The sequence below is a fragment of the Spinacia oleracea genome, chromosome 6 (assembly GCF_020520425.1).
Source record: "Spinacia oleracea cultivar Varoflay chromosome 6, BTI_SOV_V1, whole genome shotgun sequence".
NCBI classification, from domain to species: domain Eukaryota; kingdom Viridiplantae; phylum Streptophyta; class Magnoliopsida; order Caryophyllales; family Amaranthaceae; genus Spinacia; species Spinacia oleracea.
Window position 1 is genome coordinate 68,501,442 of NC_079492.1, and position 71,453 is coordinate 68,572,894.

The 71,453-nt window shown below is 36.6% G+C and overlaps 6 protein-coding genes and 2 long non-coding RNA genes across 11 annotated transcripts; 4 read left to right on the forward strand and 4 right to left on the reverse strand.

Annotated features, from left to right (window-relative positions):
- The first annotated feature begins 5,213 nt into the window (after nt 1-5,213).
- Nucleotides 5,214-10,016, forward strand: LOC130464097 (uncharacterized). 2 transcript variants are annotated; one of them, XM_056833505.1, is made up of 14 exons: nt 5,214-5,476; nt 6,087-6,186; nt 6,288-6,413; nt 7,300-7,437; nt 7,542-7,619; nt 7,747-8,106; nt 8,224-8,253; nt 8,349-8,464; nt 8,584-8,776; nt 8,876-8,965; nt 9,073-9,225; nt 9,302-9,405; nt 9,491-9,569; nt 9,665-10,016. In XM_056833505.1, the coding sequence occupies exons 2-14, from the start codon at nt 6,091-6,093 to the stop codon at nt 9,776-9,778; spliced, it is 1,677 nt and encodes a 558-aa protein (XP_056689483.1). In that variant the 5' UTR covers nt 5,214-5,476; nt 6,087-6,090; the 3' UTR covers nt 9,779-10,016. The 2 variants fall into 2 exon arrangements, with proteins under 2 accessions (XP_056689483.1, XP_056689482.1); XM_056833504.1 differs by having other exon boundaries at nt 7,747-8,253.
- A 4,702-nt stretch (nt 10,017-14,718) lies between these two features.
- On the reverse strand, nt 14,719-17,572 carry LOC130463241 (protein FAR1-RELATED SEQUENCE 5-like). Its single transcript, XM_056832314.1, has 3 exons — nt 16,306-17,572; nt 15,002-16,146; nt 14,719-14,916 (listed from the first exon to the last, which is right to left on the reverse strand). Exons 1-3 carry the CDS (start codon nt 17,570-17,572, stop codon nt 14,719-14,721), a joined length of 2,610 nt encoding a protein of 869 aa, XP_056688292.1.
- Nucleotides 17,573-28,078: 10,506 nt separating this feature from the next.
- Nucleotides 28,079-29,856, forward strand: LOC130463242 (uncharacterized). The gene is made up of 4 exons (XM_056832315.1): nt 28,079-28,612; nt 28,698-28,835; nt 28,948-29,055; nt 29,149-29,856. The coding sequence occupies exons 1-4, from the start codon at nt 28,079-28,081 to the stop codon at nt 29,854-29,856; spliced, it is 1,488 nt and encodes a 495-aa protein (XP_056688293.1).
- A 171-nt stretch (nt 29,857-30,027) lies between these two features.
- On the forward strand, nt 30,028-31,152 carry LOC130462423 (uncharacterized). Its single transcript, XM_056830612.1, has 6 exons — nt 30,028-30,107; nt 30,285-30,377; nt 30,467-30,598; nt 30,684-30,790; nt 30,874-30,946; nt 31,031-31,152. Exons 1-6 carry the CDS (start codon nt 30,036-30,038, stop codon nt 31,130-31,132), a joined length of 579 nt encoding a protein of 192 aa, XP_056686590.1. The 5' UTR covers nt 30,028-30,035; the 3' UTR covers nt 31,133-31,152.
- A 770-nt stretch (nt 31,153-31,922) lies between these two features.
- LOC130464125 (uncharacterized) lies at nt 31,923-32,556 on the reverse strand. The gene is made up of 3 exons (XR_008924436.1): nt 32,452-32,556; nt 32,288-32,366; nt 31,923-32,192 (listed from the first exon to the last, which is right to left on the reverse strand). It is a non-coding gene; the product is annotated as an uncharacterized lncRNA (long non-coding RNA).
- A 48-nt stretch (nt 32,557-32,604) lies between these two features.
- LOC130463243 (uncharacterized) lies at nt 32,605-33,219 on the reverse strand. The gene is made up of 3 exons (XM_056832316.1): nt 33,081-33,219; nt 32,892-32,981; nt 32,605-32,784 (listed from the first exon to the last, which is right to left on the reverse strand). The coding sequence occupies exons 1-3, from the start codon at nt 33,216-33,218 to the stop codon at nt 32,605-32,607; spliced, it is 408 nt and encodes a 135-aa protein (XP_056688294.1). The 5' UTR covers nt 33,219.
- Nucleotides 33,220-33,372: 153 nt separating this feature from the next.
- Nucleotides 33,373-36,896, reverse strand: LOC110801076 (uncharacterized). The gene is made up of 7 exons (XM_056832923.1): nt 36,517-36,896; nt 35,801-35,900; nt 35,569-35,694; nt 34,425-34,562; nt 34,243-34,320; nt 33,604-34,110; nt 33,373-33,508 (listed from the first exon to the last, which is right to left on the reverse strand). The coding sequence occupies exons 2-7, from the start codon at nt 35,894-35,896 to the stop codon at nt 33,404-33,406; spliced, it is 1,050 nt and encodes a 349-aa protein (XP_056688901.1). The 5' UTR covers nt 35,897-35,900; nt 36,517-36,896; the 3' UTR covers nt 33,373-33,403.
- A 59-nt stretch (nt 36,897-36,955) lies between these two features.
- LOC110778356 (uncharacterized) lies at nt 36,956-43,470 on the forward strand. Of its 3 annotated transcripts, none has more exons than XR_008923837.1 (6): nt 36,956-37,282; nt 38,522-38,675; nt 38,849-39,104; nt 39,370-39,436; nt 39,529-39,627; nt 43,176-43,470. It is a non-coding gene; the product is annotated as an uncharacterized lncRNA (long non-coding RNA). The 3 variants fall into 3 exon arrangements; XR_008923836.1 differs by having other exon boundaries at nt 36,957-37,282; nt 38,522-38,659; XR_002530777.2 differs by lacking the exon at nt 38,522-38,675 and having other exon boundaries at nt 36,961-37,282.
- The last annotated feature ends 27,983 nt before the right edge of the window (nt 43,471-71,453 follow it).

The window sequence follows — 71,453 nt, forward strand, 5'->3', positions numbered from 1 at the left end:
CTTGGGGTAGGTGGCGGTATCAGATTTTCGTCACCCATCTCTATCTCTGAAACTGAATCTGTATCTGAAGGAAAAAGATCGCCAATATTATGATCAGAATCAGAGTAATTCCCACACTGTGCAATGAAAGTTCTTCGTCTACGAAAGGTTCTTTCGGGCTCAGGATCGAATGGAGTCAGATTACTAGTACCTACGGTCCTGGGCATAGACAAAGACTACAAAACAATGTGAGATCCGGTCTCAAGGAACGCGAGTTCCTTGAGTAGTAACAAACAATAGTCTAGGATAATCAATCAACAACAGAAAATAAAACCGTCTCCCCGGCAACGGCGCCAAAATTTGACAGGCTAAATCGCACTCCTATCAAAGATAAACCTAACGTTCACCAACTAAAAATATAGCAAGGGAAGCAGGGATCGTATCCACAGGGAAACAATGTTCTTTCCACTATTAAATTATTAATCTAGACTACTGGTAACAAGAATATGGATTGATTTGTATAATATAACTAGGACGATAATAAAATAGGAAGAAATCAGATATTAAAAGGTCTAGGGCATAGGTTCACCGATGAACAACATTCCAAGACGACAACAATCGATAACAATCAATATAACAGTTAATTAGACCAGCATGCTCTCTCGAATCGATACTAATCATAGACTTAGAATTAACGGGCTCTCGCTACGTATTAATCCCAATTCTACCTATTGAAACAAGCCTAAACATCAAATTGCATCTCTCGAATCTTAATTTGATATTGCGAAACTAATACAATCAAACCTGCGCAAATCTAATTGCAAAGTAAATAAGGGCAATCAATAGGAATTAACAGCTAAACCAACAATCAACAACAATTAATCATCCTTTCACATTCGTTCATGGATTCCCAAAACCCTAGAAAATCAACTACTCACACATATTAACAATAAGCAAAGCAATTGGCATGATTGAAAACATAATTAAAGCTTAAACAAAGAATTGAAATAAGGAATAATACCTAATTGAAGGACAATGGCAAATGAAAGCTTCGATTTTTCTTTGATTGAAAATAAACTAAGTGTTTGAATTGATGTAGAGAGAAAAATAAAACTTAGAAAAATAAACTAAGGGTTTTGTGCTGGAAAAATAAGATGTTCGTCAAAAATAAAACAAGTTTGCTTATATAGTTTTTGCCAAAATAAGGCTTAAAAACGGAATTAAAAACGCGAAAAACTGCTGGAGGTTGGCGTCGCCCGATCGGGCGACGCTTCGCCCGATCGGGCTAATCACTCGATAGTCGGCCCGATCGGGCCAAAATCCGCCCGATCGGGCGGGTTGCGAAATCTCCACAAGACCTCCAGATTGACCGCCCGATCCGGATCGGGCGAGCTGCGCCCGATCGGGCGCGCGTTGATGAACTTGGCTTGCTTATACTTCCGCCCGATGGTTGCATTTCGCCCTCAGCTTCCAGGGCGATTTGCAATCTTCAATGTATCTCGCCCGTGTCACCAAGTCTAACTCCCGGGGCTCAACCATAAGCATCTCAGGCTCCCGAAAGTCGACGATGGAGGTCCCGAACTTCTCGGACTCATATAGTGGCCTTGATCAACAATGAAACGGGTCTAAAACGACCAATTTCTCATAATCAAACCTGAAACTCAAGGCACACTCAATAACACACATTAGTACTAGAAACGGCTCCTAAGAGCACGTTTGATACATAAAAGTACTAAGGGACGGGGGCAAAAATTCTATATAAAACGCATATATCAGGAACTCCTAAAAGATCGTATCTCTAGAATCATGACTAATTATTTATTATGTTTTATTTTCAAATCTAGTACGTTGGAACTTAACTTTGAGACTAACTTAGTTTGCCAACCGTTGATCGGAAGGCGCTATAATCGGTATATATTAGTATTGTGTATTTCTACTTTTTGTTAATGCCAACAGGGGAAATGAATGCAAACTTAAATTAAATTGATCACTTGAGTCCGTCTCACTACTCTCTTCTCGATGTAAGTTTTTAAAATTTTGTTTTCCGTTTTAATTTAATTTCGTTTATTAAAATTAATTTTAATTTTCCGTTAAATTTATTTCGGAAGTTTAGATTAACTTTTAATAAACTACTTTATTTATTTTATTGCTTAATATTTATGCTAATTGATTATTATTGCATTTAGTGAAAGTTTGCTTTTGTTGTCATCACCAAAAAGGGGGAATATTGTTGACCCTAAAGTTTTGATGATGACAAAGCAAACTCCTGACATTTGGTTAAGTTATGTTGCATAATAGGTTCCAAGATCCTTAGAGGGATAATGCCAAGTTAAGGAGATCCTGAGTTGGATAAACTAAGCAACGCGGAATATAAGCAAGTAATTGATCCATGTCAGACACTACATTGAAGAAATAATCATTAAGCGAGTTTACAAAGGCGAGATCCTTAGGCGAGTTCCTAAGGCGAGATCCTCATATATTATGTGGATCCTCGACGTTCCAGAGAAGGAACAAATTGGGAAGTCTTCGAGTGAAGCTTCTAAAGGTGCAACATGAAGACTACAACATATGAGTTTATGTTTTAGGATTTATGTAAGTATTTAATAAAGTTTAAACGTAATTTGGAATGAAAGGGACATAAGTAATTTGGTACGTTTTAAATGAAATATATTAACTGTAATTATAAAAGAGTTTTAAGTTAGAAATTTTTTTTAATAAATAAAATGAATTTAATTAATAAATGTAAACATAGGATTCTGGTTTTATTCTCCTTGTTTCTCAAGCAAAAGATTTTCCATGTTCCTTGAAACTCTCCCACGTATTTCTGTTTGTGCATTTAGTGTTTTGAATTGGTCTCCCCTGTTTCTCTCCAACTATGCCCATGTTACTGAGCAGTAACTGTTAGTGGGTAGTTGAGGAGAACATGGGTACCCAACCCTAGGTAAAACTCTCCTATAAAAGGAAAAGAGTTTTTGCTTTTCAAAACACACAACTGATCTTTGCAAAATATATCTTAAAGAGCTTAAACGTTTTAAAAGAGAATCAGTTTTCAAAAGAGTGTCCCTTGAGTTCCTTATTACTTTAAGCTTTATTACGTACTAGAGTTTTATATCAAATTGTATTTTGGGTTTAAGGGTTAATTGAGTGATCCTTAATTGACTTAGAGTTAAGTCAAAGAGAAAAAGAGTGACTTAGAGTTAAGTCAAAGAGAAAAAGAGCGACTTAGAGTTAAGTCAGAGAGAGAAAGAGGAGCACAGTAATCAAAGGGGATTGCTGTGGGGAACTCGTGTTCGAGAGGAACTCGAGTTAAAGAGTGTATTTGTAATAGAGTTATTGCATTAATACAAAATAGTAGTGAGGTTCTTCTTGATTAGGATCAAGAAGGTTCCTCCGTTTTATATCTTTCTCCGCTTATTGTTGATCAGTCTCTTTATTGTTTAAATTCCGTAAGAAACTTACCCAAGTTCCCAAGAAACAATTCACCCCCCCTCTTGTCAAGTGTTCTTACTGAACTATCATAGACTAAAATAGCTAGAAATATATCTGAAACATTAAACTAAGTTTTATTGTTTGGAGTTTATGATGCACAAGTTGAGTGTAAGAGAACATTGTTTAGAACGTAAGAATCAATATTTAGAACACAAGGTTATTCTTTTAGAACATATAAACTTCGAAATATATTAACCATTTTTAGTTGTTAGTTTTTGTAAATTTTAATTATCTACTAGTAATACAATGGATAATATAATTAACACCCTAAATAAAAGTGAAGGGTAAGTCAATATTTACTATACCTAATCTCTTTGTTTGTAGGATGGGTGTAGAGCTGTCAAAACAGGTCATCGGGTCGGGTTTGGGTCGGGTCATCTCGGGTTTCGGGTCATGATCAGGCCGGGTCGTGTCGGGTTAATATTTCATTCGGGTTGAGTTCGGGTTCGGTCGGGTCGATTTCAGGTCGGGTCATATTGGGTTTTTTCCTATCCCGGGTTCAGGTCGGGTTCGAGTCGGGTCACATTTCAGTCAGGTTTGATTTCGGGTTAGGGTCTTATCGGGTCGGGTTTAAGTCGATTTGTAGCAGATAATTTCGAGTTCGGGTCTTATCGAGTCGGGTTTAAGTCGGTTTGCAACACAGTTATTTTCGGGTTCGGATCTTAGTTTGGATCGGATAATAACCAGATCAAATAGAATTCAGATCGGGTCACTCTCAGGGACGGGTCAAACTCGGGTCTGATAATTAACCTATACATTTTAAGGATTTTATATTCTAAAAATTTTTGTTTAACTTATTTTAGAGTTAAATTTTTCAATATTTAGCAATAAATAATTAAAATAGATATATCAATGAAGTTAATATTTGGTCGTGTCATTGATAACTCGGGTAAATCGAGTAGCGGGTTCTCACAGGTCGGGTCTATAGCAGGTTTCATCGAGTTACAATCGGTTTCGGGTTGACATCGGGTCGGGTATCAAATCGGGTTCGGGTCATTGTTCGGTCGGGTCAGTTCGGTTATCGGTCATTTTCGGGTCGGATGTCGGGTTCGGGTTCGGGTGTTACAACATCGGGTTAAAATCGGTTATCGGTTTTTTCGGGTCGGGTACAGGTCGGGTTTCGGGTTACCTGTTTTACCGTAATTTCGGGTCATGGTCGGTTACGGGTTCGGTCGGTTCAGGTCGGGTTTTCGGGTCGGGTCAGTTTTTGACAGCTCTAGATGGGTGGAGTAATTGAATTGAATGGGTTCAAAGGCTCAAAATTTTGATTCTTGTACACTAACCTTAAGCTCTAAACAATGCGAGTTTTATTCTAACTTTGATGGTCCTAACTTTGCGAAAACGTGTCCATAATTACTGTATGAAAGTGATATAACCAAGGAAAGGATCCTTAGAAAATTTCTGAGTTTAAGATTGTACAAGAAAATTTCTGAGCAACAAGAAATCAGTTAACTAGTGGAAAATTGGTAGTTCATTTAAGAATATTCATAATTGAAGTCGACTTTTTCCTATTATGATCATCTGACTTTTTCTTGTGATGAGTAGTCGATTGACTGTTTAAATGTCCTTTTAGTAAGTGGCTACAGAGGAAGTCTTGCTCCATAATGGCTTGTGTCCAATCTGGACACAAGTGGGGGCATTATGGTATTTTCACCGTAAAAAGAGAGAGGCCCACTTGGAAATAACGGACTCCGTTATTCATTGCTGGCAAAAATTTCAGATTTCAAAATTTTTGAATTTGAGGTATTTAATACTCACATTGTCTCTCTCCTCCTTGTTATTCTCTCTCCTCCTTCAAAGCAGTCCTTCTTCCTCGTGCTCCTCCTGCAGTGAAGACGAGCAAGAAATTCAGATTTCGGGAATTTTGGGCAAAAAATTCACACCTCCATTTTCAAGACGAGCTAAAAAATTCACACCTCCATTTTCAAGACGAGCTAGGATTGTTCGTTAATTTGGTGAATTCGTGAAAAGCAATTGCGCTGGAGGAAGAATTATTTGTCATCAAGAGGTAAAACCCTAAAACCCAAATCGAAAATTTAAAAAGTTAATGTATTTAGGCTTATTGGAGGGTTTAGGGTTGTAATCCTAATTGTTAAAGTCGTCTAATTTTAAGAATTTCTGGGTTTCAGTTAGTTAGGGTTTCTGGTTTAATTGCTGCATGTTTTAGTTCGTTTATTAATAATCGTTTTTTAATATTTGTTTAGGGTTTTGTAGGCTGTTGGTGGAATTAGGAGTATGAATAATGGTTGTTTTGTAACTGGGTTTTGATATTTGAACAAATTTGGTATATTTGATGTCGCCTAAATTTTGGAAATTTGTTAAAAATAGTGTTGATAATATGGAGAATAGTACTTAAATATAGAATTATTTTTAAAAAGGATCATAATTTTATATTGATCCTAAAATGGTACTGAAAGTGTTTGACAGTTTGGTATCGCAAATGAGATTTGGATTGGTAGATTTGTACCAAACTGGGTCTAATTACTGGTCTAATTATGTGTGGATGTTTATATGTGTGCATTTTAAAAGTAATTGCAGTGTGAAGTTTTGGAATGTTGTGAATTTCTTGTGTTTAGTTTACGTTGTTATTGTAGTCATTAAGTTTTATAATTTTTTAGGAAAATGGGTAAACGTAATGCTCCACTTCCAAAGGAGAAAAAAACAGAGGAAGACGTTGTTAAGGGAAAGGGCGTGTCTACAAGGGCAGGAGCACGAACGGTAATTAAGAATGCTATTGTATTAAATAGAAGAATCCAATTCTAATCCAATTCTATTTTTAATATTCAGACATAAGTAAACTTGTTGTGTTGTGTGTGTAGAGAACAACTGCATGTGGACTAAAGGCAGTGGAAGGTTCTTCCAGTGGAAAGAAGAGAAAAGTCTATGATGCGGAGATTAGTGGAGAGGAGGAGCCACGTACAGAGAGCAACGATGACGAGGACGTCGTTAGTATTCATAACTTAACCACTACTATTAGACCGATGGTTTGTTGAATTGTTAACTACCTATTTCATGGATATCTATTTTGTGATTGAAAATTAATCAGAACAAATGTTTATGATCAATTCTTACATGGTTTTGATTTAGTGGGCATTGTTGTATGCATCTTAGTTGAGTGTAGGTGCTCAGGTGAAGAAATCGGAGACTGTTGTGTCCACCAGGCTGAGGAAAGGCATGCATGAGAATGATAGGATTGAGGTGTTTTCAAAGTTGGTGTCACTGTTGGATGACAGTCGAAGGGATTTAGTTAGAAAAATGGGGTTTGGAGCCCTCCTCACCGTGAAACTGCGCAACCTGTCCCCAGAATTTGCCTACTGGTTAGTGACCAGGGTAGATGGTGCTAATGGGGTGTTTTATGGTGGGGGCGATATGGAATTCAGCCTGGATCCCATCCAATTTAACTGTGTTTTGGGGCTGCCTATGGGTACTCAGCCTGTACCATCTCTTAATGGAAACCTAGACACACGCCATAGGAATATAGCAGACCATATTGTTCAGATGTATGGGGATAGTGGTGGGGTTTCTGTTCAGAAAGCTTGGGAATTTGCAGTTGGGATGAGGGATGGACAGGGTAAGGCGGTGGCTACTATTGTCCCAATTGTAACAAGAGAGGAGGAATTTGAATTTAGAATAGCCTTTATGATTGTTATACTGGAGCTGGTGTTGTGCCCAAGCACAGACGGGTTTACCTTGATCAGCATGGAGTTGTTTCTGGATTGGGGGGCTGCAGCCTATTTTTGACGGTTGGTATAACTGAAAATATTTTTATTTATTGTGTATAATTTTGCAAAGCTCTTATTTGATTCTGAAGCAAGTTGGTTAATGTTGTAGGTGTTCTACCTGGACCACCTGAATGTTGTTCCTAGGCAATGGTGTGTTATGCCGAGGGTGGCTGTGTGGTCCCAATCTGATGTGGATGCCCTGATAGAGGCAGACAAGAAAGCTGGAGGTGACTATGGAAGAACTCAGGTGAGATGGAATACCAAAAATTTATGTTGTGTTAGTAGTGATTCAGCAGTATAATGATTCATTCATATATGGACTGATGTTTTATTTTGATGTTCCACAACCAGTCTGTTGATGTTGCTTACGGCGAGAGACACCATCCTCGATTGCCAAGAGATATGCGGGGTTCCTACATTGCAAAAGAGGTTTAATCTATTGTTTCTAATCCAATTTGGTTTAATTAGATTATTAGTTGATTAGTTTATAAGTTTCTGGCTTCTGTCCCGCGCGCGCACTAGATATTCTGATTGTGTGATTGAAATTTGTATATAGGTTCTGAATGTTTTAACAAGCCGATTTGAGAGAATCGAGGAGCAAATGCACAACCAAGGAGAGGTTTTAAGAAGTATGAAACTTGATTTGTCAAGAATAGTAGGGGTGAGGGAACAAGATAGTGGGTTGAAGGACACTCAAAGTGGAGGTACAAGTGGTGGTAGTGTGGGTGGTGTGGCTGTTTGCCCTGCTCTCGGAGGTACGCAGACAATGAGGCCGACCACAATTCCTACGGCCACTGCACAGCAGTTTGGAGTTCCGTCGCCGGTGGGTTTTGCACCGGCCTTTGGTTCAGCTCGGGGTATTGGCACCCGAGGCTTTGGGTTCCCTCCTCCTTCCACTTCAGTCTCTCCAGTTTTGGTGAGTGATCCTATAACCCCTGGTCCTTCTTCTGCGGTTACCTCAGATGTTCTTGGATTTATGGCTCCCTCTTCCTCTGATTGTTCTGTCCCTACGAAATCTATGACCACGCTACAGACTGAAGTACAATCTCCTGCTCAGAAGCCGGTACATTTTCTTACACTACTGTGAATGAACAATCCAAGATATACTTATCTTAGATAATTTTAATGTTGGGTTATATACATATCCAAATTGCACAGGTAATCACCACTGAAATTTTAAAGGGAGTTTCACCTCTTAGGAGCTCCCGGAAGAGTCGTACTGATATGGAGAAGGAATTGGTTGCTTTCATCAAGGAGTGCCAGGGAAATAGCAAGTAAATGTCAAACTTTTTAGTAAATTATGATTATTAATGTATTTGTATTTTGTTAATGTTTACAAGTTTTAACTTGGAATACGACAGTTGATTATCCTTCAATTGATCAATATATGCAGGGATGAAGGACCAGAGTTGATTGAGTTCGATGGTTTATGTCTAAGCAAATATCAGATGTATCGAATGGTAGCAATGGATGAGTATGCGGGGATAGAATACGTCAAAGTGGCTAGTAAGATGTATACTAGCAGGTGGAAGGCAGAATTGGGTGCCGGTAGAGGACGAAGTGTAATGCTTGAACCTGGTTTCGGGGTTAGTTTTCAGACGTATTTCTCATCTATGTTATCATGATCTGATAATTTTTTTGTAAACGTATCTTGAGGTAATTAGTACACCTTCTAATTGTGGCAGGTTAAGGTACAAACAAACGAACCCCCTCAGTCTCTTGTAGCCCCATTCGGTGCCCCCTTTGAAAACCTCGTCATTCGGGAAATGTTTGTGGTATGTGAGATAACATCACATTCTAAATTAAATACATTTGTGATAATTATTGGTAAATTTTTAATTTACCATTTAACTTATCGTATCTATTTTACAATTCATGCCAGGTTGTAGTACCCGTGTTGCACATGTACTTCACACTTCCACCGCACACACGTTGGTATTGTGTTGCATTATCCATGAAGGATAAGCGGATTTGGGTCCTTGATCCTACATCAGACGAGCCTTTGTCTGAGCACGGTCGTCTGATTAGCCACATGGTAATGATTGTATCTAAAAACATTTAATAATTATCGCATACATTTCATACATATGATTGACTTGTTATTCTTGTAGTTCAAGTACTTGGACACCCTGTTTTACTTTAAAGACGAGTCATGGGTAAAGGATGGACTGAGTGGATGGGGGGTTGACCTTGTTTCTGTCCCACCAAGCGATGAGTAAGTAACCCAACGCAATCGCTTCGCGTAAATATAAGTTGGTTTGTTTATATAAGGATTATATGGTTTGATCACTGTAATGCAGTGTGTCAAGTTGTGTTGTAATGCTAGCATGGATAAAGGACATAGTCCAACGCAACAAAATTTCTCCCACATTCCAACCGGTACGTTCATTTAGTTCCATGTGTTTAGTTGTGTGTGTTCTTGAAAACAATAGTCCTGTAGTAATGCTATCATATTTATTTGCTATCATCATCAGGGTGCAATAGAGGATGCAAGGGTATCACTTGCTGTTGATGACATCTTGTGCGAGTTGAATGTGAGGAGACCTGAGGTGTACGACCTTATTTCTGGGAGGCAAGTCCGTGTGTAGACCGTGTTTACGTGCTTGAACTTAAGTTTTTGGATGTAATTTGGATGTATTTTGGATGTATTTCGGCAACTCTGTTGCATTTGAATTCTGGTACTTAGTTTGGAAGTTAGTTTGGAAGTTTGTGTGGAAGTTAGTTTATGACCAAACATTTGATGTTGTATGTTTATATTTCTACTGTGAACTAAGGGGTCTTTTGTTTTAAAGGAATCCAGGTAGAAATAAGATATTTATGCGCCAATTAAGATCCCTGATTTGTAGTTATGTATGAAATCAATCAGATAAATGAACACAAGTAGTGAAATGCACACATGTAGTGAAATGCAGGTCAACTTTGGTATACGACATTTGTCAACTTTGGTATATGTCATTTGTCAACTTTGGTATGAGTATGACATTTGCCAACTTGGCTTTGGTACAGTTCATGTAGTCCTAAATTCAAGTTTGGTACAATGCATTTAACCAGAACTTTGACTTTGGTACGTTTTCATGTCGTAACACGATTTGGTACATTAAATGTAGCCAGAACATCGAATTTGGTACATTAGATGTACCAAGAACTTCGACTTCAAGTAAACCCATTATATTTGCTACACTTTTGGCACGATTTGGTACATTAAATGTAGCCAGAACATCGAATTTGGTACATTAGACGTACCAAGAACTTCGACTTCAAGTAAACCCATTATATTTGCTACACTTTTGGTGGTGATAATAAGATTTTAAAGTTGCCAAACTTCGTACACTTCTTATTTGGTACCACCACTTAGGCAAATAATAAAACACTTGACTTTCATTTGACCCACTTTTGGTGGTGATAATAAGATTTTAAAGTTGCCAAACTTCGTACACATAATAGGCAAATAATAAAACACTTACAAAGAAAAGAGTTAAGTAAACGATAATAATCCAAAATCAACTAACAAGACCCTTAGATATAAATTATCCGCATAGCAGTAAAGTGAATTATCCAAAAGCAGCAGTAAACATTACCACCAAAAAATCCGACACAAATCTTAAACATTAGATAATCCGGCTAATAAACAGTTTCCAAGAGTTACATAATATTACTACGAGAATCATCAGATGACTTTCAAGTACAGGTGATTGCTGACAATGCTTCATCCTTTGCTTCATTAAATTCCGAGAGAAAGTCTTCCATTAGTAGCGCTTTTCGAGCCACAACAATATTTTCCTACAACGATGAATGAATGGTAATAAGGAGCAATATATATGAGGGCTAAATACAAAGCCACTTACCATTCCATATCTTGATACGATACGAGCGGCCGATGACTTTATCCATCCCAACATTAGTACGCCGCAGCTATGACTGCAAGAAAACTAGTTGTGATTAAATGGGGGAATAAATTTTAAATGACACACAGAATGATTTAAATCCTCTGGTTCACATACTTGTCGGTGTTGTTCATAAGCTCGACTAGTTGTCTTCCCCAACTACCCATTGTGCCTAGTTCCCACTGGGGGTCATGGACATTTAACATCGTGTCGATGGCCGGGATCTGTGATGTAAAGCATTCACATCAACCCCAGAAATTGTAGTTTGTAAATGACAATCGGCGTAAAAACTTTGGAAGCAAAACATACCATATTTTTCAGAATAGACTTATGCTTCTCTTCGGGGTTGGGGTACATAGTATCCATGAACCATACGGTCTTCTCCTTCAACTCAAATGCAGCACACCACCAATGGTCATCGTCCAATACAGGAACAAAAATCTGATTCCATCATATTACCACAGGAATTATTAGTTATTTGTTTATTCAGAGAACATGTGAAAGGAGAATGTTAAAACTAGGAAAAATACCACACAAATCTGGGATGCAGTTATGTCACGAAGAGGTTGGCCGTGCTTCTTTGCCAGATGTTCAAAAGGATCCTTATTCGTAATTACCCTCATCTGTAATATAAAATGATGTTCAATAAATATATTCTGGTGTAAACCCTAAACACCTAAAACTTAAAAATGTGATTTTAATAATTAAAAATGTGATTTACGAATTCAAACTTAAAAGTGTGATTTAAATAATCAAAAATGTGATTTAAGGCGTAATAATTCAATTCAAGGCGTAATTACCGCAAATGTTGGGTCAAGCATAATTCTCCGACTCTTGCCTTCGTAATCCATTGCCCACTTTTTCATATACATCTCCGAAGCCATCCTTACATAGTCAGCACTGACCCTCGCTCTTGTATGCAAGACCCCATAGCAGTCTCTTTGGGTTGCACTCCTGCCATCGCAGGTAATCATGACTTGTCCTGGACTGCAAAACAGAACTGCTTTAGTTAAGGTATTAAATGAAATGGGATGATATTCTTATAAGTTGATTAACTTACTTAGCCTCGTCTCTCAAATCTTTCCATCTCTTAACGAAGGCAGTGATGTCATTAACCGGACCTGTGACCCTTTGGTTTGTACCAGACACGAAATCTCCCGAAAATACTGCTGCAGATGGAATATGAGTTCGGTGTCCTAAACTTCTCCTCCTCCTTGGTCCTCCTCCTCCAGCAGCGGCCTCTTCATTGTCACGCGCATCCTCATTCAACTCCTCATCATTGTCACGCGCATCCTCATTCAACTCCTTACTAGTCAATGGGTCGTCCTGATTCAACTCCTTATTGTTCCCAGGATCATTCTCGTTATTGGCATGATACTCTTCATGACGTTGTGCTAATACGGATTGAAGAGATTCATTTGCAACTTTGCCAATGACATCAGTAACTGATACTTGATGGTGATTGTCAATGTGTAACATATCGTCGACAGCGGCCATCTTCTTGTTGATCTCTTGTTGCTCTGTTTGGGTTCTTTGTGAGGTTGGATTGATTATCCTTGGACTTCCCAGTTGCTCAAGAGACGTGAATGGTTGATTCAAACCAAGATCAAGATCTTGTATATCGTCAGCAAAATGATGAGCCGGAGAATGGATATGGAACTGGTCATGTATGGGAAAGCCAAAGGGTCTTGTGTTGTCCCGTGCCGTTTGCAACTTATCAATCTTCTCCTCCAGCCTCTCTAGGTAAGGTGTGATCAACTTCATAATCTGTACCATATATGGAAGATGACCAAATTTTAGTGTGTATACTCGAACGATTTATACAATGTAAAAATATAAATGCGTAGATGAATTACATACATTATTTACTAGCCTTGTATCCTCGCAATCCTCATCTTCATCTTCCTGCGAGATGGGTGTAATTTTGTCTCTGGCGAGTCGGGGATGTGGTTCCCCATATGCAATGTCCAGTGACTGCCACAATAAACATTAAACATTTCCATAAATAATAACCAATAACCAGAATAAGTTTGCTACACATGATTTTAATGTTGTGTTGTGATTCATTGTAAAAGGATCAACTTACTGATAGCTTTCCGTAGTCGTCAGTTTCCTTCTTGTCCAAATCCCTAGCCAGGAAGACATGCTCAGTTGTCCAAACTCCTATCCTTGGGAACTCGTTCCACGACAGAGGAGGCCTGTTCAAATGATCTAGGTAGAATATCTGTTCACCAAAATGTTTAATCAAAAATTATTTAAATAATACGAAAAGTAACATTCACTATGGGGAAAAAAGGTTTGGAAAAGTACCAAGAGGAACAGGGTACAACCACCACATCCCGCCACGAACCCAGCTTTGTCAAACTTCTCAGCAAACTCAGAAGACTTAGTCATAAGCCACTCATGGGCAAACGTACACCAATCATATTCAATTGACATGTCTGCCACAGTACACGCTTGCATCAAGGGCTTAGACATATATGATCCATCAGTCGAAGGACATATGACCAGACCCAAGAGCGCCATCAAGAAAGCAGTACGGAATTCGCTACGGGCCGATTCGGTTTCTAGCTGGGTGACGTTGCCATCTTCATCCTCTTCGACTAACGCATCGATGACTGAACGTAAAGAAACCATTTCCTTTCCCTCCCCATTCACCATTGTGAATTTCCGAGCCACCTTCGCAGCCTTAACAACCAACGTCGGACTATCAACCACGTCGAAGGGAACCGTCTTACCTCCCATTGGGAGATCAAATATGCATTTCCATTGTGTTGGAGACAACGGTAAGACTCTGCCATCACCTGCAACCAAGGTCTGGGCAACTCCATCCACCCTAGTCATTAACCAATAGCAGAACTGTCGCGAGAGTTGGGTCAACTTCAACATTAGCATCCCACCAAAACCCATTTGTTTAACAACTTCAATTCTAGAAGCATCAAACCTTTTGATCAACTTCGAAAATGCATCAACACGGCAAATGAATTGGGAATTATTAAATATTCTCCCAATCAATCGGAAATGAATTCCCGCATCACCAACCGAATTGCTTACAAAAGAAAATCGATATAGATCCGTTGTCATTTGTACATATCGGTTATAGGTAATTACTTTAGGGTTTGAGGGTTTAGGGTTAGGGTTAGGTATTTCATTTGTACATGTCGGTTCTACACATTAAACGTAATGGAAGGGCATAGATTTAATACAACAAAATTAAGTATGGATTACTGCACACTAATTAGGGACTTTTAAAAATTAAGTATGGATTAGGGACTTTTAAAAATTGGTACCCTAGTTATTCAAATACAGCCCACGCATGTTGAATTTGTTACATTTGTTGTACCAAATTAGGGTATCTTTGTTAAAGATTTTGGAATTTTTGTACCAAATTGGGTTATGTGTGCTGTATTTGGTACAGTATTTGTACCAAATTAGGTTTATTAGTACTTTTTAAAGCTTGAAGAATGACAGTAAGGATCGCAAAGTTGTGGTAATAACAACACATAAATATAGATTCTATCCCATTCAAACACATACACAGAAACACATACATATAGATCATTCAAATATCTGAAATGAACAACAACACATAAACAATTTCATTGTTAAACCTATTTTCCTCTTCATAGTTTTGACTTCGAAAATCACTTATCCCACCCAAGAGAATTTCGGCATAAAAGATCATCAACATTGTCAAGTCCAAGTCCATCATCACCAACATCACCAACATCACCAACATCATCTCCTCCAACTATGCTGGTGAAATACCCAACTGACCCATCTTGAGATAACATCTCAATACCCCCAGCAGAAGTGTGTGTCAACTCAACATCATCAGCGCCCTGAATAAGAATAAGTCAAATCAAAGTTAATGGTTTGGACATATGAACTGCAACGAAACAAGTACTATAAATACATTTGTAATACCTGCGTGGGAGGTTCCTGTGAGCAACCAGCAACATCATTTGTTTTGCTTCTCCTTCTCCTTATGGGTGTTTTCTTTTTTGGCTCAACACAAGAACGGTGCCTACAACTTGGTGTCCTATGTGGTTTATTTCTTGCCACAGGATCATTCACCTTGACGTTATCAGGAGGTGTTGCACATTTGTTTCGTTTGTTCACAGACTTAGGGGTACTTTTGGTGGTCCTCTTGTTTTTGGTTTGACTGCACCCATTGGTAACAGATTTTGGAGTAGTTGCCCTCTTCTTGTTGGTTTGAGACAAACCAGGAGTACCAACATCATCCTGTGTCTCATCAGCATCCATATCTTCCACACCAATCAACTGTTGATCCAACCGCTTCTCCAACACCTTCAATGTATCCATCACAATTTTAATGCACTCGGGATTCGTTGACGCCTTCAAACTGATTGGCTCGTATGCTAGCATTAATTTATCATGCTTCATGACATCTTCGGTCTTACTTGGATCATGGTACACCACCTTCACGCGCGAGTGCTTCCTTGACACATCTTTCCTCCATCTACGAAGAATATAAACATCTGGGACATCTTGAATGTCATGCATGTCATACACTTTTATAATGTGCCTGCAAAGTATACCGTCACTTTCAAACAGCTTGCATTCGCACTCCGCCAATTTAGTCTCCAAATTGAACTGCACAATATAATTCCGCCTGTACTTTGTTGAAAATTCCTTGCGGGTTTCCTTACACAACACCCACACTCTGTCCTCCAGCTTATGATGTGCAACTTCAGCTGACACCATAGTAGTCTCAAGAGAAGTAAGGTACAGTACACGATTGCACTGCTCTTGAACCTCGAGGAATTTTGCATCCGTGTACACCTTTCTAAAGGCTCTCTCAACACTAAATTGGGTGGCCAACGGGCGAACTGCCCTTTGGTCAGCTGCATCAGCCTGTTGCTCATCGTTAGCTCTAGATTCCACTGCTTTAATATAAAATGGAGCAAACTCAAACAATCGTGTGTGCTTATCAACGAACCCATCAAAGAACCTGTTTATGCTTTCGGATCTTTGAGTGCTCTTCATTCCAGCCCAAAACATCCCGTTCATAAATGCAGGCACCCACATTTCCCTTCCATGGTATAATCCTGAAATAGTAGCAAAAGGAAATCAACATAAACAAGTCTTGAACATCTTAAGGTCTGTTTTTTCTGCAGGAAAATGTGTGTCTACATGAAAATGTACCATATGGTTTTTTAATTAATGTACCATATATGAAATAATGAAAAGTATAATTATGGAATTACCTGCAAGCCAAATCTCACCCTCCAGTTTATACTTCTTGATTACATCAGTCCATTGCACTTCAAATTCATTCTTGGTAAGGCTGTTGTAAATCACATTATGAAGCTCAACTTTGAACAGCTCATAGTCATTGTATTTTCCAAGTTTGTGACTGAACTTGGTAAGTATGTGCCACAAGCACCATCGATGTCGGACATCAGGCATTACTTCTCGTAGGGCCTTCCTCATGGCAGCGTCTTGGTCAGTAAGAAAACCAATGGGTTTTTTATTAGACATACATGACAACCACTCGGTAAATAACCATTCAAAGGTCTCTGAATCTTCATGGGATAACAATGCACACCCAAGCAGAATGGTTTGACCATGGTGATTAACCCCAACAAAGTTAGAAAATGGCAAGTCATACTCGTTTGTTAAGTAGGTGGAGTCAAACACTACAACATCTCCAAACTCTTCGTAAGCAGCTCTACTCCTAGCATCTACCCACATCACATCCTTTAATATGTTATCCTCACCCACCCTATGCTTGTGAAAGAAATTTTCATTGTCAGTAGACATCGCTTTAAAGTACTTCCACATTGCATTCCAATCTCCCTCCTTCATCTTTTCTGCCTTATCCCTAGCAATGATGTTTTGAAGATCTTTTTTGGTGAATGTCACGTTCTCAACTCCATTCCTCTCGCTAGCTAGACAGTTAAATATCTGAGGAACGTTAGCACCCGAGTTGTAGTCATTAAACAACTTCCTCTTTACAAGAGAGGTGATGTCTTCCTGTCGATACCTAGGAACATACCTAGATTTCCTCGGTGTTGGACAATGGTTCTTATGCTCATTAACTGCCCTTTTAACCACCCATTCCCCATCCTTGGTCCTGTTGCAATACATTAGAACAGGGCAATCACATTTCTTTGACCTTTTGGTGCCAAGCTCATCCCTAGTTGAGTAAACCCTTTTCCCCTCAACCCGACGCCTATACACTGCACGACCATAACATTCACACTTCCACAAGTATCCCCTCAGTTCCTTAGATTTTGCCCCCCCCTTTTGCACATACGACCCTGCAGCACGGAGTATGCCAAATCCTTGTTGTCTCCCATACCTTTTGTAGTACGTATCCACTTCTTCCCAACTCTGGAATACCATCCCAACAAATGGAGGACTCAGTATATCATCATCGGCTCCATTTTCTTCTTCATCATCCGTAATGTGTACTTCCTCAATTACATCCTCAATTACATCCTCATTATCATTCCCAACAAATTCAACCATATTTCTGCAACATTTTACATTTCAATTAAGTAAAAACCCCTTTCAAAACCCTAACCCTAACCCTAACAAAGATTATTTCAGTACCTAAAAATCATTATCCATTCTCAAGGCTTATACATTCCCACTTATTTAATTATCAATACAGATTATTATAATTCACACTTAATTAATAATCATGCCTCAATTCTTACAAATTACCAATAATTTGTTTTGCTCATAATTTGTTTTGCTCAATTACAAAACTTAATTGCAATTTATCAATAACTGATTACCCTAATTCATTAATTGAATATGCAAAATTCATATATTGATTTACATAATTAAGACAAGCACATACCTTAAACTTGCTCAATGATGTGCGACCAAGTGTTGATTTTTGTAGGAATACCAAATTCAACTCTGCTTTCTTTATCTCTCCTAAAACAATAAACCCCTAAAATTCTTTTTACACTGTACTTTCTATTTTCCCGCCCTTCTATTTCCATAATTTCCCCCCCTTTTTTGGGATATTTTGGCAGGCCAATAACGTGTCGGAATAAGGGGAACCAATCTCCTCTGACAAATAGGACCTTGAAAAGGTAAAAAATATTCTCAAGATTTCGTATTATCTTATTGACTTTCTTCGTAAAATTATTATGGTACATAATACGTACCAAATATAAATTTTTTTGAATATAGTATTATTTTAATACCAAATATAGTTCATTTCACATTTGGTATAAATAAAATACCTGAATTTATGTCGGGTCGTAAATTTGGTACATATATCATACTGTTCCCTAAAATCTGGTACGGAATGGTACAACTGAAGTACCAACCTAAGTTTTTAGTATCATATGTTAACTTCTTGGTTACATATCTAAAGTATGGTACATATATAGTACCAATATCTATATTGGTACACATACAGTATATTCTTTTTTTTACCAGTTAATCAATGGTACTTGTTACATCCAAATGTAGTATATTTTGTCTTTCATAAATAGATACATTTCCATTTATGAATACATTTTCATCTTCAAGTTAATACTCTTTGAATTTCGACTTTAATTTCAATGAAGAACCAAACTTCAAATACATTTTCAATCAGTTGAAAATTGGGAGTATTGGGGTTCTCTATAAGTTGGTACCATCCCTTATCTCCATCTCCCCTTATCTTTCTCTCTGATTTTGTTCTGGTTTCTTTCTCTCTCCTGTTGAAGCAACAGAGGAACGCTTGCCTTCGAAGGAATTTCGTGGAAATATTTCCCTCCAACTTTTCGCGAAAATCTTTCCTCCAATTTGGCGAAATTTTCCCACCATGATTTTCCCCCTCAAATTTCAGCACATCCCGTTCCCCGTTACGGTGCAAAAGTACCATTCCAGCTCATTTTGGACACTTCTCCTTTAAATTTTAAGCAGTTTATATTTTTATAATGGTACTTGTGTCCATTTTGGACGCAAGCCATTATGGGCTGAGAAACCCTCAGTGGCTACATGCTTGGTAGCTTCTAAAATCTGGTTTTGTTGTCAGTGAATCAAGGATGGTATAGAGCTGATTGCAGTATCCCATCAGTTTTCTCATCTTTAAGAGAATATGTCTGCTTATGCACAATTTTTATTTTATTTTTAGTTGGTAAAAAATAATTTTTTCTTTTTAGGTAATAAAACATAATTTATCAATTTTTTTAGGTGGTACTCCCTCTGTATTTATTTAAGAGATACACTTGTCTTTTCCGGCCGTATTTATTTAAGAGATACACTTGCCATTTTTAGTAACTTATCAACACCACCCTCTAATTAAATAATCTATCTACACCCCACCCCCCAGGCCCCCACTCCCTAAAATGACATGGTCCCCACTTGCTTTTCTTATTAAAATATCTACTCAACCCCACTTGTTTTATTACTTTATTTCATTCAATTACTCGGCCAAGTGTATCTCTTAAATTAATACGGAGGGGGTAAAAATAAGTTAACCTTATTTTTATTTTATTTTCTTCCCTTTTGTATAAATTGTTTACGTATGGAAAAAAAATACAGGATTATAGAATATGACTATATACGATTTTGGTAATATTTTAGTCAAATCGCCGCGTATCAATTCTTTACACAATATTTAGGTCAAATTAATGTATTAAGCATATCAAATATTTTGGTCAAATCATCATATTAAACATATAAAATATATAATACAAACTTTTACGAAAGACGGTCTAACGGTTAGACCACTTTTATATAATGGAACAACTAATTAGTTAATCACTAAACCAAGTAGTTAAGTCTGAAATTCAATTAGTTAAGCAACGAAACCAATTAGCACTAGTAGAAAAAACCTCAAGTGCTTTGAGCCAAGTGCTTGGGTTTTAGAGAAACCCCAAGCACTTGATTGAACCTAGAAAAAAATCTAATTAAGTGCTTGGAGTTTTTAATTCACCCAAGCACAAAATTGCAAATTCTACAAATGCTTGGGGTTTACTATTCACCCCAAGCCCTTAAACCTACATTTTCACTACATCACCGAGGGTTTCTCAGCCCATAATGGCTTGCGTCCAAAATGGACACAAGTACCATTATAAAAATATAAACTGGTTAAATTTTAAAGGAGAAGTGTCCAAAATGAGCTGGAATGGTACTTTTGCACCGTAACGGGGAACGGGATGTTCTGAAATTTGAGGGGGGAAAACATGGTGGGAAAATTTCGCCAATTTGCTGGAAAGATTTTCGCGAAAAGTTGGAGGGAAATATTTCCACGAAATTCCTTCGAAGGCAAGCGTTCCTCTGTTGCTTCAACAGGAGAGAGAAAGAAACCAGAACAAAATCAGAGAGAAAGATAAGGGGAGATGGAGATAAGGGATGGTACCAACTTATAGAGAACCCCAATACTCCCAATTTTCAACTGATTGAAAATGTATTTGAAGTTTGGTTCTTCATTGAAATTAAAGTCGAAATTCAAAGAGTATTAACTTGAAGATGAAAATGTATTCATAAATGGAAATGTATCGATTTATGAAAGACAAAATATACTACATTTGGACTTAACAAGTACCATTGATTAACTGGTAAAAAAGAGAATATACTGTATGTGTACCAATATAGATATTGGTACTATATATGTACCATACTTTAGATATGTAACAAAGAAGTTAACATATGATACTAAATTTCAAATTTAGTACACTAGAAATACGTTTAAACTTAGGTTGGTACTTCAGTTGTACCATTCCGTACCCGTTTTGAGGGAACGGTATGATATATGTACCAAATTTACGACCCGACATAAATTCAGGTATTTTATTTATACCAAAAGTGAAATGAACTATATTTGGTATTAAAATAATACTATATTCAAAAAAATTTATATTTGGCACGTATTATGTACCATAATAATTTTACGAAGAAAGTCAATAAGATAATACCAAATCTTGAGAATATTTTTTACCTTTTCAAAGTCCTATTTGTCAGAGGAGATTGGTTCCCCTTATTCCGACACGTTATTGGCCTGCCAAAATATCCCAAAAAAAGGGGGGAAATTATGGAAATAGAAGGGCGGGAAAATAGAAAGTACAGTATAAAACGAATTTTAGGGGTTTATTGTTTTAGGAGAGATAAAGAAAGCAGAGTTGAATTTGGTATTCCTACAAAAATCAACAGTTGGTCGCACATCATTGAGCAAGTTTAAGGTATGTGCTTGTCTTAATTATGTAAATCAATATATGAATTTTGCATATTCAATTAATGAATTAGGGTAATCAGTTATTGATAAATTGCAATTAAGTTTTGTACTTGAGCAAAACAAATTATGAGCAAAACAAATTATTGGTAATTTGTAAGAATTGAGGCATGATTATTAATTAAGTGTGAATTATAATAATCTGTATTGATAATTAAATAAGTGGGAATGTATAAGCCTTGAGAATGGATAATGATTTTTAGGTATTGAAATCTTTGTTAGGGTTAGGGTTTTGAAAGGGGTTTTTACTTAATTGAAATGTAAAATGTTGCAGAAATATGGTTGAATTTGTTGGGAATGATAATGAGGATGTAATTGAGGATGTAATTGAGGAAGTACACATTACGGATGATGAAGAAGAAAATGGAGCCGATGATGATGTAGTGAGTCCTCCATTTGTTGGGATGGTATTCCAGAGTTGGGAAGAAGTGGATACGTACTACAAAAGGTATGGGAGACAACAAGGATTTGGCATACTCCGTGCTGCAGGGTCGTATGTGCAAAAGGGGGGGGGGGGCAAAATCTAAGGAACTGAGGGGATACTTGTGGAAGTGTGAATGTTATGGTCGTGCAGTGTATAGGCGTCGGGTTGAGGGGAAAAGGGTTTACTCAACTAGGGATGAGCTTGGCACCAAAAGGTCAAAGAAATGTGATTGCCCTGTTCTAATGTATTGCAACAGGACCAAGGATGGGAAATGGGTGGTTAAAAGGGCAGTTAATGAGCATAAGAACCATTGTCCAACACCGAGGAAATCTAGGTATGTTCCTAGGTATCGACAGGAAGACATCACCTCTCTTGTAAAGAGGAAGTTGTTTAATGACTACAACTCGGGTGCTAACGTTCCTCAAATATTTAACTGGTCTAGCTAGCGAGAGGAATGGAGTTGAGAACGTGACATTCACCAAAAAAGATCTTCAAAACATCATTGCTAGGGATAAGGCAGAAAAGATGAAGGAGGGAGATTGGAATGCAATGTGGAAGTACTTTAAAGCGATGTCTACTGACAATGAAAATTTCTTTCACAAGCATAGGGTGGGTGAGGATAACATATTAAAGGATGTGATGTGGGTAGATGCTAGGAGTAGAGCTGCTTACGAAGAGTTTGGAGATGTTGTAGTGTTTAACTCCACCTACTTAACAAACGAGTATGACTTGCCATTTTCTAACTTTGTTGGGGTTAATCACCATGGTCAAACCATTCTGCTTGGGTGTGCATTGTTATCCCATGAAGATTCAGAGACCTTTGAATGGTTATTTACCGAGTGGTTGTCATGTATGTCTAACAAAAAACCCATTGGTTTTCTTACTGACCAAGACGCTGCCATGAGGAAGGCCCTACGAGAAGTAATGCCTGATGTCCGACATCGATGGTGCTTGTGGCACATACTTACCAAGTTCAGTCACAAACTTGGAAAATACAATGCCTATGAGCTGTTCAAAGTTGAGCTTCATAATGTGATTTACAACAGCCTTACCAAGAATGAATTTGAAGTGCAATGGACTGATGTAATCAAGAAGTATAAACTGGAGGGTGAGATTTGGCTTGCAGGTAATTCCATAATTATATTTTTCATTATTTCATATATGGTACATTAATTAAAAAACCATATGGTACATTTTCATGTAGACACACATTTTCCTGCAGAAAAAACAGACCTTAAGATGTTCAAGACTTGTTTATGTTGATTTCCTTTTGCTACTATTTCAGGATTATACCATGGAAGGGAAATGTGGGTGCCTGCATTTATGAACGGGATGTTTTGGGCTGGAATGAAGAGCACTCAAAGATCCGAAAGCATAAACAGGTTCTTTGATGGGTTCGTTGATAAGCACACTCGATTGTTTGAGTTTGCTCCATTTTATATTAAAGCAGTGGAATCTAGAGCTAACGATGAGCAACAGGCTGATGCAGCTGACCAAAGGGCAGTTCGCCCGTTGGCCACCCAATTTAGTGTTGAGAGAGCCTTTAGAAAGGTGTACACAGATGCAAAATTCCTCGAGGTTCAAGAGCAGTGCAATCGTGTACTGTACCTTACTTCTCTTGAGACTACTATGGTGTCAGCTGAAGTTGCACATCATAAGCTGGAGGACAGAGTGTGGGTGTTGTGTAAGGAAACCCGCAAGGAATTTTCAACAAAGTACAGGCGGAATTATATCGTGCAGATAAATTTGGAGACTAAATTGGCGGAGTGCGAATGCAAGCTGTTTGAAAGTGACGGTATACTTTGCAGGCACATTATAAAAGTGTATGACATGCATGACATTCAAGATGTCCCAGATGTTTATATTCTTCGTAGATGGAGGAAAGATGTGTCAAGGAAGCACTCGCGCGTGAAGGTGGTGTACCATGATCCAAGTAAGACCGAAGATGTCATGAAGCATGATAAATTAATGCTAGCATACGAGCCAATCAGTTTGAAGGCGTCAACGAATCCCGAGTGCATTAAAATCGTGATGGATACATTGAAGGTGTTGGAGAAGCGGTTGGATCAACAGTTGATTGGTGTGGAAGATATGGATGCTGATGAGACACAGGATGATGTTGGTACTCCTGGTTTGTCTCAAACCAACAAGAAGAGGGCAACTACTCCAAAATCTGTTACCAATGGGTGCAGTCAAACCAAAAACAAGAGGACCACCAAAAGTACCCCTAAGTCTGTGAACAAACGAAACAAATGTGCAACACCTCCTGATAACGTCATGGTGAATGATCATGTGGCAAGAAATAAACCACATAGGACACCAAGTTGTAGGCACCGTTCTTGTGTTGAGCCAAAAAAGAAAACACCCATAAGGAGAAGGAGAAGCAAAACAAATGATGTTGCTGGTTGCTCACAGGAACCTCCCACGCAGGTATTACAAATGTATTTATAGTACTTGTTACGTTGCAGTTCATATGTCCAAACCATTAACTTTGATTTGACTTATTCTTATTCAGGACGCTGATGATGTTGAGTTGACACACACTTCTGCTGGGGGTATTGAGATGTTATCTCAAGATGGGTCAGTTGGGTATTTCACCAGCATAGTTGGAGGAGATGATGGACTTGACATTGTTGGTGATGTTGGTGATGATGATGGACTTGGACTTGACAATGTTGATGATCTTTTATGCCGAAATTCTCTTGGGTGGGATAAGTGATTTTCGAAGTCAAAACTATGAAGAGGAAAATAGGTTTAACAATGAAATTGTTTATGTGTTGTTGTTCATTTCAGATATTTGAATGATCTATATGTATGTGTTTCTGTGTATGTGTTTGAATGGGATAGAATCTATATTTATGTGTTGTTATTACCACAACTTTGCGATCCTTACTGTCATTCTTCAAGACTTAAAAAGTACTAATAAACCTAATTTGGTACAAATACTGTACCAAATACAGCACACATAACCCCATTTGGTACAAAAATTCCAAAATCTTTAACAAAGATACCCTAATTTGGTACAACAAATGTAACAAATTCAACATGCGTGAGCTGTATTTGAATAACTAGGGTACCAATTTTTAAAAGTCCCTAATCCATACTTAATTTTTAAAAGTCCCTAATTAGTGTCCAGTAATCCATACTTAATTTTGTTGTATTAAATCTATGCCCTTCCATTTTTTTGAACCTGTTTTTGAAAAAATACGTTTAATGTGTAGAACCGACATGTACAAATGAAATACCTAACCCTAACCCTAAACCCTCAAACCCTAAAGTAATTACCTATAACCGATATGTACAAATGACAACGGATCTATATCAATTTTCTTTTGTAAGCAATTCGGTTGGTGATGCGGGAATTCATTTCCGATTGGGAGAATATTTAATAATTCCCAATTCATTTCCGTTTTCTATTGTAATGTATTGTAATGTATCCGATTTTGACAATATATTTCTATTTCTGAAAATATTTCAATTTCCGGAAATATTTCCGAGGACTCCGGCAATATTTCAATTTTCGAAAATATTTTCTGATACGTACCATGTTTCCGTTTCCGGCAACATCTACGTCTTTGATAGGATACGATCCATATTTCCGTTTCCTGGAATACAACCGGCCTCTAGCTAGGCATACGGTTCACCAACACTTATTAGACTACTTAACCTTAAATGGATACTTGGGCATTATTTCCTTCACATTGACCCTTAACCCTTAGTAGTTTCGAAGCATTAGGGTGCGTTATGTTCAACTTATTTGACCTGAACTTATCTGAACTTATCTGAACTTACACGTTTCCCACTTTTCCACACCATTTTCGCACTTTTCTATAAATCATTAATTAAGGTTCAAATAGTAAATAATAAGTAATAATAAATTAATAATATTTAATAATTAATAATTAATAAATAATAAATAAGTCATTGAATATTGAATAAATAAGTCGTGCAAATAGTAAGCGTAAAGAACATTAAGGAATGTAGGTAGTAATAAATAATTATTAATACATAATAAATAATAAATAATAAATAATGAATAATAAATAATAAATAATACATAATAAATAATAATACATAATAAAAATAAAATTTAAATAATTAATGTCTATTAATTACTTAATAATTATAAGTTAATAATTAATATTTAATAATTATGTAGTGAATAATTGTTATTAATTATTAATTATTAATTATTAATTATTACTTATTAATCAGTAATTATTAAGTAATTAATAATTACTAATTAATAATTAATACTTATTTATTAATAATTAATAATTAATTGGAACTAATTGGAATTTATCTGAAGTTATTGGAACTTATTGAAACATATTGAAACTTATCTGAATTTATCTGAACGAACTTATTGGACTTGAAACTTATTTTTATAAGGTACCCTTAGTGAACATCTATGTACTGTTCTCTATGTCCTTTTTTGTAATGGTACCTAGCGTTTGTATAGTTTTGTTAGATACTATCGTCATTTGGTACTTATACTTTTATAAATATGATAGATACTAGTGAATTTGGTACGTTAAATTTTACAAATATGTCAAGTTCGTACTTTGTCCTTAAAAAATGATTCAACCATTGGGGCTTAAAATTGTCCTTATAGTGTTTTTTTTATGGGCGGGATATTTGACTAACACTTAAATTTCAAAAAAGTTATTATTCAAAACAAAGACACTTGTCGATTCCACAGTACAAATAACTTAATATTAAACCCATATTTTAATTTAAAAATAAAATTATTATAGGAAAATCCTTTCTCTCTCCTGTCATTTCTACTTGTGTATTTTCTCTCTCCTGAAGTGTCGCAGTTCTTCGACTTCCCCACTCCGACTTGCCTTGTCGACGGCGTTCACCAAATCCACCACCCAGGTATCAAAGTCGAAATTTTCTTTACAATTTCAGTATTTCAATTTGAATCACTACTTGTTCCCAATTCAATTGTTCCCAATTTCCATTTAGGGTTCCCTAAATGGAATTAACAAATCCATATTGAATTTTGTATGAGTTTTTGTCGTTAGTTGTATGGTGATTTGACAGTAGTACATAGTAATTGTAGTAAAGTTTATGAGAAGACCCAATTCAAAAGATGTCGTTTATAAATTAGGGTTCCTAAATTAGGGTTCTTACAAATTGAGTAATGTATGGTTAGTTTTTGCGTTCTTTGTTGGGGAATTGACATCAGTATTGAGTAGTTGTACTCAACTATTTCTAAAGGCCCAGTTGTACATTTCTCGTTTCTAAATTGGGTTTGGTAAAACTGAAGTGATGTAGTCAAATTGATTACTGTATGGTACTTTTTGTGTCCGTTGTTGGTGATTTGAGATGCATATAAAGTAATTGTAGTTAACCATTTTGCGTAATGTTTGGTTTTTTTGTGTGTTTGTTGTTGGTAATTTGAGATGAGTATAAGTATTTGATTTTGTGTCCCTATTTATTATTTTCACAGTGTCATGAGGAAGGGACTAGTTCATAGTCATACGAAGAGAAAAATGGGGAATAATGTCATTGAATATGAGGGAACTTCAAAGTCCAAATACAAATAACATAAATCCTTCGGGGACTTTGGGGATGATGAACTGTGTAAGTACTTCACCAGTGACTTGAGTGTACTTCCTATTCATAAACCGCCAACGAAAAAGTGTAGGGCGGTCGTAGATGAAGATTCGTACGAAGACGAAAGTCAAGATGAGGGTGATGAGGACTATGAAGCTGAGGAGACTAACAATGATGAAGTTGAGAATTCTGATGAGGAGTACGATGAAGTGCCAGAGCGAGAGACACATCCAATTAAGAGGGGATACAAACAACAAGTGTCTCGGAAAATATTACCCAAGCAAGGTGTAAAAAGGAGACGACTTCCTACCCCAAAGCCACGGCCACAGGTAAAGCAATGCAGCAGGAGTGAGTCATTGTAATTGGTTCCCCTGTTGATTGGCAAAAATGAATTCTAAATATATTTGTTATTGGTATTCAGGAGCAGCAATACGTTGTGAGAAGAACCAAAGGTCTGTCAGGTCTGTCAAACGGGGAACAAGTTAAGAGGGAAGAGTTATGTGTTGCGACGCAACTACAAAAATGTCGCAACAAGGTTAGTCAGTGAACTTTATCTAAATGATGAAACTGTATTCATTAAAATTCAGTGTCCCATTATTCATTTCTAGTTGTACAGGAATGTTTTTTATATGACCATACGCTTTTCATGTTTACAGCAACCAGCGGTCATTTGCCGTGTTGATGCATTTTCGAAGTTGATCAAAAGGTTTGATGCTTCTAGAATTGAAGTTGTTAAACAAATGGGTTTTGGTGGGATGCTAATGTTGAAGTTGACCAACTCTCGCGACAGTTCTGCTATTGGTTAATGACTAGGGTGGATGGAGTTGCCCAGACCTTGGTTGCAGGTGATGGCAGAGTCTTACCGTTGTCTCCAACACAATGGAAATGCATATTTGATCTCCCAATGGGAGGTAAGACGGTTCCCTTCGACGTGGTTGATAGTCCGGCGTTGGTTGTTAAGGTTGCGAAGGTGTCTCGGAAATTCACAATGGTGAATGGGGAGGGAAAGGAAATGGTTTCTTTACGTTCAGTCATCGATGCGTTAGTCGAAGAGGATGAAGATGGCAACGTCACCCAGCTAGAAACCGAATCGGGCCGTAGCGAATTCCGTACTGCTTTCTTGATGGCGCTCTTGGGTCTGGTCATATGTCCTTCGACTGATGGATCATATATGTCTAAGCCCTTGATGCAAGCGTGTACTGTGGCAGACATGTCAATTGAATATGATTGGTGTACGTTTGCCCATGAGTGGCTTATGACTAAGTCTTCTGAGTTTGCTGAGAAGTTTGACAAAGCTGGGTTCGTGGCGGGATGTGGTGGTTGTACTCTGTTCCTCTTGGTACTTTTCCAAACCTTTTTTCCCCATAGTGAATGTTACTTTTCGTATTATTTAAATAATTTTTGATTAAACATTTGGTGAACAGATATTCTACCTAGATCATTTGAACAGGCCTCCTCTGTCGTGGAACGAGTTTCCAAGGATAGGAGTTTGGACAACTGAGCATGTCTTCCTGGCTAGGGATTTGGACAAGAAGGAAACTGACGACTACGGAAAGCTATCAGTAAGTTGATCCTTTTACAATGAATCACAACACAACATTAAAATCATGTGTAGCAAACTTATTCTGGTTATTGGTTATTATTTATGGAAATGTTTAATGTTTATTGTGGCAGTCACTGGACATTGCATATGGGGAACCACATCCCCGACTCGCCAGAGACAAAATTACACCCATCTCGCAGGAAGATGAGGATTGCGAGGATACAAGGCTAGTAAATAATGTATGTAATTCATCTACGCATTTATATTTTTACATTGTATAAATCGTTCGAGTATACACACTAAAATTTGGTCATCTTCCATACATGGTACAGATTATGAAGTTGATCACACCTTACCTAGAGAGGCTGGAGGAGAAGATTGATAAGTTGCAAACGGCACGGGACAACACAAGACCCTTTGGCTTTCCCATACATGACCAGTTCCATATCCATTCTCTGGCTCATCATTTTGCTGACAATATACAAGATCTTGATCTTGGTTTGAATCAACCATTCACGTCTCTTGAGAAAGTGGGAAGTCCAAGGATAATCAATCCAACCTCACAAAGAACCCAAACAGAGCAACAAGAGATCAACAAGAAGATGGCCGCTGTCGACGATTTGTTGCACATTGACAATCACCATCAAGTATCAGTTACTGATGTCATTGGCAAAGTTGCAAATGAATCTCTTCAATCCGTATTAGCACAACGTAATGAAGAGTGTCATGGCAATAACGAGAATGATCCTGTGAACAATAAGGAGTTGAATCAGGACGACCCATTGACTAGTAAGGAGTTGAATGAGGATGCGCGTGACAATGATGAGGAGTTGAATGAGGATGCGCGTGACAATGAAGAGGCCGCTGCTGGAGGAGGACCAAGGAGGAGGAGGAGTTTAGGACACCGAACTCATATTCCATCTGCAGCAGTATTTTCGGGAGATTTCGTGTCTGGTACAAACCAAAGGGTCACAGGTCCGGTTAATGACATCACTGCGTTCGTTAAGAGATGGAAAGATTTGAGAGACGAGGCTAAGTAAGTTAATCAACTTATAAGAATATGATCCCATTTAATACCTTAACTAAAGCAGTTCTGTTTTGCAGTCCAGGATAAGTCATGATTACCTGCGATGGCAAGAGTGCAACCCAAAGAGACTGCTATGGGGCCTTGCATACAAGAGCGAGGGTCAGTGCTGACTATGTAAGGATGGCTTCGGAGATGTATATGAAAAAGTGGGCAATGGATTACGATGGCAAGAGTCGGAGAATTATGCTTGACCCAACATTTGCGGTAATTGCGCCTTGAATTGAATTATTACGCCTTAGATCACATTTTTTATTATTTAAATCACACTTTTAAGTTTGAATTCTTAAATCACATTTTTAATTATTAAAATCACATTTTTAAGTTTTAGGTGTTTAGGGTTTACACCAGAATATATTTATTGAACATCATTTTATATTACAGATGAGGGTAATTACGAATAAGGATCCTTTTGAACATCTGGCAAAGAAGCACGGCCAACCGCTTCGTGACATAACTGCATCCCAGATTTGTGTGGTATTTTTCCTAGTTTTAACATTCTCCTTTCACATGTTCTCTGAATAAACAAATAATTAATAATTCCTGTGGTAATATGATGGAATCAGATTTTTGTTCCTGTATTGGACGATGACCATTGGTGGTGTGCTGCATTTGAGTTGAAGGAGAAGACCATATGGTTCATGGATACTATGTACCCCAACCCCGAAGAGAAGCATAAGTCTATTCTGAAAAATATGGTATGTTTTGCTTCCAAAGTTTTTACGCCGATTGTCATTTACAAACTACAATTTCTGGGGTTGATGTGAATGCTTTACATCACAGATCCCGGCCATCGACACGATGTTAAATGTCCATGACCCCCAGTGGGAACTAGGCACAATGGGTAGTTGGGGAAGACAACTAGTCGAGCTTATGAACAACACCGACAAGTATGTGAACCAGAGGATTTAAATCATTCTCTGTGTCATTTCAATTTTATTCCCCCGTTTAATCACAACTAGTTTTCTTGCAGTCATAGCTGCGGCGTACTAATGTTGGGATGGATAAAGTCATCGGCCGCTCGTATCGTATCAAGATATGGAATGGTAAGTGGCTTTGTATTTAGCCCTCATATATATATGGTAGCCTACAAACTATTGCTCCTTATTACCATTCATTCATCGTTGTAGGAAAATATTGTTGTGGCTCGAAAAGCGCTACTAATGGAAGACTTTCTCTCGGAATTTAATGAAGCAAAGGATGAAGCATTGTCAGCAATCACCTATACTTGAAAGGCATCTGATGATTCTCGTAGTAATATTATGTAACTCTTGGAAACTGTTTATTAGCCGGATTATCTAATGTTTAAGATTTGTGTCGGATTTTTTGGTGGTAATGTTTACTGCTGCTTTTGGATAATTCACTTCATTTGGGATAGTTTAGTGCTATGCGGATAATTTATATCTAAGGGTCTTAATAGTTGATTTTGGATTATTATCGTTTACTTAACTCTTTTCTTTGTAAGTGTTTTATTATTTGCCTATTATGTAAGTGGTGGTACCAAATAAGAAGTGTACGAAGTTTGGCAACTTTAAAATCTTATTATCACCACCAAAAGTGTAGCAAATATAATGGGTTGGGTCAAATGAAAATGTAAGTTGACTTGAAGTCGAAGTTCTTGGTACATCTAATGTACCAAATTCGATGTTCTGGCTACATTTAATGTACCAAATCGAAGTTCTGTTACGACATGAAAACGTACCAAAGTCAAAGTTCTGGTTAAATGCATTGTACCAAACTTGAATTTAGGACTACATGAACTGTACCAAAGCCAAGTTGGCAAATGTCATACTCATACCAAAGTTGACAAATGACATATACCAAAGTTGACAAATGTCGTATACCAAAGTTGACCTGCATTTCACTACCTGTGTGCATTTCACTACTTGTGTTCATTTATCTGATTGATTTCATACATAACTACAAATCAGGGATCTTAATTGGCGCATAAATATCTTATTTCTACCTGGATTCCTTTAAAACAAAAGACCCCTTAGTTCACAGTAGAAATATAAACATACAACATCAAATGTTTAGTCATAAACTAACTTCCACACAAACTTCCAAACTAACTTCCAAACTAAGTACCAGAATTCAAATGCAACAGAGTTGCCGAAATACATCCAAAATACATCCAAAATACATCCAAAAACTTAAGTTCAAGCACGTAAACACGGTCTACACACGGACTTGCCTCCCAGAAATAAGGTCGTACACCTCAGGTCTCCTCACATTCAACTCGCACAAGATGTCATCAACAGCAAGTGATACCCTTGCATCCTCTATTGCACCCTGATGATGATAGCAAATAAATATGATAGCATTACTACAGGACTATTGTTTTCAAGAACACACACAACTAAACACATGGAACTAAATGAACGTACCGGTTGGAATGTGGGAGAAATTTTGTTGCGTTGGACTATGTCCTTTATCCATGCTAGCATTACAACACAACTTGACACACTGCATTACAGTGATCAAACCATATAATCCTTATATAAACAAACCAACTTATATTTACGCGAAGCGATTGCGTTGGGTTACTTACTCATCGCTTGGTGGGACAGAAACAAGGTCAACCCCCCATCCACTCAGTCCATCCTTTACCCATGACTCGTCTTTAGAGTAAAACAGGGTGTCCAAGTACTTCAACTACAAGAATAACAAGTCAATCATATGTATGAAATGTATGCGATAATTATTAAATGTTTTTAGATACAATCATTACCATGTGGCTAATCAGACGATCGTGCTCAGACAAAGGCTCGTCTGATGTAGGATCAAGGACCCAAATCCGCTTATCCTTCATGGATAATGCAACACAATACCAACGTGTGTGCGGTGGAAGTGTGAAGTACATGTGCAACACGGGTACTACAACCTGGCATGAATTGCAAAATAGATACGATAAGTTAAATGGTAAATTAAAAATTTACATATAATTATCACAAATGTATTTAATTTAGAATGTGATGTTATCTCACATACCACAAACATTTCCCGAATGACGAGGTTTTCAAAGGGGGCACCGAATGGGGCTACAAGAGACTGAGGGGGTTCGTTTGTTTGTACCTTAACCTGCCACAATTAGAAGGTGTACTAATTACCTCAAGATACGTTTACAAAAAAATTATCAGATCATGATAACATAGATGAGAAATACGTCTGAAAACTAACCCCGAAACCAGGTTCAAGCATTACACTTCGTCCTCTACCGGCACCCAATTCTGCCTTCCACCTGCTAGTATACATCTTACTAGCCAATTTGACGTATTCTATCCCCGCATACTCATCCATTGCTACCATTCGATACATCTGATATTTGCTTAGACATAAACCATCGAACTCAATCAACTCTTGTCCTTCATCCCTGCATATATTGATCAATTGAAGGATAATCAACTTTCGTATTCCAAGTTAAAACTTGTAAACATTAACAAAATACAAATACATTAATAATCATAATTTACTAAAAAGTTTGACATTTACTTGCTATTTCCCTAGCACTCCTTGATGAAAGCAACCAATTCCTTCTCCATATCAGTACGACTCTTCCGGGAGCTCCTAAGAGGTGAAACTCCCTTTAAAATTTCAGTGGTGATTACCTGTGCAATTTGGATATGTATATAACCCAACATTAAAATTATCTAAGATAAGTATATCTTGGATTGTTCATTCACAGTAGTGTAAGAAAATGTACCGGCTTCTGAGCAGGAGATTGTACTTCAGTCTGTAGCGTGGTCATAGATTTCGTAGGGACAGAACAATCAGAGGAAGAGGGAGCCATAAATCCAAGAACATCTGAGGTAACCGCAGAAGAAGGATCAGGGGTTATAGGATCACTCACCAAAACTGGAGAGACTGAAGTGGAAGGAGGAGGGAACCCAAAGCCTCGGGTGCCAAAACCCCGAGCTGAACCAAATGCCGGTGCAAAACCCACCGGCGACGGAACTCCAAACTGCTGTGCAGTGGCCGTAGGAATTGTGGTCGGCCTCATTGTCTGCGTACCTCCGAGAGCAGGGCAAACAGCCACACCACTCACACTACCACCACTTGTACCTCCACTTTGAGTGTCCTTCAACCCACTATCTTGTTCCCTCACCCCTACTATTCTTGACAAATCAAGTTTCATACTTCTTAAAACCTCTCCTTGGTTGTGCATTTGCTCCTCGATTCTCTCAAATCGGCTTGTTAAAACATTCAGAACCTATATACAAATTTTATTCCAAGCACACAATCAGAATATCTAGTGCGCGCGCGGGACAGAAGCCAGAAACTTATAAACTAATCAACTAATAATCTAATTAAACCAAATTGGATTAGAAACAATAGATTAAACCTCTTTTGCAATGTAGGAACCCCACATATCTCTTGGCAATCGAGGATGGTGTCTCTCGCCGTAAGCAACATCAACAGACTGGTTGTGGAACATCAACATAAAACATCAGTCCATATATGAATGAATCATTATACTGCTGAATCACTACTAACACAACAGAAATTTTTGGTATTCCATCTCACCTGAGTTCTTCCATAGTCACCTCCAGCTTTCTTGTCTGCCTCTATCAGGGCATCCACATCAGATTGGGACCACACAGCCACCCTCGGCATAACACACCATTGCCTAGGAACAACATTCAGGTGGTCCAGGTAGAACACCTACAACATTAACCAACTTGCTTCAGAATCAAATAAGAGCTTTGCAAAATTATACACAATAAATAAAAATATTTTCAGTTATACCAACCGTCAAAAATAGGCTGCAGCCCCCCCAATCCAGAAACAACTCCATGCTGATCAAACTGATGTGCAAACATTTTGCACCATATCTTTAGCCACTCTAAACAGAACGTGCACCAATCATATGAATTTGACTCCGGTGCTACCGATGCGGCAGGTAACAACCTTCCCGCCAAGGTAAACCCGTCTGTGCTTGGGCACAACACCAGCTCCAGTATAACAATCATAAAGGCTATTCTAAATTCAAATTCCTCCTCTCTTGTTACAATTGGGACAATAGTAGCCACCGCCTTACGCTGTCCATCCCTCATCCCAACTGCAAATTCCCAAGCTTTCTGAACAGAAACCCCACCACTATCCCCATACATCTGAACAATATGGTCTGCTATATTCCTATGGCGTGTGTCTAGGTTTCCATTAAGAGATGGTACAGGCTGAGTACCCATAGGCAGCCCCAAAACACAGTTAAATTGGATGGGATACAGGCTGAATTCCATATCGCCCCCACCATAAAACACCCCATTAGCACCATCTACCCTGGTCACTAACCAGTAGGCAAATTCCGGGGACAGGTTGCGCAGTTTCACGGTGAGGAGGGCTCCAAACCCCATTTTTCTAACTAAATCCCTTCGACTGTCATCCAACAGTGACACCAACTTTGAAAACACCTCAATCCTATCATTCTCATGCATGTCTTTCCTCAGCCTGGTGGACACAACAGTCTCCGATTTCTTCACCTAAGCACCTACACTCAACTAAGATGCATACAACAATGCCCACTAAATCAAAACCATGTAAGAATTGATCATAAACATTTGTTCTGATTAATGTACTTTCAATCACAAAATAGATATCCATGAAATAGGTAGTTAACAATTCAACAAACCTTCGGTCTAATAGTAGTGGTTAAGTTATGAATACTAACGACGTCCTCGTCATCGTTGCTCTCTGTACGTGGCTCCTCCTCTCCACTAGTCTCCGCATCATAGACTTTTCTCTTCTTTCCACTGGAAGAACCTTCCACTGCCTTTAGTCCACATGCAGTTGTTCTCTACACACACAACACAACAAGTTTACTTATGTCTGAATATTAAAAATAGAATTGGATTAGAATTGGATTCTTCTATTTAATACAATAGCATTCTTGTACTAATTACCGTTCGTGCTCCTGCCCTTGTAGACACGCCCTTTCCCTTAACAACGTCTTCCTCCGTTTTTTTCTCCTTTGGAAGTGGAGCATTACGTTTACCCATTTTCCTACAAAATTATAAAACTTAATGACTACAATAACAACGTAAACTAAACACAAGAAATTCACAACATTCAAAAACTTCACACTGCAATTACTTTATTTTTAAAATGCACACATATAAACATCCACACATAATTAGACCAGTAATTAGACCCATTTTGGTACAAATCTACCAATCCAAATCTCATTTGCGATACCAAACTGTCAAACACTTTCAGTACCATTTTAGGATCAATATAAAATTATGATCCTTTTTAAAATTAATTCTATATTTTAAGTACTATTCTCCATATTATCAACACTATTTTTAACAAATTTCCAAAATTTAGGCGACATCAAATATACCAAATTTGTTCAAATATCAAAACCCAGTTACAAAACAACCATTATTCATACTCCTAATTCCACCAACAGCCTACAAAACCCTAAACAAATATTAAAAAATGATTATTAATAAACGAACTAAAACATGCAGCAATTAAACCAGAAACCCTAACTAACTGAAAGCCAGAAATTCTTAAAATTAGACGACTTTAACAATTAGGATTACAACCCTAAACCCTCCAATAAGCCTAAATACGTTAACTTTTTAAATTTTCGATTTGGGTTTTAGGGTTTTACCTCTTGATGACAAATAATTCTTCCTCCAGCGCAATTTCTTATCACGAATTCACCAAATTAACGAACAATCCTAGCTCGTCTTGAAAATGGAGGTGTGAATTTTTTGCCCAGAACACTTTCGCCGCGAAATTGGATAGAAGGAGGAGCACAAATGGAACCTCGACTGCTTTGAAGGAGGAGAGAGAATAACAAGGAGGAGAGAGAGAGTACACTGTGAGTATTAAATACCTGAGCTCCTTCAAATTCAAAAATTTTGAAATCTGAAATTTTGGCCAGCAAAGCAAACGGACTCCGTTTTACACATGTGGGCCTCTCCCTTTATTTCGGTGAAAATACCAATAAGCCCCCACTTGTGTCCAGATTGGACACAAGCCATTATGGAGCAAGACTTCCTCCTACATCACCTAGGTTTATTTGCAAAAATATTCCTCCCCTTCCAATGTTCATTTCCCCGCCCTTTGATTCTCACACAGCCTTCGTTGAGTTCTTTCTCATCTGCGTGGCTTCGTTTCTTCCCAAACCTTCTCACCTGCATTTCTTCCCCAACACCGCCCACCCCAAAAGCACCACCGTGTCGTGGCTGCCATATCCACCCCAACTCGCGTTTCTCCCCTCCCCCGCGTGACTGAAGACGTCTCCTACTGCTAGAAGCCCCCGTGTTTCTCCGACTCGCCCACTTCTGGAAGACGCCCAACCGCCTCATCTCCTCTCCCCTCCTACGCGCACTGCCGCCGTCTATGGCTCTCCTCCCACCGGCCACTGCTAGGTTCTTCCTGCAATTTTGTAATTTTTGTTATGTAAATTTATTTTGTCAATTTTGTTATTTCTGCAATTTGTTTACTCACCATTTTTGTTAATTTTGTTCTATAAATTTGATAATTATTCCTCAAAAGTATCAATTAGTGAATTAACCACCAGTTAATTTTGTTAACCACCGTTGATTTTATTAAATTTGTTGTAATTTTGGTTTCTTTTTTTTCGGCTTGGCCTGTGACTGAATTGAAGGCCTGTGCACAGTTATTCTAGGATAACTATCTTGCTTATCATAACTACTTTATGATGTTGGTTGCAAGTAGAAACTGATGGAGAATTGAATTGTGTGCTTGTTTGCCAGTGAATTCAAAATGCCTCTAGTTATTCTAGGCCTGTCAATGTTGATTGAAATAATAAAAACAAGCAGGAGGATAAAGCTACTGTCAGATAAGAGAGACTTTAGCATACAAAGAAATAAGATTTCTTGCTTGTAATTTATGGATACTTTTGGAAATTAGGGGAATAAATAGGCAACTAAATTGCCTTTGATGCTTACTTTGTCGCTTGTCTTTTATGTCTGAACCATATTAGTGTATTAGAAGATTTAAATTTGTCTACAAGGTGCTTTGAATAGCCTATATTTTTATTTAAAAACAAAAAATATTCTGATAATTAGGATTTCTGTCATTCTAAACAAAATAAGGCGTCAAACTGTCAGATTAATCTATAGGTGACTTTTTTTGGTGTACTCTTTGTGCTTCTTCCGCGTTGCCACAAAGCAGACTTATATAGAGGGTTTGAACGTTAGAGGGAGGCACTAAGGTCGTGTAGAGATGTAGGCAGAGCAGGAAGGTGAATATGCATGATGTATTCTGCAGTTTAATTCATATTCTAAAAAAAATTGCAAGACTGAACCATAAAGAAATCTGGAGTAACTGCTAAAGGAGTAGTAAAAGGAAGGAAACAAAGCAGGTGAAGGGGTTTAATATCAGAACTCAGAGACCGTTTTATTTGTATTTGGTTGAGTAGCCACGTTGTAAGCCGGGATGGTTATTGGACGAGGGCTTAATGGAAAAAGAGGGTCGGATCAGGCATTTAAGTGCTCTAATTCGTTTATATTATTCTTGTGAGTATGAATGCCCAAACAATAAATGTGGCTTACCCGTGACTGACCCCAAAGTTTTAGAATTTTCCTCATCCTCATGATATTTATCATATTTAAACTAGAATTTTTACTGGTGGAGGTGTGCAGATAGCTATTTAAAGTATCAAAGGCTAAGTTTGCAGCTGAAACAAGAAATACAGAACTTCTAGACTTAATCTTAAAGTTTTGGAATGGAATTATGGAAGTGCATAATCTTCGGTATAACTCATTGAGGCAGGATACTTTGTAAGTAATAAGTAAGGTACTTTAGGACATGTTTGGTTCAACTTACTATATTTTGTTTAACTGTTTTATTCTAGCTTATCAGAATTTGTATCCATAATTATTTGCACTTATCTAAATTAATATTTTCTGAATTAAGTAGAACAAGTTTCCGTAAAAAAAATGTTCTAATATTGATGATTGATTTTGTAGCGATACGATTCAACTTGGAGCTAGTGAGGAGTGTACGTAGCGATCGAAATTAATAGCCCCATTGATAATGATATGTATTTCTTACATTTTATTCTTTCTCTTTATATTTTGTAAATATTGGGTGGTTATGTCTAAGTGAGATTTGTGATGACAACTGCTAGTCCAATTCAGGGGATGTGAAGTATTATATCGAAAATGGTATCCAAAAATCGAAAACAAAAAACGTCAAGTTCATCGTTGCTCCGATTATACAAGGGTATGTTTCATAATATTGTTTAATGAATGCTATTGTACAAAAATAGTAGCAAGAAATAACAATTTTTTTTTTAAACTAATCCTTTTGATATGCTCTTCAAGTTACACAATCTATCAATTTGATTTTCTCCGACAAGATCCACCACGAAACTTACTAGTTAAACGGTTGTTGAACATGTATTGATATTTATTTTGTTTAACATGTCAATTTGATTTTGTACTTATGCATGATATTCCAACTAAAAGTTCTTATTCTGGAGGTGCAGCGCATTGAAGAAAATAAATGGAAGTGATATATACAAATCAAGATCACCTTTATGAAAATCAGTGAAGGTAATTAATTAATGTATATATTCATCACTTTGTTATTCGGCAACAACATACTTTTTCTAACATCCATCTTATTTGTGTGATTTTAATTTTAGTGTGCACAACAAAGATACAATCAAGAATGTGGCTACTACGTGATGAGGTTTATGTACGATATAGTCACATGTTGCTCGGAAGTTGAGCATCTCAAGAAGGTACATACTATACTATAATTATTGATGCTTTAAATAGAAATAAGCTCCCACAAATTTTATAAAATAGGTGAGAATGAGTCTTAAAAACATGAAACTAAGTTTATTAAACATGTAAAGGGTTTAGAATACCTATTTAGCTTCATTAGTTGAGAGTTGGGAGTGAAAACAATCATTAGAGTCAAAATATATCCTATAAGGATAAAACGAGGCTTAAATGTGCATAACTTGACCAAAGTAGAAGAGAATGAGTCTTATAAACCTAACAATAAGTATATTAAACATGTTAAGGGTTTAGAATGCCTATTTAGCTTCATTAGTTAAGAGTTGGGAGCGAAAACAACCATTATAGTCAAAATATGTCATATAACGATCAAACGAGCCTTTAATGTGCATAAGTTGACCAAAGTAGATGAGAATGAGTCTTATCATCCTAATACTAAGTATATTAAACATGTAAAGGGTTTAGAATATCTAATTAGCTTCATTAGTTGAGAGTTGGGAGCGAAAACAACCATTATAGTCAAAATATGTCCTATAACGATGAAACTAGCATTGATGTGCATAACTTGACCAAATTAGATGAAAATGAGAATTATCAACCTAATACTAAGTATATTAAACATGTAAACAGTTTAGAATACTTATTTAGGTTCATTAGTTAAGAGTTGGAAGCGAAAACGACCATTTAAGTCAAAATATGACATATAATGATCAAACGAGCCTTAAATGTGCATAAGTTGACCGAAGTATATAAGAATGAATCTTATCATACCAATATTGAGTATATTAAACATTTAAAGGGTTTAGAATACCTATTTAGCTTCATTAGTTGAGAGTTGGGAGCGAAAACAACCATTATAATCAAAATATGTCCTAAAACAATTAAAAAAGCCTTAAATCTGCATAACTTGACCAAAGTAGATGAGAATGAGTCTTATCAACCTAATATTAAGTATATTTAACATAAAAATATTTAGAATACCTATTTAGCTTCATTAGTTAAGAGTTGGGAGCGAAAACAACCATTATAGTTAAAATATATCCTATAACGAATTAAACGATCCTTAAATGCGCATAACTTGACCAAAGTAGATGAGAATGAGTCTTAGAAATATAAAACCTAGTATGTTAAAAATTTCAAGATTGTAGAATGGTTATTTAGGTTCATTAGTTGAGAGTTCGGTGCGAAAACGACCGATATAGTCAAAATATGACTTATAACGGTCAAACGAGCCTTCAATGTGCATAACTTGACAAACCTAGGAGAGAGTGAGTCTTAGAAATATAAAAAATATATATATTAAACATGTAAAGGGTTTATAATACCTATTTAACTACAGGGGTTAGAGTTGGGAGCGAAAACGACTATAATAGTCAAAATATGACCTATAACGATCAAATAAGCCTTAAATGTGCATAACTTGACCAAAGTAGATGAGAATGAGTCTTAGAAACCTAATAATAAGTAAATTAAACATGTAAAGGGTTTAGAATACCTATTTAGGTTTATTAGTTAAGAGTTGGAAGCGAAAACTATCATTTAAGCCGAAATATGACATATAACGATCAAACGAGACTTAAATGTGCATAACTTGGCCAAGGTAGATGAGAATAAGTCTTAGCAACCTAATACTAAGTATATTAAACGTGTAAAGGGTTTAGAATACCTATTTAGCTTCATTAGTTTAGAGTTGGGACCGAAAACGACCTTTATAGTCAAAATATGTCCTATAACGGTCAAACGAGCCTCAAATGTGCATAAGTTGACCAAAGTAGATGTTAATGAGTCTTAGCAACTTTATATAATTATATTAAACTTAGGGTTTAGAAATACCTATTTAGCTTCATTAGTTTAGAGTTGGGACCAAAAACGACCATTAGTCAACATATGACCTATAAAGGTCAAACGGGCCTTAAATGTGCATAACTTGACCAAAGTAGATGAGAATGAATCTTAGCAACCTAATACTAAGTATATTAAAGGTGTAAAGTTTTAAAATACTTATTTAGGTTCATTAGTTAAGAGTTGGGATCGAAAACGACCATTATAGTCAAAATATGTCATATAACGATCAAACGAGCCTTAAATTGCATAAGGTGACCAAAGTAGATGAGAATGAGTCTTAACATCCTAATATTAAGTATATTAAGCATTTAAAAGGCTTACATTAAACATGTAAAAGGCTTATAATACCTATTTTACTTCATTAGTTCAAAGTTGGGAGCAAAAACAACCATTATAGTTAAAATATCTCCTATAACGGTCAACGAGCCTCAAATGTGCATAACTTGACCGATGTAGATGCTAATGAGCCTCAACAACCTAATACTAAGTATATGAAACGTGTAAAGGATAGGGAATACGTATTTAGGTTCATTAGTAAAGAGTTGGGAGCGAAAACGACCATTATAGTCAAAATATGTCATATAACGATCAAACGAGCCTTAAATGTGCTTAAGTTGACCAAAATAGCTGATAATGAGTCTTAGCCACCTAATACTAAGTATGTTAAAGGTGTAAAAGTTTATAATATCTATTAAGCTTCATTAGTTGAGAGTTGGGACCGAAAACGACCATTATAGTCAAAATATGTCCTATAACGGTCAAACGGGCCTTAAATGTGCATAACTTGACCAAAGTAGATAAGAATGAGTCTTAGCAACCTAATACTAAGTATATTAAACATATAAAAGGATAGAGAATCCGTATTTGGGTTCGTTAGTCTAGTTGGGAGCGAAAACGACCACTATAGTCAAAATATGTCATATAACGATCAAACGAGCCTTAAATTGCATAAGTTGACCAAAGTAGCATCGAATGAGTCTTAACATCCTAATATTTAGTATATTAACAAATTAAAGGGCTTAGAATACCTATTTATCTTCATTAGTTGAGAGTTGGGAGCAAAAACAACAATTATAGTCAAAATATGACATATAACGATCAAACGAACCTTAAATTGCATAAGTTGACCAAAGTAGATGAGAATGAGTTTTGGAATCCTAATATGAAGTATATTAAACATGTAAAGTTCTTAGAATACCTATTTAGTTTCATTAGTTAAGAGTTCGAACCGAAAATAACCATTATAGCAAAATATGACATATAACGATCAAACGAGCCATGAACTGCATAACTTGACCGAAGTAGCTGTGAATTAGTCTTATCATACTAATATTAAGTATATTAAACATGTAAATTTCTTATAATACCTATTTAGCTTCATTAGTTGAGAGTTGGGAGCGAAAACAACCATTATAGTCAAAATATATCATATAACAATCAAACGAGCCATAAATGTGCATAACTTGACCAAAGTAGATGAGAATGAATCTTATCATCCTAATATTAAGTAGATTAAACGTGTAAATGGTTTGGAATACATATTTAGGTTCATTAGTTAAGAGTTGGAACCGAAAACGGCCATTTAAGTCAAAATTGTTCATATAACTCCATTATTGTTTTAAAATAATGTTCATATTATATTTTGCAATATTCATTTCTCATACTAATTTATTACATGTTTTTTTTTTGGATTTGATTATAGGAATTCATGAACAAACCAAGGGAGCGTTCCTTCACGAGTGATGAAATAAAATGTGTTCGAGACAAGTTGGCACGATTTATTACTAATGAATGTCTTTGATTGGTCGCGTTTTTAGCATTATAATGAATCTAATAATGTAGTTATCTACCTATTTCCATTAAAAATTTAGATACAATATGTTTTAATCTGTTGTTTGATATTTGTTTTGATTTTTTTTTTCACTTGTGTTATTGAATGGTGAATGGATGAGCTAAGGGCATGTTTATTGGTGTATAATATATAAGTTATGGTTGAATGAGGTTGTTTGATGTAAGTACAGGTTTTATAGCTACTACATATTGTGCTAAAGTGGTACGGGCCTGGAAAAATTTACAAAAAAAAATGGATATTATGTGCTTGGGGTATTAAAAATACCCCAAGGACTTGATAGTAGCAGATTTTATTTAAAATATATTGTTAATATCAAGTGCTTGGGGTTTTCCAGAAATCCCAAGTTTAAGTGCTTGGGGTTTTTTGTTAACCCCAAGCACTTAACTTGTCAAGTGCTTGGGGTTTCTGGAACCCCAAGCACTTAACATGTTAAGTGCTTCGGGTCAACCCCAAGCACTTGAAATATTACAAAGTGCTTTACCCTCAAGTGATGGGGGCATAATTACCAACACTTGATGGCATTTTACCCCAAGCATTTGAGGTTTTTTCTACTAGTGTAGTTATGCAACCGAACTAATTAATTAAGCACTGAACCAATTAGTTAAACAATGAAACTGATTAGTTAAACAATGAGATCAATTAGTTAAGATTTTATGAGTTTTAGTTAATAATAAGGTTGTTCAAAAATAATAACTATTCGACTCATAAATTTAACTATTTGTCTTTATACCTTAACTATTTTGTTATTCAGTTAGTTATGATTTTATTACTTTTAGTTATGTTTTACACTAGTTTAGTTAGTACCAAAAAGTGGTGTAACCGTTAGACGGTCTTACACAAAACTTTCTGAATATATAATACGTAGTAGGACGGAAATTGCATATTAGATGAAAAAATGAGTAAGTTCGAAATTTATTAATTATGCATTAGATTTAGTGTATAAATGTTTAAGTTGAATATTTCTTTAAAAATAAATGGCCAAATTATATTTTTTGAATATTTGTGCATGCACGGGCCATAATCTAGTATATATACTACGTATATATAAGAACACTTTTCTCGGTAAGAACACTTCTCTCGATAAAAACACTCTTTGGACCGTAAGATTTAATCTGATTTGACCGCTCAAAATGAATTTCTTACTAATGGCATGTTTGTAATTTTGTTAAACACTTACCCCTATCATCTTATTCACCCGTGCTCAATTTCTCTCTCTCTAAACCTGCAACTTCTATGTACTTTCTCTCTCTTGCTAACGCCGCACACATTGGAGCATCAACTGCATCGGATTTCATCATTCTGGTCAAATTCTTGCGACTTTACACAACATTATTGATTATATTCGTCGAATTTTCATACTCTGTATTTTTTAGGTTTAATTTAAAGGTATGTTTTCAATTTGGGTTCAGTTTTGAACTATATAATTTCAATTATTTATTTTGGTGATTATATGTTTGATCTTGTAATTCAGTCATACTTCGACTGAATTTTATGTATTTTGATTCAATTTCACTTTGATTTTTAGTTTCTGATAGAAATTTGAGGACGTACGCGGAAGTTTTGATGGACCTCAATTGTATAAAAAAATTGCATTGTGATCATTGATTACATTAATAAGAATTGTACAACACTATTTGCTTTGGTAGAAAACTTGTTTCTACCTCTCATATTTTGTGGGAGCTCTCTTGATTAGCTCACCCATCAACTTATGCATACAACATATTTATAGTGGGTGTATCCTACTTTCTAGATTTTTCTACACTTGTCATTTATCTAGATTTTTCTTACTAGATTTTTCTTAGGATAATTCTAGAAATTCTCCTACTAGATTTTTACAAACATATTATCTAGATTTTTCTAGATTAATATTTCAACAGTTTCAATAACATATTTTCTTTTATTCATGTGTTTGATTTGTTCATTCAATTCAAATTATAATTTGATTGAATATCTTATAGAATTTGTGCTTTTTTATTTAAATTTGTCTTAGTTTGTATTATTGGAGGAAACTGATTTAATTTTGCAATTTGCATCTATGTTTGTTCTAAATATCTGGTATTCATATTCTTAATTTTTCTTGTTTGAATCAATTGTGGTATCCGGTGAATTAATGAATTTATGTCGACGGTATTAGGTCCTAAATCATTATTTCTTATGTTCAAAACTAGTGGTGCATATGTTCTAAATTAGTGCTTTTATGTTCCGCCATCGAAGATTTAGAACAAATGGTAAAACGGAAGTGAAAATTTTATTGTGGATATATAAAATCAGCAGTACGTAGGTAGTGAAATAGGGAGAGATTAATAGAGAATTAATGAAGGTATGGAGTCGATAATTCATTCCTAGCTTATTCTAATTAGTAGCTCCTTATGTTCTAATCTTTATTGCATATGTTCTGACCTATAACTGAAGACGTTATGAACTATAAGTGCACCAATTCCACTTGCATGGACCCGGTCCACGCTATAATTAGCGTGGACCAGGGTTTTTTTTGTAAATAGCAATAGTGGACAGGGAGAATTTTACATGACCTAACCCACCTCCTCCCCCTTCTTTCTCTCCCATTACACCACCTCTCCGATGTTCTCTCTCCTCCCTTTCCCCCGTGGCTTCCAAAGAAGACCAACCTATCTACAATAACTACGAACGACGATAATGATGATGACGATGACAGTGAGTCTCTCAATGGTGGTGTTCCTTGCGACGATGTTGTCGTTGATTCCTACTCTTCTTCCGGCAAAGAATCTACCATCGCGTGAGATTCCATCGCATTTGCTATTCCGTCATCCTCTACTGCTATCTCCGTTGCAGTTCAATTCCATTTACAAATTAATTACATAAAATCAATCATCATATCAATTCGACTTGCAAATCTCATGGTAGTCTAACCCTCAAATCAACCATTTTATCTTACAAATCAAGCAAATTGGTTGTGATTCATCTACAAATCAAGCAAATTTGTTGTGATTCGATGAGATTGATATTGTATAGATTGTTTCATATAGTAAATATTTCTATAAGTTTAGTGTTTTTGGGGAAATCGACTTTGTTCGAATCCGTTCCGTTCCTACAGTGGATGTTCTTGTTGTTTTTTGGTTTGATTTGATTTGGTTTTGTGTTATTGAATTGATTTTTGATGGTTTTTTTAATTACAGAGCAAGAAACCGGAGAAGGCTTTGATTACTTTTTGTAATCTTATAGAAATATTTACTCTTTTATATCATATAGTAACTCTTTTTATTCTATAGTTACTATTATACTTCGTATATCTTATAGTTAATGTTATCCGAAATAGTAACTATATAAAAAATAAGAATAATTATATATTTATTCTTGCAGACAAAAAGAGTACGTAAATTATAGAAACTATAGGTTATGTAAATTAACTATATCTTCAGAATAGTAACTATGAAAAAAAATGTCATTTTGATAAGAATAACTATTCTATCCCAAGCGTAATTATATCATCTAAGATAGTAATTTTAACTGTAAAACAATTACTATAAAAATAAGAATAATTATATACTCATTATTACAGACAAAAAGAGTAAATTATAGAAAGTATAGGTTCTGTAAAGTAATATCTTCAGAATAGTAACTGTGAAAATAATAATAATAATATAGTCATTTCGATAAGAATAACTATTTTATCCAAAGATTAACTATATCATATAGAAAAGTAATTTTAACTGTAAAACAATTACTATAAAAATAAGAATAATTATATATTCATTTTTGCAGACAAAAAGAGTAAATTATAGAAACTATAGGTTCTGTAAAGTAACTATATCTTCAGAATAGTAACTATGAAAACAAAAATATAGTCATTTCGATAAGAATAACTATTATATCCAAATAGTAACTATATCATATAGAAAAGTAATTTTAACTGTAAAACAATTACTATAAAAATAAGAATAATTATATATTCATTTTTGCAAACAAAACGAGTAAATTGTAGAAACTATAGATTCTGTAAAGTAACTATATCTTTAGATAATAATAATAATAATAATAATAATAATAATAATAATAATAATAATAATAATGTAGTCATTTCGATAATGGTAACTAATCTATCCAAAGAGTAACTAACTAACTATATCATATAGAAAAGTAAATTTAACTGAAAACAATTATTATATTATAAAATAAACCATATGATATAGATGCTTAGAGGTCATATTGTAACTTTTTCTATTATATAGTTACTATTATATATCATATAATTATTGAAATTAAAAAAAGTAACTATATCAAAAGTAAGAGTAATTATAACTCTTGAACAGTAATTAAGAAAAACAATACTACATGGTTAGTTGTTTTTAGCTACGACGTTCTAATTATTTGCATCTATTATATTAAATAAACCACATTAGCTCAAATGTTTTTTGGACTAAACAATACTAATCGCCACGTCCACGTCCCTCCCTCCTTCCACCAGCACATCCTCTCCTTCCACATCCGCGTCATCTCCTTCCTCTACGTACCACGTCCTTGGTTTTCATGGTTGTCATAACTTTATTCTTCTTCTCATGCTTTTGTGGTCCTTGCAGAAGTTATTATTTGCCCGAGTTCAATTCTGAATGCATCATCCTTGTATTTATGAATTAATCATATATAAACTAAGTTAATAATTTAACATGTAAATATGAAAAAATAACATAGTAACTATGTAAAACATATAGTTTCTATTATGCATCATATAGTAACTCTTAGATTTAACGATGGTAAGATACTCACATAATTGCTGATATAGTTATTGTTATTGTCATAGTCATATAGTTACTGTCATAATAATATACTACCTCCGTTTCACAAAGTTCTTTACGCTTTGGAAAATGTGTTCAAAGTATACAAACTTTGACCGTATATTCTCACCATTATATACATCAAAACGTTACATGTAAGATCTTGTTAGATTGGCCTCGGAATGTATTTTCAGAATATCAAATTTTTATAAATTTTTCACATACAAAATTGGATATATCAGTAGTTAAATATTGCATTAAAATCCGTGCAAATAGTAACTGTAAAGATCTTTTTGAAACGGAGGTAGTAGTCACTTTTATTACTTATAACATAGAGTACAAAGAAAGAACATAATAAGAACATCATGTTATAAATAATGACACGACATGTTTTAAATTTGTATAACACTTTGATTATATATTCCTTAGTTTTATTGACATTAATCTGTCTATTTTTTTCAGGGTTTTGTCATAGAAATAGAGAATGATGTTTTTGGGCTGAAGTTTTATTTTACTCAACTTTCATTCGTATTAGCTAGTTTTGAAAAATGATCAAAGATTGAACTTTTGTGTCGTATTTTTAGTGTTATGGTCGAAATTGTAAGATAAATTTTATACTTCATATTTTAATTTCAAAGTATTTTAGCTTGGTTGACCATGTTCTAAAATCTATCACCTTATGTTCTACGTAGTACAAATTATGACCCGTGTTCTGAATTTTTGTTGTATGTTTAATAACCGTATGTCGATTCGGTTTGACCAATAAGACGACGGATGGTTGTTTAATATAAGATTCAATATTGACGAAATTTACAATAATACACATATTGTTTAGAGCTCGAGGTTTATGTACATTTTAAATGATTATATTGTAGACAAATTAGCAAAGGCAATATCACGTAGGAACAAACTGCATCAACATAGAAATATAAGTCCAATTGATTCCATGTTCTAAAAATCTCAGGTTTATGTTCTAAATTGTATTGCTATATGTTCTACAAATCATGCCCCTACTCTTTACTAACATTAAAGTAACAAAGCAAATTAGCCGTATCAGAAAGTGAGCAACCCAAGTAACCTATCGGTGCCCCCTAATTATATAGGTAGCTACTTATCAATAAATCGGGGGAAAAGGGAGGGGAGGGGTAGCTCAATGCAGCTTGAAACAAGATGCAAAAATAGTCATTAACAAGGCCATAACTTATTTTACATTATCTCTATTATATAAGTGAAGATGTGAGGTTATTTTAGTAAATTCACTTTTGGTGTCTCCCTGAGATTACTAAAATACCCTCCGCACTTATGAAATAGATAATATAATGGCAACCTACCCACTAGGAAAAGCCCAAAGAAGCATTTTAATCAATCTAACCCTTAAATAAATTCTTTATCATTTTAATCAATTTGTTTATATGCGTTCGCCTATATCTAACTTATATGTTTCTTATATTCGAATGCATTCATCACATTTATATTATATTTTTTACATGTTATTTCAAGTTTAAATGTAATAACACAAATCTGTTTCTTATATTCGCACGCATCGTGTGCATATAACACTAGTATTAATATATGTACAGATATGGGAGACATGGTAGCACTATGCCAGTAGCAATCACTACCAAAGTTAACCCTACAAAAAACAGAAGAAACCTCGCTACTGCAACTGAAGTGAGGAAGTCTTGATCTATACTAGGTATACCATTTAAATGGTATACTAGCATTAAAATAATAGTTTCTCCAAAAGTGGGGTAAAAGGTGTGTGAAAAATAAAAGGAAATAGCATACTCAGTTTAGCGCCATTTGCATTTACTGAATTCTAGAGAGAGAGTGAAATATTGATGAATTGCGCCAAAGATTTGGCTGAAAGTTGAGCGGCAAAAATTGGTATAGTTCTTCACAATCATTTTGTAAATAATTACTCCTTCCTTCTATTAGTAACCGGGTCTCCTTCAAATTACATCTGGGTTCCTTAATTAATCAACTTCTTCACTCCTTTCAGATCTGGTAATTGGAAATCGGTTTTCCGAATAATGTTGCATCTGGGTTCCTTAACCTAAGAGATAAGTCGCATCCATGGAGGAAGAAGGAGTCTTGAGTAGCAAAAGAAAGTTGCATTTAGACCAGGTATGTATTCGTATTCAATTCAAATAATGTCGGGAAGTTTTAGGGTATATTAATAACAAAATTGAATTGGGGAAGAACATTGCAAGGTATTAGCGATTAATGCAGGGTTTAGGATTTTTAATGCTGAATTAATGTGAACTTGGTAATAAATTAATGTGGAAAACCTTGCAATGAGTACAGATTAAGTAAGGGTTTAGGCTTATAATGCGTTAGGGTTTAACTTTGTTGGTAATTAAATAATGTGGAAAACCTTGCAATCATTAGAGATTAATTTAGGGTTTAGCCTTATAATGCTGAATTATTGTAAAATTGGTAGTTAATGAATGTGGAAAACCTTGCAATGATTAGAGATTTAGAGGGCATGCATTGTCTGAAAGATTAAGAAGTTTGATTTGTTGTTGACTAAATTGTTTATAGTTATTGATACCAAACTGAATATGTATAAAAAAAAATTCAAGTTCGGTATTAGAAGTGTGTACGAATCTCCAAAATTAATGCATTGTATGTGCTATTATTAAGGTAGTTGAAAATGATGGGGATGATGATTTCTTGGATGATGAAGGGAATTTTTGTAGTGATGATGGTTTTGAGGAATATGATGGGGCAAGTGATAGTGATGAAGAAGTAGTTCGAGGTGATGCGGAAGAAGGTGATGCGGAAGTAGGTGATGCGGAAGAAGGTGATGATAGTGGGGAGGAGGATGACTTGGTTGATGATGATTGTGATGAATCACTGGATGCCGGAGATGAACTAGATGAGGAATTATTTATTGAAAATGATGATGACCTGAATGATGATAAGTCAGAAGATGTTTTTGTTGATGAAGAAGATATTGTGGACGTAGGAAACACTTATGGTAAGGAGAATCTAATAACTGGCGGGGGTGATGGGGATGATGGTGGGTTTGGGGCAGATGTAGGGGGGAACCATAAGGATGTTTATACGACTCCTACGAAGAGGACAACTGGTCCTGTTATTGCAAGCCCTGCTGTTGGAATGACATTTGACAATTGGGAAGGTTTGAACGAATATTACCGTTCCTATGGGGAGCAGCAAGGTTTTGGTGTGGTCTGTATGGGAGGGAATAGGAGCCAGGGTAAAGACAATGAAACAGGGAAATCAAATTCCCTCAGGACCTATGTATGGAGGTGCGAGTGTCACGGAAGGCCAAAGTACCGGCGTAGGGTTAATGGGAAGATAGTCACCTGTGTTCAGGAACCAATTGTTAAGAGGAAGACGAAGAAGTGTGGTTGCCCTGTTATGTTGTACGGTGCTCGTAATGGGAACTTTTGGGTTGTGAAGACTGTTGTGAATGAACACGTTAACCATGTTCCTACGCCTACCAAGTCAACACATATTTCGATGTTTCGGGTGAAGAGAATAACACAGACAATCCTGAAACAGATGGAAAACGATCACGATTCAGGGGCCCCTATTGCACAGATTTTCAACAACTTAGCGGGCAGAAGGAATGGGGTAGAGAATATAGGTTTCACCAAGAAAGATATGCACAATATTTTAAATAAGAGGATGCGACTAAGGCTTAGAGATGGGGATGCTGTTGCAATGATAAATTACTTAGATAAAATGACCAAGGACAACCAAAATTTTTTCCATCTTCACCGGCTTGACAAAACAGGGAAGTTGAAGGACGTAATGTGGGTTGATGCTCGAAGCAGAGCTGCCTATCAGTATTTTGGGGATGTTGTATGTTTTGACTCTACGTATTTAACAAATAAGTACGAGCTGCCATTTTCGAATTTTGTCGGGGTTAATCACCATGGTCAAACTATATTGCTTGGTTGTGCATTAGTTTCCCATGAAGATGCGGAAACGTTTGTGTGGCTCTTCAGGTCATGGTTGTCGTGTATGGGGGGGGAAAACCTCCAGCTGCAATGATGACTGACCAAGATGCAGCTATGAGGAAGGCAATTCGAATAGAAATGCCAAGGCCTAAAACCAGACATCGTTGGTGTATGTGGCATATTATGCAGAAGTTTAGCCGGAAATTGGGATCGTTGACTGATTTTCCCCAAATCAAAGTTGCCTTACAGAATGTGATATACAATAGTTTGACCCCCGAAGAATTCGAGGAGGACTGGGCTGAAGTTGTCAAAACTTTTAAGCTTGAGGAGGCAAAGAAAAGCTATAAGTGGCTTAACGGTATGCAATGATTTCGCAAAAGTTATATATGTTGTCTAATAGTTGCAAATCTTTGATGGTAATCCTTTAGAATTCAGTGGACCAAACTGCTTGAATTTGGTACATGAGTAAGATGTAAACAACCCTTTTTTTTCAAAGTACATCCTCAGTTGGTACATGATTAACATTTACACAACTTGCATATTTATTTTGGTTTTCAAACAACGTTCTGTACATCTTCATTTGTTTAGGTAGTAAGTCACCCATGTTGTTATTTTTATCAGGGTTGTATAAACAGCGAGAAATGTGGATCCCAGCTTACGTGAAGCATATATTTTGGGCAGGGATGCAGACGACCCAGAGGGTAGAAAGTATTAATAGTTTTTTTGACGGGTACTTAAAGAAGAATACGAGGTTATATCAGTTTGCTCCTAGGTATTGCAAGGCTATGGAAAGTAGGGCGAACGATGAAAAAGCTGCTGATGTGAACTGTTGTCGGTTCACTCGTTGTTTGATTGGTGAGTTTGCTGTGGAGAGAAAGTTCCAGAAACTATACACGGATGCAAAGTTTGTTGAAGTCCAGATACAGTGCATGCGGGTATGTTATGTAACACCTGTTAGTTCTAAAATAATATCTGATCAGGAGGTTGAGCATAATGTGTCGGACAAAGTATGGATATGATCAAAGTTCTTGAAAAAGGAAATTTCACTAGGTGGCCGGAAGCGTATTTATATTGTATTGTTCAACAAGGAGACCTGTTTTGCAAAGTGTGAATGCAAACACTTTGAGTGTCATGGCATAGTTTGTAGGCACATCATTAAGGTTTTGGACATGGAGAACGTTGAAACTGTACCAGCCGGTTACATTGTTGATCGTTGGAGGAAGGATATCCAACGCAAGCACACTCTTGTGAAGGTTGCTTACCATGATCCGTAGAAAACAGATGAAGTTAAGCGCTATGACAAGATTATGAATGCGGTGGAACCCGCTGCTCTTAGAGGTTCAATTTCTGAGCAGAAGTTGGACTTGGTGATTGAAGGCATTATGAATATTGTGTTACGGCTGGATGAAAGTGATGTGGTAACAGCAGTTGTCGGTGATAATGAAGGAGGTGGACCATCTTCCGTCGGGAAGAGAAAGGCGAGTGACGGACCAACAACTCCAGGGTCCGTAAACAAACCTCCTAATAGCATTGGAGAGACTCCCACTCCAACCCCAACACTAAGTATAAAAGATCCTGATACGCGTGGTGGTGTCAAGGCTCACAGGACACGTGACAAACGATTCTTGCAACCAGGCGAGAATAAAAAACCGGGAAAGAGACAAGTGAGGAAAAGCAAAAACGTAGTTGCTGATGTCAACCCAGAACCAAGTATTAATCAAAACAGGGGGGCTGTGTTGGTACATCAACAAAATAATTATGTTCACCCACAGAACCCCTTCTCTCCTGGTTGGGGTGGCCATAATCGACATGTGAGTCAAAGAGAACGTATTTTAGTTATTGGAAAATATGTTATTGTCGTCCTTACGGTTGTTTTGAAAGACTTTTATTTTGAATGACACCAGGTAAGTAGTGTTGCTGCTGATTCACAGCAACGTGAAGGGGTTGTAAGAGGCAGTATGCTATACCCGCAACAGAATTACAACAATGGGTTCCCTGTTCAACACTACCAGGTGACTTATTTAATTACACTTTATATAACACATTAATATTGATGAGCCTACTTCATTCTGAATATGATTTTTTTAATATTGTAGTCATCCAGCAGTAGAGCTGGTGGAGGAGTTGCCACAAATTTGTTCCCAACACCAGGACAGACACATATTCAAATGTCTGTTGGTGGGATTCGTATGACTCCTGAGGGGGCTGATGTGATTATGTCGTCCCAAGATCCTTGCGGGATTGTATTGAACCCAAACATACCTAGTATGCCAATTGCACAACGACCTCATATGTCCCAACACGTTGGCGGTGTTCAACTATCCCAAAACCTTAATGGAGTGCAAATGTCGCAGAACATCATCGGAATGCAACTGTCTCAAATGTCACAAAACCACAGCGGAGTGCAACTGTCTCAAAATTCACAACTCTGTAATGGGGATTAGCTGTCCCAGAATGCTGCTTCCATTAGGTACTTCACCAGCAATGGTACTGGAAATTATCATGCCACCGTGAATCAGTGTTTGCAAGGTGTATTTAACAGTAAGCAGGGTTTTCAGGTGGGTGGGAATGAGTCCTGCCTTGGTGGTCCCCAACATTTTCAAAAAACCGGCTATCCCATGTTGCAAGCCAATCCGTCTTTGCAAGCCAATCAAGTTTATCATGGCACCCATAATCATAATCAAATATTCACACAAGACCTCCTCGGATGTCATGACCTTAGCAAAAATTAAGAACCTAGGTCTTCATCATGTTGTACAATATTGTTTACATCCCTTATAGGTATTATTTAAAATTCTTGATCGTGTTTTCTGGTCATTAATAAGTCTGGTTTATTTCCTGTACTAAACTCTTGTATTCTTGCAACAGAATTCATTCTTTCCTTCACCCAATATCAGTATTTCATAAATTAGTACTTAATGTATATGGTATGGCATAGTATTTGGTACTTTATTGGTGAATGTAAATGGGTTTGTCAAAGTGTTTGGTATTTTCCTATGTATGTTGTACTCTTGGTTGGACTACCATACTCCCCTGTCGAATGTGCCAAAGCAAATTACTAATAGGTTGTTTGGTACTTTACATTTGGTATTTGATCATTACATAGGTATTTCATCATGCACGTTCCATTTGCGTATAATATTACATGTTGAAAACACTGGTAAACAGTACTTAAAATATTACATGGCATAGAAACATGTACCATAAAATTTTGGGACTTAAAAGTTAAGATCGATAATAGAGTATCCGGTAATTGTTAAATAAAGGTTCTAAAATATTACATGGCATAGAAACATTACTAAAATATTACATGGCATAGAAACGTCGATAACATTTAGACCGACAAAATAATTATACAAAAGCTTACTCCCATAATTATAATGCATAATGTTGTTGTTCTAACCAAATTCGCATACTTACCATGCTCCGACAAACGCATTAAAATTAATTTCACCTAATCTTCCACACCAGACACACAATAGCCAGGGAAAAATTGTTACGTTGTATCATAACACAACATAACTACTGGTGTGTGGTTCCAGGTGACACCATGGCTGGCTACAGTTCTAGTTTTCGAGCCAGTTGTAGCTTTGGGGGCCTTGTCGGAGGGTTGAAAACCGGCTGCAAAAACATACAATTCATAAGGTAATTCATTAGTATTAAATAAGTACTTCGTAATACATACCAAGCGGTTTGAAAAAAACAAACTGTAAAAATTCTAGTTTGGCACCAGAGTAAATGTTACGCAGTACCAATCTGTATATTATGTTGTCAACGTAAAATGAAATCTGAATCTTATACAGTTTGGTAGTTGCTTAACATAAATATTGGGGACATACTAAAATTTACCTTGAAAATGAGTTTAAACATATTAGGACCTATGTCATCTTCTATGAACTTTGCAACCAATTCTGTTTGTCGCCACATAACTACTACCCCTCCACACTTATTTAGATCTTGGAAAACGGTACACTTGAAGTTCCCCGGGAGTTCCTTAACAATTCGTTTGCAATCTTGCCAAGTTACCTTGATTGTGTTATGACAAGCAAAGAAGGTTTGTGTGCATCGTACAGGGTTTTGAACGCGTTTTCAAAAGATGGTCAGGCCATAGACCTAGAGTTTCAAATTACAATGACCGTACCTCGAGGGATGTACGTCGTGTATTCTCCGTAGTTTGTTGTCTCACCCTTCAAGGTCATCTGTACGTACTCGCGATTCAATCTCCAAAGGATTTTATGATTCACATCTATTTCCACATAGTACATGAACGATTCAACACTTGTTACATGGACACTGTCAGCGTCTGGTGAAATGTACACATGACTGGGTGAAATTGGAAAGCTATAAGGTGTAAGATTTTCTATGTTAATACCTGGAATCGGGTCTATTAGAGGAATTAACTCTTTAGGTAATAACATGGAAGATCCAGTTGCTCGGAGACCATCTGCAGCCCAGTCTAAAAACGCCCAAAAAGCCAGATGTAGATCACTTTGGTCGTCGATTATCGGTCTGTGTGGAGGCACTGCCTTTCCATCAGTTGATGCCATGATTTCACATTGGAAGCTCTCTATATCGTAGGGCTGCTGGAGCATCTTGTCTCGTAGTTGGTGTTTCAAGTCACGTTGAACCGCGTCACGTATGCAGATTTGGCGGTGGAAGTCTTCGTTGTCGACGAAGAAGAAAGTGTTGTTATAATCTAGATCTGGAACAATTTTTGATGGGTAATGTTTGAACAGGATGATATTTCTTGGGTGATAGTTGATAGTCCGGCTACTACCAATTTGGGTGTTCAAAACTTTCTGGGATATGGATTTTTGGAAGTTAAACATTGTGTCTTTTGTCGTGGGTGCTTTACTTACGGAAGGAATGACTGAACCGCAACAGAAAAATGGGTGTGGTTTCATATTTATGGTCGGTATCAAACATATTTATGGTGGTGGTGGCACACTCCGAGAGAGTTGTTGGGCCAAATTCAATTATAACCCCTTGATTTTCTTTTAAATCTTGTTTGGTACCAAAACAAATGTACCACGTCTGATTTTGTCCTAGTTTGAGTACCAATAATGTATGATGGTACATCGACATATGGTAAAGCTATACCAAACACGTTAAACTTATCAAACGACTATAGTTACGTACGAAAATAAGACTGTTATAGCTTGTGAATCCATAAACTACCATGGTCACCTATTGTGACTAACCGTAAGTATTAAAACCTTATAGAAAACAATCGACTGGTTAAAAAAAGGGATAATGTTTACCTCGAACAGAACGTCAAACAGCGCGTCGTCATCGCAATCGAAATCAGATTCCTTGAAGTCAACATATAGGTCGTTGACTCGCCACATAAGGACTACCCCTCTGCAGTGATTCTCGAATATGGTAGAGTCGAATTTTCCGGGTAGTAGGGTAAGCAGCTCCTTACAGTCGTTGTTGCAGATCCTTGCTTCAGTAACAACAATGAGTGATGGATGGTGGGTTGCAAACAACTCAAGAAACAGGTGCTTGAACGACGGCCTTGCCATGGATCGTGCGTTCCATAAAATGACCATCGTCCCCCGGGGTATCACGGTGGAGCCGCCTGTTTGAACCTTCTGGCCCTCCAAGCATATTTCTGTATATTTTCTGCGTCGCTCCCATAAACACTTTGGTACCACCTTAACTTGTAATCCGTAGAAAAAGTTTTCTACCCGCATTACGTGCACGGCGTTGGTGTTTGACGCAATGAAAACGTGGCCTTCGAAATCAGGGAAGCTATAAACAGGTAGATCGTCTACATCTACATCCGGGATAGGATCGATCACACCAAGAAGATCATTAGGGTACATTTCCCAAGACACTTGTGTAGTAAGCCGGTTGGAACACCACTCTAGGTACGCCCAAAAACCCAAATGCATGTGAGGGTGGTCTGTAATTAGTGGGTGGTGGGCCGGAGAAGCTACCCCATCTGCGGTTACCATAACTGAACACGGGAAGCAGTCAGGGTCGTATGGTGTGTGATTGAGTATGGCATTCAGCTGGACGTTTAAGTCGGATTTAATTGCATCCGGAACAACCAAATCCATTTCCAACTCTTCGGTGTCCACAAAGTATGAAGTGGTGTTATAATTAATTTCTGGGACGTGGTTGAACGAGGGTGGTCGAAATATAAAACGCACTTCGGGTGAAAAATTATTGAACGACTACCTCCCTCCCCCCCCCCCCCCCCAAAAAACTTGGTTTTCTGCTAATCTTGATGAAATGGACCTAGATTTGTTCATGTTGTATGAAATATTGTGTTGTTTAGGCAAGGGGATGAATGACAATTTGAAGGAAGGTAGTGGTAGATGTAATGCAATGCAGAACGATAATGAGTGTTAATGCTGTGTTAGTTCCTTCCCCGACTATTTATTTATTATAGGTCAGACAATGTGTAGTTGTGGTGCATTAATTGGGAAAGTGGGTGCCAGTGCGACAAAGTACGATGTTTGGCTTTGTTGACATTGTTTGGTACCTATTTATACCTAAATGGCATGTACAAAATACTATACAGAATACCAACATCGTATGGTATTGGTGTTTGATCCGTATTGTAATTTAGGGTTATGGTAATTTACCACATTTAAACAAATGAGGCAGTTGTCAAATTGTGTGTGCTTTCATATATTTAATACAAATTGTGAGAACGTTTGAAATTTACGTAATTACGTACTATTATTACATACATTAACAAAAATACCTGGGGTTAGGTATCTCTAGAACACTTGATAGGTTTAGTCGACTCTATGAAATAGTAATTTAGGGTTTGGGGTTTACTAGAAATAAAACTAAGTTAGATGTTAGATGTTTAATAACTAACAAAAAAGTCTTTGAATATTATTTTGTACATAATCTATAAAATGATGCAATATGTATTTGATGCAAAGGACTCTAGTGCCTCGCCTGCATTGCATAAATCAACATACGACGTACACGATGTATGGAGTACGATTGCGAATGTCCACTACTACAGAAATATTATTTAATAGCGTCTTTTTAACAGCGCTTTTACCTCTTCCGCTATCAAAAGTATAAAAAATAACATATTATAGCGCTTATATAAAAACCACTGTCTTACGTACACATATTATAGCGCTTATATAAAAAGCGCCATCATATGTACATAATATTACAACGCTTAAGTCATATGCTCTCTCAAACTATTGCTATTATAAGGCTTCTAAAAAAAATGCTATTAAAACGTATAGGAGATAAAAAAACATAAGGAAAAAAAAACCGCATTTTTATCCTTCCCTGTTCTCTTCACTCTAAGCCTCAAGACCCTAATTGAGCGAGACCAGCCTAAATCAATCACACGGCGGCGATTACGGTGGTGGCGATATCCTTTAGGTGGCGGCCTTTCCTCCGCCCAACGGTTCTTCTTCTCATGGCGAAAGAGAATTTCAAGGTAATCCATCCTTAAAATGTGCGATTTCTGTTGATTTTATGTTTGGTTGTTCGTAATTTGCGTTTTAAGTGTTGGATTATTGTTAATTAGTTTTCTTGAATGGTTTTGTGGTGAAAGGGGTTTGCATTCGATTAGGATTGGTTTAATTTGTGTTATAGGGTTTTGTTCCTCTGAATTGGTTCACGTATGTAGTGAGAATTTAGATTGTAATTGGGTTTTGATTCTCTATTTTGATAATAGGTTGTTGGATTATTTGGATTTCATTATTGCACTAGAGTATTACATTTGCTGGAATTTTGGAAAACTACAGTAGGATACTTATCACTTTAACTTCAAATGTGACTATTTCATTTGTAAGAAAACATTATACCAACTGGAAGTGGGATATATATTTGTTTAGGATGCTTATCACTTTATCTTACTAGTCTCAATTCTCCTTAGACGACTCTTGATGCACAATTGTATTTCAAGTGTTTCAAGAATATTTTGTTTTGATCTTGGATCTACACTGCATAATTTCTTCAAATGTGGCTTCTTTGTTACATTTGATGAATAACTGAAGGCTACTTTTCAGGTTAGTTAAATTTTTTTCTACTATGTTCTGAGATTGTAATTTATTTATTTTTGGTTAAAAACTTAAAATTAATTTGATCTGATTTTAATTTTAGTTAAACTTTATGGGTTAGTAATTTGGTTTTAAACTTATCTGATTATGTGATTCAATGCTATTTTTTCGAGTAAATATGTTTTTGATTGTTTGGTCGAATGAGTATGATTCAATTCGGTCAACAAGTGACCAATTTTGACTGATTCTGGTTGTATTTAAAGGAATTGGAATTAGGCGGAGATAGATATAGGTTTTCGGTTAGTTAGAGCTTAATTAATGGAAGTTTTCTCCACTTTTTGCCTTAAAAAGTAGATTATAGGATTCAGAGAAAGATTTCATCAAGAACTTTAATTGGACAATTAACTTTTATCAGGAACTATTAATATCGAACCAGAACTGCTGTTTTATCAGAACTATTTTATCAGGAAATTTCTATTCAAACCTTACTGTGTTGACCTTGTGTAATGATTTGGAATGGTTGTCGTGTTGATTTCAAAACTAGAACTGCTGCTGTAGATGAATTTCTTTCACTGGTTTGGTAGACATACTATCATCCTCTTCACATTAGGATAAAGCTAAATAGAAGCTATGATATCTTGTGGATCCCCATCTCAACTTTTGGAAAATGGAGCAATAATGTAGTTAATATCTTCAATATTTTATCAAACTCCTTGTCGAGGTACTCAATTCGACAACCATGGTCAGTCAGCTCAAAGACGGTTAACTATACAAAAAAGGAATGGCAAATCGATAAAATTCCCAGTATGGTTGTCTTAGACCCTACAGGAACAATAACCAATATAAATGCAACTGATATGATATGGATCTAGGGTAAGCATACCCCTTCGCAGGTTCAAGAGAAAAGGAGTTGCGGAGAATAGAAAAATGGAATCTGAGACTCTTACTTGACAGTATCAACCTCTTTTTCCCATGTAGGTATGATCTTTGTTCTAGCATTTTAAAATCTTCTCTGTTATAGTTGCAATAAACTTGTGCACTGGTCATTACCTCACAATAATGTCAGGTAGAAAAGGGAAGAACACTTTGCATTTACGGAAGTATTAAACTTGAGTCGGTAAGAGAGTTCAACGCTGAGATTAAAAACACTAAAAGCTTAGTTACACAACTTCAGGTGGTTTATGTTGGAAAAAAGGTCAAAGTGTACTAGTAAGAAACATAGTCTCTTCCACAGAGAAAGAGAAGCTAAGCCACTCTCTTACTTTGACTAAGATATCTTTATTTTGGAGGCGGCTTGAGAGTATCAGACAGTCCAATACTCAGGTTTTGATTTTGGTTTTGTTATTTTCTTTTCAACTTTCTCTAATTAATATATTTTGTTTTATCTTTTCCTATTGATAGGCGACATGTATGGACACAATTTTGCTTGTCTTATCGTGGTCAGAAGCTACTAAATGACAACGAATATCTCAGAAACAGTCAGAGATTGTGATGGAATGAGGTATGTTTGCTCACATACTCTTTAAACTCTACCATGATATTTGTGTTGCAACTGAGTTATGTTTGCGTACATACTCTTTAAACTCCAAGTGCTCTTACATTTGTATTACAACTGAGTTAAGTTTGCTTACGTACTATTTAAACTCTGAGTACCCCAAGCAGGAAATATAATATACTTCATGCCTTCCTGGTATTGATTATTCACTTCCCTAACTTGCATTTTACAATTCCAAGTCATGATAAGATTTTTTTAGTTGTCTGCATTGTACTCTTTTTTTTTCATGTATTTGTGTGATTGGTTTTATATGGTTGTCAGTGCTTTGTCGGCTGAAAAATTGAGATTTATGGGCATTGAGTATGCTTCTTATTATTTTAGGTCAACATATCATCGTTCCGCAACTTTTCTTTTAGATAGTAAAATATGAGGATACATTTTCAATATTTTATCTAAGCATGTGGTATTAAACCAACCTTGTAATATCTCTCTACATTGTTGTTGCTGCTGCTCGTTAATTCGTGGAACTTGGTGCTCAAGAACATTGTTCAATTCTCTATTAAAATTAAACTCTTAACAACTTCAACTGTCTAATCTACACTTAACATCTTCAACTGTCCAATCTCTCCTACTGCTGCTGCATTCTTATTTTGTTTGTGTTTCTCCTTTTCTACCTTCTTTTATACTGATTCTTTGTATGCATTACGACCGATTGACCGGTGGTAAAGCCTCTTTTTTTTCCTGTGGTTGGGGGGACTTTGGGGAACTTTGGCTAATGAAGGTTTCAGGCGGCGAGAGTGAATTAACCTAGACGAACTTTTGTTAATTTATTTTTCAATAGAGTTCTTATATTAATGCTAAATCCTTTGTGTTTATTTTTTTTCTCCTCCTATATTTGTATGAGTATCTTATACCCTGTTGTTTCGCAATACTTTTCAGATTGGCAGTTTCCAATTTATGACCAAGAGTAGATGGACAAAGTAAAAACTCACTGGATGCGCTATGTTGTTCAACAGATGTACATTAGCTAGGCTACGTTAAAGGAACCAACAAATATACACCTCTATTATTTTATTTTATTCGAAGTTCAATATGTTTGGTCTTATTTTAGAACATATTTATGTAATTGGTTTTATTGTAGTGACAGTTTCTTCTTTTTATTGAAGTTTGGAAATTAATATTAAACTATTTACTATAACTCTTCAATATACGGTGTTATTATTAAATATTTATAGTTTTGTAGTATAAAATGAAATATATATCGTAGCCAAAAAAATTATAAAAAAAAACTTTCAAAAAATTACTTTAATAACGCTTTATATACAAACGCTATTAGAAAATAATTTAAAAGTTGGCGGCATTATCTTTAACAGCACACCTATAATAGCGCTTATAATGTGCTATAAAAGAAACATTTGAATTATCCTAATAGTTCTTTTGACAGCGCTTTTGCAAAGCGCTATTAAAAGCACCTTTTACTTTTAATAGCGGAGCCATCAACAACGCTTCAAGAAGCGCTTTAAAAGGCAAAAATAAGCGCTATTAAAAGTATTTTCTGTAGTAGTGGTCGATGCATAAACGACTAAACTTATTAGGCTATGAAACTATGAAACAAGTGTAGCTTCCACGTAAGTACGCAATGAGGTCCCTAGTCGTGTTACGGATGACTTTGCACTAATGTTACATGATATTATTTATAAAAATTGCACACTTACTTTGATCTAATGTTAGGGTTGAGCTAATCTTAGGGTACCTCTAATTGGAATATTAGGTAACAAATGGATATGGATCGGGTATGGAGTTCGCAGAGTATGGAGTTCGCAGAGACTCCTACTCGATTCTGACCCGAGTCCGAATCCGAGTGCAAATTCGACTTGAAAAAATTTCAGTGTATTATTGTTCGTCCATACTTTTTTTTATTTTGTATTTCTCAATATAATCTTATATATTAGAATAAAACGCATATATTTTTTATTTATTAATCTATTATGAACTTGAATTTAGTAAATGGGAATTAGAATAACTAACTCGAACGGGTATGGATCGGATATGGGTTGTACTAAATCAGACCCGGATTCGATTCCTACTGTAGACGCGTGTGGCTTGACACGTAATTCCACCATAGTAAATTTTCACCATAGTAAATTTTAGGGTAGGAATCGAATCCGGGTCTAATTTAGTACAACCCATAGTAAATTTACTATTCCACCATAGTAAATTTTCCTTAATAGTTGTTTTCATAATTATTCAAACATGTGGGCGGGAAAATTCCCCCCTTTTCTACTCCGCCCAAGGCTCCAAAGCTTCTTTGGGAAGCTTCACCATATACCCCTATTTAAGGAGACCCAAGTACAATTGCATAACCCAACTGAAATTAGGTCCCTTTCGCCGGAAAATCATGTCCACTAATTCCACCACGCAAACATCACCACCGGCAAACGTCGGCGGCGTCGGTGCTCAACAAATACTATGGTGCGAAACAATAAGGTGCCCCAATTGTCCAAACTGTATAACGGAACTCAGGATTTCTCAAACAACGACAAATCCAATGAAATTGTACTACAAATGTAGATTCTGCGGATGGTTCCGGGGGGTGGAAGAGCAGAATTTGATTAAGGCTGGGACGATGGTACCGTCGTCGCTAGTTCAATTAGGTATGCACGGTGTTACGGAGCAGCTAAAAGGGATTGAGAAAATTGTAAAACAAGTGTTCAAACTTTCAATTTGTTGTTTAGCTTTTTCATTGGTTTTGTACCTAAGTATGTGAATTATGTGAAACTGTTGATGTAATGAGAATTTTATTATCAATAACATGGTTAGAATTTTGGATTATAGAATTATGAAATGCAAAATTAGTTGATATGCAAAATTGTGTATTAAAGAATTATGAAATGCAAAATCCAATGATTGGTTCTTATCTGTGGAATGCACAATTAAAATTAATAGACCTGGTTAGAATGACGGATTATGCCTTATACCTCTGTTGATGCAGTGAAGACATTACTTACTTATTAAAGAATTATGAGATGCCAAATTTGTTCATAATTAATAATTAATTACCTCGTTGATTTTCATTTTCTGCAATCACTTGAAAAGTCTATGCTTTGCTCGGGAATTGGAACCAGGAATTTTCGCCTGTAAATGATAGTTTAGACTTGTAAGACGATGAACCCTCATGAGTTACAAATAATATGGCACATATACGAAGAGTATACATATTATTTAGGAGTGTTTAGACAAGTATGTCGATAAAGCACTGTTTGGTACATAAACATTGGTACCATCTTGTTGAGATGGTACAATCATGATGGTACTATCTTATTGGGATGAAACATATTACGTAGTTTTATCGGAAAATAGTATATGGTAAATCACACGGTACCATAATCGTTAGATCATTGGTAATCCAATACGTTTGGTTATATATGATAGACGTTTGGTACTTCCATACAACCTTTTTGGTATTGGGAAGTGAGGACAACATGGGCATAATTCCAAAATTGAGGAAACTTACATGGAATTTTAAAGACACTAGGTGGTGTGGGGGGCCCTTGTGGTAGAATGGCTTATCCGCTTTGTAATGTATGGAAGGTTGGGCGTCAGCAACACTCCAAAACATTACCACTCCACCCGCTCGTCCTCTTGGTCCGAACATGTCATGCTGGTACTCCCCTGGTAGACGTTGCACAAAGAGCAGAAGCTGTGCTTCATTTATACGAGACTCGGTTATAATAATAATTTTTGGGTTTAACTTGGTGTAGATCTCGTTGAAATGTGCAATAAATGAAGGCCTCGATACACCCCTAGCATTCCAAATGACGGTAACTAAGCCCTTGGACAACATAGCCGGTGTACGTTGGTTTTTGTATTCCTCAGTCGAACCAACTTTTATTTGATGGTATCTCCTATTATTCCTTTTGACGACGTGGTAAAAAACGTCAACATCGATTGAATGGATCAAATTCGAATTTTTCATGATGTGGAGGCCATCTGTGTATGAACCAAGAAAGATTGGAGTCTTGTTTACAGGAACTGTGTACACTGGTGTATGGTCGATGTGGAGAACTGGAATTGGATCTATCAGGGCAAGGTAATTGGCAGGAATTACTTCAAGTGACCCTAACTCGGCCAGCCGTTTTGCATCCCACTCAATGAACACGACCATTCCTTCATTAATAATTCCCGTTGAGTCATCGGGCGTGGGTAGGTGAAATGGTAGAACACGATTTTCAGGGGTTAACATGAACGTACCGGGAAACCCGTCTCGATCGAAGGAATTGGAAAAAATAGCCGCCCTAACCGCCTCGTTTTGGAGTTGATCAAATTCGTCGTCTTCAAGTATCTCATTATAAGTTTTAAAGTAGAATGTGTTGTTTATATCCAACTCATACTTTGTTCCCGTAGACGGTGAGAAATACATCGCCGCGCGTGGGTGGTAAAGAATTTGACGTGTTGGTGAAGTTTCATACGTAACAAATTGCGTTATCACATTTTTTATTGGAGATTTAGACATTGAAGGAGTTGAATATTAGGGTTTGTTCGGTATTATTTTTTTCCTTTACAACACCGAATAATATGGGTGTGAAATTTTAAAGCTAACTGGTGATGGATGTAATTGGAAGTATGTTATTGGTAGTTGTGTAGTTAATGCATTATCTAAGGAGTTACCCAATGGCGACATGGTTTTGTATTTAATGCATTGTCTGAAGACATTATCCAAAGTACTACTGATAGTGTTGTAGTTAATGCATTGTTATAATTTCTGTCCGTTAAGGAGTAAGATATGCAAAACAACTGTAAGTTAAGTCAGGGTTTGAATATTCACATCCGTCGTTATCGTTTTGTTTGTGGAGAAGTATTGAAGTGTTATCATTTAATCAAATCTAAACCCCCCACCAACCATCAGCATTTAATAATAAACTATGTTACCAATTGTTGTATTCACAACTACCAGCATATACCACAACTTTCCCTTCATTTAATTAAATTCTTCCTTTAAATGTGAACGACCTTAGCTAACTTTGTTCATTCCATTGATTGCATTGTGAAAGGTGAAGATGGGTGGATCCGGCACTAATAACAGGTTAGTAACATCTTATGGTTGTAGCCGTCGTTTGTTTCAAAAGTATTTTGCAAAGTAATAATAATAGCCGTCGTTTGTTTCAAAAGTATTTTGCAAAGTAACATTTTAGTACTTTGGTAACTTCACAGATTAGTACCAGACACTGATTTTCCAATAGTTTAGTACTTTAGTACGTTCCCGTTGCCTAATTTATATATACCAAACCTGCGTTATTGTAGGAAATCTAAGCCAGTTGATGCGAAAGGTAAAGGAAAGGCGCCTGTCGATGACGATACACCACGGAAAAGACGGTACACTGCAAGGGAGAAGGGAAAGGCCAAGCTCATAAATAGAGCTGAAGTTATGGACGTCATGGGTGAATCTGGTCATCGCGATGTCAAGGATAAAATTGGCACCTTTACGGTACGTAAAAGGGCGGAAGCCCAAGTGTTTCCCCACTTATTGGCAGCTGTGTCTAGGAATGGAGATGAGGCCATAGGTGGGATAGACTTTAATCCTAAACGGCCTTTCCTAACTCCTTTAAAGATAGTTAGTGCTCGTCGTTTCAGGAAAGAGGCATATTGCTTCTTATACTATTTACTAGACACGTACAAGATGGCTTTCAGCTTTAATTTGGTAAAGTTGAAGAAAATCTTGATGAAGTGTATGGAAAATGAGTTGTTCTACCGTTATCTTGTTAAATTCTTTGAGATGTTTAAGCCTTTAAGGGGGTGGTTGGACAAGGTCACATATAGGTTAAACATGCATGAAAAGGAGTCTGGTCATTTCGGCCTTTTGGTGCTAGGGAGGAAATACATGGGTCTTAGTGAAAGAGAAACCACTTGGGACTGGATTAATTTTGGTAGGGTTGACATGTTTTACTACTTGTCCTATGACGAGACCAAATATTTAACCTTCAAGAATGAGATGATAGATATCAATGGATTGGAAACGATGAACGAGCTTGATTTGTTACTTGAAAATCCATTTTACTCTGAACACAATAACCCCGAAAACTATAACACAATGATGGAGATTGCTTCCGTTTGGCGAATTTCTAAGAAGTACTACTACGACGAAGATATGGTCTATTACCACCCAGAGGATTCAGTTGATGAGGAGGAAAGTTCAAAAGTGATACAAGTGAAGAGATTTAATGTCTATAAGACCCGGTAAGTTTCTCATCGATTCCAGTTTGGTAGCACGGGGTTTTGTGTTTGGTTGTTACTTTGGTTGCCTTTCATCCGTTTGAGTGTACTTAGTACGACATCTTCGGGTGTCCTTACTCTATGTATGGTATCATTACTGTAACGAACTAAGTCTCTATGATGTCCTTTTAGTGTCCCAATTACCTCTACTCAGTGTACTAAACTACGTTTCGTCGGTGTTCTATTTCATTTTTTAAATGTTGTCATGTACTAGAAGTTGTATTATTCACGTACTAAACCATATCAATTACGTTGCAGTATATTTTTTTCAGAGGAATGACGTTGCACTATGACTACAATAATACGTAAACACAAATTGATAAAACCAGTTGCTCAAACCACACATTGAAGTAAAACCAGTTGCTCAAACCACAAATATGTATGATAAAACCACACTTCGATGCAACTACGCACAGGAAAACCGAAAACGTAAAACAACAATAAAATACATAACTAGTAAGCCCGGAGTATCTTGAGACACCCAATTATTTTCACACAACGTGAAACAAACACATACAAACGACTAATTACAAACCAACCCCAATCCGAATACCTTATGTCATTACATTACATATGGCCGCACGTCATCCACCAATTCAGGTTCGAGTCATCCGAGTCCATCATGGCGAAATTGGTGAAATCAATGTCCGCTAGAACATCAACCAACTCCTCACGGACTCTCCAACCGTACCACCCGAATGCCTTCTCATACAAATCACAAACACACTTGTACTTAATGGGTGTGAACGTACCATCAGCCTCCTTGTATTCCAAGATTTCGTAATAACGGAAGTTGCCAAAGCGAACTCTACGGGAAAATTCCCAGTCATAGTTGGGGTGGTAGTATTCTTTGAAAAGTTCCATGCCCCACTTCTTGCATGCGAAAACTGCATTTGCCTTACTTGGCTTATCCATCTTAGACCATATTATACCCATCAAGTCAACGTCCCCCGCAACGGTACTTGCACTTGCACGGTTTGGTCCCGGTTGTTCCTGTTCAACGACCGGATTGCCAAACTTTCGAGTGACCTTGATATGAAACATTTCAATTAGACTAGGTATACGAGCAGCCTTAATTTGTTCAACCATATCATAGCGTAAATGGTGATTGGGGCACACCTTTGGGTACGTCTGATGTTGATCCCAATATACCCACTCCATGATGCAGTTGTTCTAGTAACGTTTAATATCGCACAGTAAGATAAATTTGGATAGAGTTTGATGGTGGTAATAAGGGTAACGACTGTGGAAATAGGGTTATATATAGACAGCTCCTTGAACAACCGCCAGCGTGCAGTTACCTTCAAATCATCCTTATCCAAACTAGAATATTTGGTATTTGGTATTTGGTACACATTGTAGTACCAAATAGCCAAATATTTGGTATTTTCAAATCATCCTTATCAAACCATCGGTATTTGGTATCAAACCATCGGTATTTGGTACACACTGTAGTACCAAATAGCCAATTCGTAGTTTACAACGAGTAAGTACGCGGTGCCTTAACAGTAATAAATAAACCAATTTAATTTAATACAAACTCTAAAATTGTATCACATAATACAACAATTAAGGAAGTTAATTCTTCATTTAACAAAACACTAATTATAAGACCTTGACATAATACAACACTTAAGGACCATGACATAACAGTTCACAAAACATTTAGCAGACAGCGAATACAGACCGATATAATAAGAACCCTAGTTGTTTAGAGTTGTTGTTGTCGAATCACCCTCAATCCTTGCCATCTTCATAGACCCAACTCCGACGTACGGGCTACTTTTGCTTTCTTGTAACATAAACCACTGGCTGTACACAAAATTGTAGTTATTAATTACATAGTAGACGTGGAATTATGAAACGTATCGAAGATAATTGGGTGTGTCTTCATTTGAACTTATATACTCTTGTACTTAGTTAGCTAACTACCACCCACAACATTATTATGGAGAGACCATCATACAATCTATAAGTGTCCAGAAATATTTGGGTAATCACAACATTAGCGGAAAGTAAAGATGATTCTAGTGTAGTTTGAATTTGGTACCACTTTCGTAACAGCGAATAAGAAAAATAGTATAAAGGAACATGTAAATGCACTTGAATGGTACCCTATTAAATCATTGTCGTACTAAACTCTCAGATAACCAGTACCATATGAAAACATTTTTAAGGTCAAATTTCATGTTCTGTAAACAATTCAATTGCATTTCAAGGGCATCTAATCTAACAAGAGGACCTAGAAAGAGGGGTGTTGTACACATGTTACCTCAAATGTGAAGTTGAACAAACCGCTGTCTGCCGTAGAATCATCTTCTTTATAAGATACGAATAGATCGTTAACGCGCCACATAAGAACTACCCATCCACACTGATCTATGTTATCGAAAACTGTACTCTCGTACTTCCCTGGTAGGGTATTTATCAGTTCCTTACAGTCATCGTCGCTTATCCTGGCTTCAGTTACAATTAAGAGAGCTAGGTGGTGGGTTGCAAACAGCTCCAAGAATGTCGCCTTGAATGAAGGCCTTGTCATGGACTTAGCGTTCCATATTGACACAATCAAACCGCGTGGGATCGTATTTGGTACTCCCTCGAATTTCCTTCGGCCTTCAACAGAAATGTCTGTGTAGGCACGGGACATGCCCCCAAAATATCGCCGGCTCACTCCGACATTTAGGCTATAAAAAAAGTCTTCCGCCCTCATAATGTGAATAGTGTCTGAGTACGATGCAATGAAAATGTGTCTGGCGTCCCTCGGAGACCCACGGCGGAAGAACGTGCCATGGCAGAAATTAATGGGATGGTTCGTCAAATCAAGGACGTGAAAAAAACTTAACGAGAACGCATAAAATCAACAATGATAAGAATGAGGTGGGAAGGGAATAGTCGGGCTGAGACCCTATTCAAGGATTTGCTACAGAGCTATGACGATGTGGAACAAGGCGTTAATGAAGTGAACAAGGAAATGGAGAATGGGATACGAATTTTCAAAGAACATATACATCGATTGAAAGGCATGCAACGTCAGTTCTTCACATCGCTTCACCAGGCACTGCGTATTGGTGGTCATGGAGATCTATATGAGTATATGAAAGAAATCATTGAGCAATATGATGACGCAGAACAAAGGGTAATTCATCTTAATATAGGAATTGAGCGTATCAAGTCCCCTACACTTGCTCCGTAAGACTGAATATTCCCTTCGGGAGTGCAATCTTGTATGTGTGCTAACGTATTGTGTATTGTGTGACGCAGTGTAAGTTGTAAATATTAATAGTAAGTTAGTGACGCAGTGTAAGTTGTAATATTAATTTCGACTTTGCCGTATTGTGTGACGCAGTGTAAGTTGTACATATTAATGGTATTCTAGTGTGTCTCTTTGTTTACGAAATTAGGGTTTGAGATGTTTGTAACTGTGTCTTATGATAAGTGATTGTAACTATGTTAAGTGTTTGCAACTATTTAATGAACCATATTATGTAATCATCGTTTATGGCTACTTTTAACGTTAACTTCGTCAATTACTTTTTACTCGTTACAACATTTAATGCTCGACAACCCTAAATGTTTACAGTCATATTAATTGGTTGACTAACAAGGATTCCTATAATCAACTAACATTATTAAATATGTATTATGATACTTACTTACGTATTCAATAATGACTTGTGTGGCAATGTAGA

Bases quoted from the DNA above. Each gene is read 5' to 3' on its own strand.
- LOC130463242 (XM_056832315.1), top strand. From the start codon at position 28,079: ATGACTAGGGTGGATGGAGTTGCCCAGACCTTGGTTGCAGGTGATGGC. The intron at 28,613-28,697 runs GTACTTTTCCAA...TTTGGTGAACAG, and splicing joins GTTGTACTCTGTTCCTCTTG to ATATTCTACCTAGATCATTT. The intron at 29,056-29,148 runs GTATGTAATTCA...TACATGGTACAG, and splicing joins ATACAAGGCTAGTAAATAAT to ATTATGAAGTTGATCACACC.
- LOC130464097 (XM_056833504.1), top strand. From the start codon at position 6,091: ATGGGTAAACGTAATGCTCCACTTCCAAAGGAGAAAAAAACAGAGGAA. The intron at 6,414-7,299 runs GTTAGTATTCAT...TTAATGTTGTAG, and splicing joins GCAACGATGACGAGGACGTC to GTGTTCTACCTGGACCACCT. The intron at 8,777-8,875 runs GTTAGTTTTCAG...TAATTGTGGCAG, and splicing joins TGCTTGAACCTGGTTTCGGG to GTTAAGGTACAAACAAACGA.
- LOC130463241 (XM_056832314.1), bottom strand. From the start codon at position 17,572: ATGGTTGAATTTGTTGGGAATGATAATGAGGATGTAATTGAGGATGTA. The intron at 16,147-16,305 runs GTAATTCCATAA...CTACTATTTCAG, and splicing joins GGGTGAGATTTGGCTTGCAG to GATTATACCATGGAAGGGAA. The intron at 14,917-15,001 runs GTATTACAAATG...ATTCTTATTCAG, and splicing joins CACAGGAACCTCCCACGCAG to GGCGCTGATGATGTTGAGTT.
- LOC130463243 (XM_056832316.1), bottom strand. From the start codon at position 33,218: ATGTATCGAATGGTAGCAATGGATGAGTATGCGGGGATAGAATACGTC. The intron at 32,982-33,080 runs GTTAGTTTTCAG...TAATTGTGGCAG, and splicing joins TGCTTGAACCTGGTTTCGGG to GTTAAGGTACAAACAAACGA. The intron at 32,785-32,891 runs GTATGTGAGATA...AATTCATGCCAG, and splicing joins TCATTCGGGAAATGTTTGTG to GTTGTAGTACCCGTGTTGCA.
- LOC110801076 (XM_056832923.1), bottom strand. From the start codon at position 35,896: ATGGGTAAACGTAATGCTCCACTTCCAAAGGAGAAAAAAACGGAGGAA. The intron at 34,321-34,424 runs GTGAGATGGAAT...TTCCACAACCAG, and splicing joins GTGACTATGGAAGAACTCAG to TCTGTTGATGTTGCTTACGG. The intron at 34,111-34,242 runs GTTTAATCTATT...ATTTGTATATAG, and splicing joins GTTCCTACATTGCAAAAGAG to GTTCTGAATGTTTTAACAAG.
- LOC130462423 (XM_056830612.1), top strand. From the start codon at position 30,036: ATGTATATGAAAAAGTGGGCAATGGATTACGATGGCAAGAGTCGGAGA. The intron at 30,599-30,683 runs GTATGTTTTGCT...TTTACATCACAG, and splicing joins AGTCTATTCTGAAAAATATG to ATCCCGGCCATCGACACGAT. The intron at 30,947-31,030 runs GTAAGTGGCTTT...TCATCGTTGTAG, and splicing joins TCGTATCAAGATATGGAATG to GAAAATATTGTTGTGGCTCG.